The 72,089-nt window shown below is 32.4% G+C and overlaps 4 protein-coding genes across 4 annotated transcripts in view; 2 read left to right on the top strand and 2 right to left on the bottom strand.

The window, feature by feature from the left end:
* Positions 1-4,947, top strand: part of LOC117930953 — a 9,235-nt gene extending 4,288 nt beyond the window's left edge. The window contains exons 3-6 of the mRNA XM_034851769.1: positions 1-23; positions 255-419; positions 4,299-4,412; positions 4,491-4,947. The exon at positions 1-23 is cut by the window's left edge and continues 33 nt beyond it. Coding sequence (XP_034707660.1) covers positions 1-23; positions 255-419; positions 4,299-4,412; positions 4,491-4,583 — 395 coding nt within the window. The 3' untranslated portion in view covers positions 4,584-4,947. The remainder of the gene's footprint in view (positions 24-254; positions 420-4,298; positions 4,413-4,490) is intronic.
* Positions 4,948-9,099: 4,152 nt separating this feature from the next.
* On the bottom strand, positions 9,100-12,641 carry LOC117930784 (probable serine/threonine-protein kinase WNK9). Its single transcript, XM_034851513.1, has 7 exons — positions 12,171-12,641; positions 12,020-12,057; positions 11,535-11,762; positions 11,206-11,426; positions 10,915-11,072; positions 10,385-10,823; positions 9,100-10,292 (listed from the first exon to the last, which is right to left on the bottom strand). The coding sequence occupies exons 1-7, from the start codon at positions 12,246-12,248 to the stop codon at positions 9,223-9,225; spliced, it is 2,232 nt and encodes a 743-aa protein (XP_034707404.1). The 5' UTR covers positions 12,249-12,641; the 3' UTR covers positions 9,100-9,222.
* Positions 12,642-39,387: 26,746 nt separating this feature from the next.
* Positions 39,388-46,704, bottom strand: LOC117930933 (26S proteasome non-ATPase regulatory subunit 11 homolog). Its single transcript, XM_034851740.1, has 2 exons — positions 46,616-46,704; positions 39,388-40,997 (listed from the first exon to the last, which is right to left on the bottom strand). The coding sequence occupies exon 2, from the start codon at positions 40,970-40,972 to the stop codon at positions 39,704-39,706; it is 1,269 nt and encodes a 422-aa protein (XP_034707631.1). The 5' UTR covers positions 40,973-40,997; positions 46,616-46,704; the 3' UTR covers positions 39,388-39,703.
* Positions 46,705-50,193: 3,489 nt separating this feature from the next.
* Positions 50,194-70,998, top strand: LOC117930758 (uncharacterized RNA-binding protein C1827.05c). Its single transcript, XM_034851458.1, has 9 exons — positions 50,194-50,301; positions 54,981-55,083; positions 55,172-55,286; positions 55,398-55,453; positions 65,063-65,110; positions 65,196-65,293; positions 69,464-69,533; positions 69,654-69,764; positions 70,588-70,998. The coding sequence occupies exons 2-9, from the start codon at positions 54,985-54,987 to the stop codon at positions 70,636-70,638; spliced, it is 648 nt and encodes a 215-aa protein (XP_034707349.1). The 5' UTR covers positions 50,194-50,301; positions 54,981-54,984; the 3' UTR covers positions 70,639-70,998.
* The last annotated feature ends 1,091 nt before the right edge of the window (positions 70,999-72,089 follow it).

Below are 72,089 nucleotides of genomic sequence, written 5' to 3'. Positions count from 1 at the left end.
ATTGTATCTCTGGATATTCGTCTGTAAGTTATTTTGGTCCAACACTCAGTTCCAGATTTCAATAAATATACTTGAAAATATAGCTTTATATTTCTGATCATATAAAAATAAAGCTTCAAAAAATGTAGCCTTATTGCAATTTGCATGTGAAAATTACTGTCTATTTAAAATCGTGGATTTTGTGTCCTGGTTGTCCATTAGACACTTCTCTGATAGATTTCAAGATTATTTAGCACATCCATGTGTACATGCAGGTGGACGTGAAGCGGAGTATTGAGGAGGGGGAGAAACGCTTCAATCGGCTTTCTCTTGAAGAGCGGGGAAAATTTGATGAAGAGACACTTGTCAATGTAAACAACATAAAGAAGCAAAGCACAACCAGTCACAGAGGTAGTGGATTCCGCAATGAGTACATAGTGGTAAGATCATCTCAGATTGGTCTTCTAGAAATGTATCTGAACTTCTAATTTATATAATGAGTTTGCAAGATGGTTTTTCCTTCACTTCTGCTTAATTCAAATTATTAAATGTATTGCTCATTTCAAATTATTTCTGTTCATGCATTTGAGTACTTTGTGAAAACTCGTACTGCATGTGCCATTGACCTAAAGGGAGAATGAATAGTCCTGATTAATTTTTGATTCCTTCGGTGTTTTTTCGTTAAACTGAAACAAAAATAAAAATATTTTGAATTGTCCTTATTTTAATTTTAATAAGTTTAGATAAATTTCTAGGTTCACTTTTTATTATTGTTATTATTATTATTATTATTATTATTTATTTGATGTTATTTCAACCAAGACAAAACACGCAATAGGTAAGAACTAGTCCAGGTACAAAATAAAATTCATCCACCAGGACACATGATGTTACATGTAAACTTCAATAAATAAAAAAATTGGGACAAAAACATTGGATGAAGCCCTAGTTGAATCTGTTTCAGAACATCTGATCAAGAAAAGAAAAAAAAAAATTCAGAACGTTATAGATTTACTAAAAATGCTTTGGAACCAATCTAGGCTTCCATCGAGATCGAAACTCCATGATGTACCATAGACTGCCTTATCTTTGGTTAATGCTTTGTTCCAATTTCATGAAGATAGTTCTTTCTTGCATGATTGTGCTTCACACCTCAAGACAAGGGCACATACCACACACTAACATTGTTTGTAAGGGCTGTTGGAGATTTAAAGAGGTATTAAAAAATCTCTTTGATGTGCACACATTAGGATGAGGATTTTGAAGAAAGGTGAATTTTCTATCAAGATCTATTCTCATTCTTGCAGCTCTAAAAATCCATATTTGGGGATTATCTAAATAATGTTTAAATGCTTTGGTAATATATACTTTCTGTTCTTTCCTTTCAAAAATAAAAAATAAAAAAAATGTTTAAATGCTTTGGTAAGTTCTAAGTCAGAAATGTTTGAAATAGGAAGAGATTCTAATGAAAACATCTTCTAGGTTTGATGTACCAGTGCTTCTTGATCAATTGAAGGCCTTTTTTCTAGGCTTGATCATCGAAGATGAGACTCAATCTTTCAATACTGGGAATTCCAGCCTCTTTTGGTCTTCTCTCTTTCCTTTGGCTGAAATTAAAAAGTCCTATGCTTAAAGCTTTTCTTTTTTCAAACTAAAGACCAGGCCTTGAAGCCTGACTCAACTGGTAAGTGGTTGGACTTGGACATAGAAGGTTCCAGGGTTGTGCCATAAATGGGACCAAAAAAATGTTACTTATCAGAAATATTAAAATAAAAAAACCAACTTGTAGACCGATTTACGTGAGCTTTGGTTTTGTTTTAAAACTCAAATGGACATGACACTCTCTCAAACCATTTTCAAATGAAATTAAAAAAACAGGAAAAAGGCTTACCCAAGTATGCTCGGGAGAGGCTTAACAGCCCATTCCTTTATCAATTGGCTCTTCTTGATCTTCATTGGTTGGTTCAGAGGCACACAACCTACTACTACAATCCAAAATATTTTCATGAAGTTGCCAGCCTCTAAGATTTCTTATCCAAAGAAAATCATAACACTTTGTTTCATCAATTTCATTTGCATCAGCACTATCATCTAGAAGACAATTAATTCATCTGTTAGACTCTTAAATGAGAAGCATACGATGTCTAATTTTTCTTTGTTGCTATGGGATTAATCCAAACCTTCTCTATGACTCTATAAATTTGTTTCCTTGTGTTTTACAATCTCACCTGGAGGAAGGGAAGTAAAATTAGAACAATATAGGTAATTCTTGTGCAGGATTGCAAAATCTCCTTTTCTTATGTGCTCATGTGGCTCTAGGGATAGCTTGTGGAGTTGCATTGCTAAATGTTGGCTTGAAATTATAAATGTGCAATGATTTTGTAGACAAGTACTTCATTTTAGCATGAACAGAATCGATATCTTTTGGATGGCAGGAAAGGAAGAAGTTGCCATATTTTTAACCTTGCTATGGATGAACTGATTCAATCTATTTATTATGAGGAAATAAAGGTTTGTTCGTGAAATTAGGTTATGAAAGGAAGAAAATGTCGAAGGGAGGAATTTTAGTTGGAATCCATCATTGAGAAACTGAGCCAATCTAAGTTAGTTCTAATTTTCCTGACTAGACTTCTCTGCCTGTTGGGAGTCTTAAGCCTTAATTTTGATGCCTTGGGTAACCCAGGTTTGATAGGTATTTGAGATATTTTAAAAGACTAAAGGTGATCTTGAGGCATAAGCCTCTAGGCAGAACGAGGCGTAAGCCTCAACTTAAACAAATAGAACAAATAAATAATAAAAAATCATCAAACAAATAAAAAAAATATACATAAAGTCACAAGAAAATTGAACAATAAAAAGGTACAAACTTCATAATGATTAAATTAAATATTTGTTATTGTTAATAGTTTGTAATTTGTTCGTTTTTCTTTCTTCTAAAATTTAGTTGTCCCTCGTGTTCTCATCAAATAATTTTCACCATTACCGTATCCTCCAAGGAATATAATCATATATTAATTACTTTATTATCCTTCTCATTAGAGTTAATATCTACTCATTCTTCTTTTTTTATCCACAAATTGCAGTGACATTTTTTCTTATTTTTCAATAATAAGATAATGATTATATATTAGATTAGCCATTAGGACAGTCAACGATTCCCCTATTCTTTCTTCTCAATCTCTCATTTTCCCTTGCATTTAAAAGGTTAACTGGAAGTCGGTTAAATCTTATTTCGTAAAAGGTTTAATTAGGTTGGGGCCCAATACAAAGCTCATGAATCTATATCAAAAGCCCACAATGGTTTGGATATTTGAAACTTAGGCCTCAACAGCCTTGAGGCTATAGCCTCGAAGTCATAAGCCTCAATGATGAGAGGTTTAAGCATCAAGGCTAATTCACGGAGCCTTGCCTTGAGATGAGCCTCAAGGTGTAAGCCTTAATGGCTTTTTAAAACATTATTTTTAGTTTCTACGGTCGCCACTCATGAACATGCCAGCTATTACCCTTGTAGCTGCATGAATTGAAGCAGATACCAGAGTAGGGCCTTCCATAGCATTTGGTGACCCAGTATGCAATCCTCATTAACTCCCATGTTGCTCACACCCAAACTATTATCCTCATCCTTAGAAAGGCTTTGCTGGAACTCTTCCATCCTTTTGAAGGTTTGACTTTGAGAAGATGGCTTTCCTTAGAAAATAAATGAAGAGGACTAATTACTTGCATGCGGAGCTTACTCGAGCAAGAGAGATAAGACAGATGAAAGCCCGGTTCTGCTAGCCCTTGAGGCTTGGCTTAAGTGGTAAAGGGTGGGGAAGGGTTTGTGGGATGTTCCAGGTTCAAGTCCCACTGAGAACAAAAATTTTACCCACAAAAGGAAAAAATGGAAGCCCGGTTCTGTAGAAGCCCCTGGTTTGAAGCCTGGAGGCACTAAGCAACCAAGCAAGGGGGATTGCATTCTTAAGTTCATTTGTTCCTTGGATTGCAATGATTCCTGTGAAGTCTGTGCGCATCGTAAGGCTAATTGGTGTTTTTCATCTTCAGTTAGTGTTGGAACATTGAAATTCCCATCTACCTAAGCTGTGACTCACTCTCATGCTTCTAGAGACTAGTTTAACAATGCACCCAAACATGCATGTGATCTTATCTCCCTTGGGTTTTATATGCTTAGAAATATAATACCATTGACAATCACAACAAAGTTGGCTAATTTTAGAATTTGAATTATATGAGGATTAGAAATGTGAGTTTTTTTTTTTTCCCCCTTTGACCACCATGTCATTTTGTGTTTATAAAAAAAAATTTAATTTCTCAATTTTCAGATAACAATCTTGGTGGCTGCTGAAGGAGTACATAAATTGCCCACCATCAATGGCAGTGGAGACTTGAAGGAAGCCTTGCAAAAGCTTGGCTCCATCCCTTCGAGCAGAACGCTGGTAAGAATAGACGTATTCCTAAATTGTAACTCTAGATCTTGTTAATTCTGTGTTTGAATTACTTTGGTTTCCATGCAGGCGGTTGAGGTGTTGTGGACACCTCAGAATGAAAATGACACACTATCAGAGCGGGAACTACTTGAAGATTACCCACTTTTGAGGCCTCTATAAACAACTGGCTGTCTTGTATTTCTTAGTAAGAGGTATGGGCTAAAACTGCTTTTTGCATTTGAAGTTCTATTTGTAGAGAGGAAAATTGTCTATAATATAGAAATTTTTACTCTTCCAAGGTTGAAAAGATGTATCATACTGAATTTGTACATTTGTAAGCATAGAGGTATATTCACATGGTAACAAGATCTTATTTTATCAACTCTTTGACCGCTTTAATCTCAGAATTTTAAGTCGTATATGTAATCCTAGTATGGCTTCAAATTCAACTCTGTAAATTATAATTATGATTTTGTTTGTATGAAATATAGTCAGAATGAAAAGATGAATTGGTAGCATTTGCTACTGTCAACCATTAAGAGAACTGTATTTTATTTGCCAATTTGTCTAACTTCCCATTATTATTTTCTTGGAGGTGTGAAGGGTATGGTTGGTGAGTCTTTCAGAATATAATGATTGCAGATGATCATGGTAGCCTTGGAAGTTTACCAAGTTTTTACTGTTACTTTTCTAAAGTAATAAATTTACTATATTCATTTATGTGGTCAAATTGACCAGTTCCATCTTCCACTGCCTGTTTTCTTCCATAATGCATTTAAGAATGCCAGTAACAGATAATCCTACAAGACTTCTTGTAGTTTGCATCCACCAACAGGGAAACTTCTAGCCTATGTCATTTCCAGAGATACCAAAGGACACGCCGATGACTTTGTCAATCTTGATAATGTTTGGTTCCTCATTTTCATTAGATTGAGCACGTAAAACATGGATCAGATCCTTGATGAAGCCTTGAGTATGATTATGGTTTTTGTAAAGTGTATGTAGAGGTTGCTTATTCCTTATTTTCAATGATATTTCCAACCATGCAGGCATTAGGAGGGATAACAAACTGAAATGACCAGTTTGTGTATGGTTCAAGTATGCCTATTTAATAGGGCATTAAACTTGTTGACTTGATAATCTTAGTTTGAACATGCCTTCTGGAATTCTGGGTCAACGAGAATGAAGCCACAACTACCCTGGGGTTTCTCTGTCGGTTTCTTGATTATTTGTCTATATGTAACTGAGTTCTTTTTCAGTATACAAAGAAGTAACGTTGGGACAGAAAAGAGTTGTTTTCCTGCATGATGGTTTTTTGAGACGCCAAGAAATTGAAAGAGATGGCTTCTGGGAGACCCACAAGTTTAATTAATCTTAAAATCACAGATCTTAGTTGTTGTCCCCACGTATCTTACAGGTTGGGGTTTGAGATTCCCATATATTGTAGTGGAATTCTGCCTATTCACTAATGGACAGGTTCAATGGTTACTTTTCATTAGACATGACAAGAAAATGTCATGGGGTTGGGTTGAGTTAGATTTCTGAGAGGTGATAATCACTAACTCTGCCTAACACACCCTGTTTTGCAGGATAAGGAATAGGTCTAGTGACTTTTAACTTAACTTTTTTAATTCCTCTTTTGGTGGGGGGGTGGTGAGATAAATCTCCAGTTGCCTATGTTGTCTAAGATTTCCCTTTTTAAACTAGGGAATTTGGATTTTACATAAGCTTGGGGTCATGAATTGGCTTGGTTCTGGTCAAGATCATTTATTACATGGGTTCCACCTTAGTGATCTTACAATTAAAGGAAGGTGCAACCAAGTTGATCTCAAGTCAAAACTACTTGGTCTGGCTCTTAAAAACTTAGAGGTGATCAGAACTTTACTTTTACCATTGATTATGATCAGTTTGCGTGATTTCTAGCTATGACAAGTCTACCTGGGTTAAGGTCTCCCAGGAGTTGTGCATTCCTAACAGTTGCCATTTTCTTGATATGGGATCTAATCATCAAAGTCAGAGTGTGTAGTGTGAACTAGTGGATAACAATTCTTGTTTTGCTTTAGAGTTTCTGGTTGTGGTTGTTAGAAGACTTTTTCTTTTGTCCGTGCACCTTGGGAGTTCGGACATCAAAATTTTTTACTAGACATAATCCTGTAGTTTTAGAAATTTCCTAGCTCTTTCAGTATGGTTCAAAGGTGCAATCTCTTCTGGGAAAATCCTTCGTTGTATTCTCTTTTATCAACATTGAAGTGTAGGGGATATGTGACCTGAGTTTTACAGACCTTGGTGATTGTCCATGAAGTTCCACCCAAATGGAACCTACATCTGTTAGGTTATGCCCTACAATAATAAAACATTAAGGGCCATGCTTGATTTGCAGGACAGGCATACAGATATGGTATTGAAATCCTATCATGCTTTGTTGACTCTGATTTGATCCGACCCAACATTTGATGAGATCCAAAGCCATGCAACACACACATGTACACAAAAGGCACTTACCTGATTTGTTGAACTTCTTGATTAAGGCCAACAGACTGGAACTCTTCACATGTGCATCCAATGTACAGTTAGGCAGCATGTTTGCCTATTCTATATACTAGTGTTTTGGTGTTTGCTCATGGCTTTAGCATTTAATGGATATGGGTGTTTCCTCATGACCCTAGCATGTGATGAATATTGATCAACCTGGGCTTATCCCATCTCCTAATTCTGTTTTCCCTTTATGCCCTCTTTATGATTTTACATACATCATTTTACAGTTATAATTCTTGGAAGGCATTAACCTCTTGGGAGGTGGAGCATCAAAGATATATTTTTCTTGCTGAGTTATTTTTTACTTCTCTTTTTTCTTTTTGATAATAGAAATAATTCTGATCCATGCTAACAAATCATACAAACAACCCAAAGGCATCCTAATTTCCAGATTTGGAACAGTTTCCAGCTCTCCCAAAAAAAAATGTTAACCTTCCAAACTCTCAAAGAATGGACCTTTCTATTGCTTTTGGGTGGGTCCTGATTCAAAGAGCTCAAAGAGGGTTTCTGGCAAAAAGTAGAAGATGTCAAAATCAAAATGGAACTTTAATAGTTAAGATTTTTATGTTTGCTTGGTGGAATTAGAAACTTTTTTAACTTTTCATGCTTTTTTTATGTTGGATTCAATACGTGTGGGCGGTGTGAGTTGCCTACCCTTTCCAGAAAGCAATTCAAAAGGAATATGTGTTGAGGGTTTGAGTGAAGGACACTTTAATTTTTCTTGACCCAACCATATCTCTTTTGATGGGCAGTTTGAGGTAATATGCACAAAGTTATAAAAACAAAGCAAACTTCACTTCATATCATCATGTTCACAATTATTCAGCTGTTGAAAGATTAATAACATGAAAAAGCTTCTCAATCATTCAAAAGTGACCTCTCTCTTTCTAACCCATTTGCCCATTCACTCTCCACACCCCCACCACCATATTTAAATATCAGCTTCAACAACAATGCTTATCAGCAATGGCTTCTGTGCTTAAACAAGTAGATCTCCCATTAATGACAATCCTTATCATCGACGATGATGCTGTAATCATATTCTACTAAAAAAAATTAAGAGTATTTATGTATTATATGTTATAAAAAAATTTGACAAAAAAAAAAAAAGTTTAAGAAAACGTAATCCCATACCTATTTAATGTATTCCCAATTTAATTTTCAATTAATTCCACATGGGTATGAATAAATACATTCGAATATGTAAAATATCTTCCATGGGGTTGGTGAATTTTGGAACCATACATGCTACTTTCCATGTTGATATCCTCACAAGCATGGAAATTTCTTGATGCTTCATGACTCATGACTCAACCTTTGCATCACCAAGGATTTTCCTCCCTTTCTTTATTGCAACATGGGTTTGATGGGGTGTTTATGTTTGACCATGCAAATCAGCTTCCAAATAGTTGTCATCTTTTGAACACAATTATTAAATTATAAAGTGATTCACCCTTGGCAATTTTCCCTTTTTTTTTTTTTTGGATATGATCCATCTGTCTCAAGCACACCCAATTGAGTACAGTTTGCAGTGTGGGGCCATTGCCCATTAATTGAAACTCTTCACACCATTTGGCTAACCCCTCCATATGGACCTATAATAATTGCCATCAAGTGATGGGGCCCTGCAAAAGACTGACTGATATTTCAGAGAAAACCTCTCATTGGCCAGCTATGACTGACTAACCAAATAATTCACTTCATCACTGGCATCCGCAGAGCTGCAACTCAGTCTCCAAACAATATTAAAAGTTTGAAACTCTCCCTACACATTCATATATACATCCAATGGCCGCCCAATGGGTACAGAACTGAGTGTCTTAAAAGAGTAATAACTCTCTCCCTCTCTCACACACTGTTTAACACATTAAATGTTACCCAATGGATTAGGCTTTTAGATGCTCTAGTGTGGTAGTTCTAACTTCTGAGGTAAATGGGCATTGCACATGGACTCAAACTCACAACCAAGTCATTACACTTGGAGACCCCACAAGAACCCATTCTTACATCTTTCCTCATAATTACTGACACCTATTTTTTTTTTTTTTTTCTCATTAACTGAGAGGGGAGGACCAAGAAGAGGGGCAGTTGCATGATAGCAAGGTGAGGAGAATGGAGATTCACAGTTCTGTGGCCTGTTAATGGAACTTTGGAGAGAGGGAAAAGAAAACATCAGGAAGGAGGATTTGATATTGAATAGAGCCAAAAAGGGGGGTGAAGATTGATAATTATACAACCTCTGAGTATGAAATTTTGTAAAAGAATGAAAAGGTGCCTTACAGATTTATATATCAACAGCATCAACTGGTAGGGACATTGTCCTATGAATTGGGCACGGAAGCAATGAGCCTGCAGTGTAGAAACTCTTGGCAGTAACCACATGGACCATGTCCTCTGAACTTCGGGACCCCTTGTTCGCCTCACAATTTCGGGCCCCGTGGGTTACCAAATCGGGGCTGCACTTGTTGACTTGAGTAGCACAATTAGAAGTAAAATGCTTGTCATAGGCAGAAGATTTCAGGAATAGCCCATTGTTGTGTCCTTGTGATGTGTTTGAGAGTGTTGAGAAAAGACCCTCATTGTCAGGTTTGAGTTGTCTGTTATCCAAACTTGAAGGCTTTGATGCAAATCCTAACTGTAGATCTCTAAGTCCTCTCATTTCCATTTGATGCTTAGCTTTCAGCCACCTCAATACCTGCTGAATTTCGTTCTCATAATCATCTGAGAGGGCACAAGACATTGAAGGAATTGCCGAGGAAGAGCTAGGATTACGTAAATGACTGATAGAATTTTTCACATTGGACGCAACAACATTTCCAGTTCCTGATCCTCTTTCATCCTTAATGATCGAATGGTTTATTTTTTCGTATTCTTCATCAGAAGGGCTCTCTCCAGAGCTTACCGAGCTAAGTTCGCGACTTTCATGCTTATCCCAAATTTCTGTACAATGCAATTCTTCTGATTGACCCTCTGGTATGTGATGGTCAGCCCCATCAACTTGGTAAGTGATTTCCTCAAACCGGCCATGCATTGCTGCACATCCATTTGAACACTGGAACATTTGCAAGTTCTTGGCGCCTGGATTGTTAGCTAGAATATCCATGAGGGAACCACTAGATGTATGGTTGGAAACACAATTGTGACACAAGTTTAAGGTTGCAAAGCAGGGAGTTTCTTCTATTCCTGGCCCTGGCTTCCATTCAGGGACCAAGGATGCTATCTCCCCATCAATCATATCTGCTATTTTAGTCACGTCTTGGTCTGTAATATCCAGTTCAGCAACCATTTCAGTTGCAACGCTCAATGCTGTATCCATCTCAATGTCGAATGGGAAATAGATGTTACGAATGTGGTCTGCAAAGAGAGAGTTCCATGCTTCATTTGAGGAAGGAAAATCAAACAATAACAACAAAAAAAAAAAAGGCAAAAGGAGATGATCTTTTGACCTTCTTTATCTGCAATCCTGAGTCTTAGAAAGATGCCATCATCTTCCCGCCTCTTCCCTTTGATGCTTATGTCCACATTTGCAGGATGCTCGTCTTCCTGGTACTCAAAAAGCTCAATCCCAGTTGGTTCCATCTCAAGTGGTTGATACCCCCATCCATTATGGGCGTCAAAATCGACAGCATTGGAGTATCCATTACTGAAAGAGCTGTTACTATGATGGTATTCAAGAAAAGGTAGTCTTAAGAGAGGAACCATATCATCAGGTTCTCTCCTGCACTCTATTGGTCTCAAGTCGGATTCACAATCATCTATTCGGAGAAAAGGATCCTGCAAAAGCTCTCTAGCGGAGAGCCTCAGAGACACAGAAGCCAAGCATTTCTCAACAAATTCTCGCACTTCCGGATCCTTCACTTTATATAAAGCATCTGGTTTTTTCCCCTAAAGCAACAAGGCATGTCAATGTGGAGACATAGAGACAAAGCAAACAAATGGAGAGAACAAGTGAAAGATATAGGGAGTGAGTACTAACCGAGATAACCTTTTTGTAGATCTGAGCAGGATGAGTACATTCACTATATGGATATTCAAAAGTGACCATTTCCAAGATGCACATACCAAAAGAGTAAATGTCCACTAATTCATTGTACTCCTCTTCATACACTTCTGGTGCCATGAACTCAGGTGTCCCTGATCAAAAACAGGACCCAAAACCATTTAAGATGAAACCAATCACCTTCCCTTACTAAATTCAACTAATTTTCAGTTGTGGGTATAGTGATCTGTGAAGAAATTTCATGGGGTTTGGATCAATTAAACATACCAACACAGTGAGCAGCATGTGATTTTCGGAGAATTGCAGCAAGCCCTAGATCACCAATCTTAACTTCTCCTTGGTTGCCATTTACAAAAATATTGTCACACTTGAGATCTCTGTGAATCACAGGTGGGTCATGGCTATGGAGGTAGAGAAGCCCTCTCAAGATCTGTCTGCACCAATGCTTCACTGCTCTAATGTTAACTCTCTTGTGCTTTTGCCTATACCTATCATGATCAAACATAGAAAAGCAAGAAAACCCATTTAAACCGGTAAAAAATCTCAACGACCCACATACTAAAATGACCAGAAAATTCGAGCTTGAGGATACTTACTGCCTGAGAGTCCCAGAAGTGAACATCTCAGTGACAAAATTGATGTTCCTATTAGCAGTATCAACCCAAGAAGTATAGAACTTCATAATGTTATTGTGTTTCATTGTTTTAAGGAGATGAATTTCACAGTAGAGCCTCTCAAGATCTTCAGGGCTTTGCAGGAAATCATAAAGCTTGACCTGGTTCCAAGCAACTTCAATGCCTTCATACTCATCGAATGCTCTGTAACTGCACCGATCAAGCATAAAAAAACAACCAGTCAATCACAAATCCACCAAAAACCCATTTGGAAAAAGTCTTTTTGAAGACCCACAAAGCTCAAATTTTGAAGAAATCTGAAATGGGTATATCCAAAAAAATTTTAAAAAACAAAGAAAAAAAGAAAAAAAAATCGAGACACCGCAGAAAAAAACCCAAAATTAGCAGGTATCTGAAATAGACAGGCATAAAAAAAATCACTGCAAAACATAAAGCTCAATCCGTACACTGTCTTTGAAGCTCCCTTTCCAAGTATTTCATTGTACTGCAGCCAAACAACCAAAAGAAAAATGGAACCCAGGAATCAGAACCCAAATCAGAAGCCAAGAAAAACAGAGAAAGCCAAAGAGATAGAAACTGAGAGAGAAGTTTGAGTACTCTGCCATATCTTCCAGTGGGATCAACTTCCACAAACTCAGAGTAATCATCTGCTTCAAGATTTATTACACCATTCATTCTCCAATTTTAATTTTTGCTCTCTCCTTTTTCTCCCTTATGATTGGTGTTCCTCCCTCCCTCTTAAACCTTTTCTTCTTCCTCCTTTCTGACACCTTTGGAGCTGGTATAGCCACGATCTGTACCACACAAAAGTAGTACTAATCCTTTTTATAAAGAGAAAAGTGAGAGCGGTATAAGAAATGATGAATTATTCATCCGAAAGACAGAAAGAGTTGAGTTGATTTAAAGGAGAAGGCTTTTACAGGGCCACATTTTTTATGGGGGAATACATACAGAAGCCACCCACCCAACAGCACAACATGACAAAGGGGAGAGATAGAGAGAAATCGAGTAGTTTTTTCTTCTCTTTTCCTTCCTATATATGAAGAAATTTAGATGTTTTTTTCCCTCTCTCTCCCTCTCCCTCTCCCTCTCTGTTTCCCTTCCTATATATGAAGAAAGACCCTCCATTAGGCCTGCAATATTGTATAGAACTAATCAAATTACAATTTTTACAAGCTATGGGTCCACATGACATTCATGCTCTAATCAATACGTTACAAAACCATCCTTATCCCATCATCCTTACATCATTCTGAGTCGAGTTGACTCGGGTTGAGTTGGGCTCGGGATTTAAAATTTTCATTTCATTAAAAATATAATTAAGATATTTTTTAAAATAAATTAAAATCAAAGGATACCTTATAATTCCGCATTCCCAATGGGTATAAACCAAAGTTTGAATTTGGTATCAATGTATTTTCTTGGTCCAAAAATTGGGCATATTTTGACTTCATGGAGGTCAAACTCAAATATGTAAGATAGCTCAAATGGGTTGAATTTGGAATGTACAAGTTTTGTACTTTCTACTACAAGATTTAGAATTGGTCATGACTAAAATTATTTGTTTGTATTTAATCTCTTTAATAAATTTATTTAATTAGTCTACATCTACAAACTCGAAATAAATTTGAATTTTTGAAAATTTTAATTTGTATTTGAGTTAACAAAGTGCAAAATAAAGGTAATTATGCAATTTTAAATATTTATTATAGTGATATTGAACAAATACTCTACGGTTTATTGTACATCGAGAAATTTAAATTTTGGAGGCCAATCAAAGAAAATAAACTTAATTTAAAGACGTTCATTTTCTTTAGTCTAGTTGGTGACGGAGTCAATAAATGACTTGAGGGACAACATATAAGTCCTTATTTCGAGGGTCGAGGGTGGGGACAAAAATTGAACAAAATATATTATAATTTATTAATAATAAAGAAATTCTCCTTCAGAAGGGGTCCTTTGAGGACATTTTTTCTTTTTTTCTTTTTAATTTCAGAGGGGCATATGCCACATTGGGCATGCAGGGGATCTGCCTTGAGTATGGTAAAATTTATTTAATAATTTTAGGATGATGTTACACCAATTACTACTTTTATTTTTTACTACTACTATATTTTTCATATAACATTGTAAGTATTAATCAAATGAAATAAATTCTTCTTTATTTATTGATTTAAAAATATTTTAGAATTGGATTACTTTTTGGCAATTAAATGAGTTTGGAGGCATGAAGCATGAAGCATGTGTTGGGAACTGTTTAATTTTTTTTAAAAAAAAAAAACTATTTTTCAAAATTAAAAACATAATTGATTTTTTGAAAGAGTTAATTATTTAAAGTTATTTTCTTTGCTTTCAACAAGTTATTTTAAATAATAATTGTAAATTGTACAATTATTAAAATAATTAAAAATAAAGGGCTCCATAAAAAATTACTTTTAAAAAATATTTAAAAATAAAAAAAAGGGATTAAGAATATTTTAAATTTTCAAATATACTTTTTTCTATAAAACATCAGAAAACCATTTTCTCGAACATTATTTTTAAAAACGCTTCCAAATAAACTCATAGTATTTTTATGAGCCCAACTTTTATCGATGGTAATTTTCTTATTATTTTGTAATAAATAAAATAAAAAATTAATTATTTTTAACCAAATTAAAAATATTTAAAATAATACTATTTTTTACATACTCCCTTAAATAATTGGCTGGAAAGGTAATTTTTTGCACCTGACAATGTTTAACTTTTTGCTTTTAATGGCACAAGAACTAGAAACGGAAATATTTATTATTTTTATGTAATTAAATTCAATATTTATGAATTAAACCTTAAAAATATAATTTTGTGCAAAAATTAATGATTAAAAGCTCCTAAAAAAATTACGAATACTTGTGATTAATGAGCTTGTGGCTAAAATAACACTATTAAAAAAATTTAAGGGAAATAATACTTCTTTTTAAAAAATTGACATAATGGTATCATATTATACAAAACGAAGTTGACATGCTTTCCTCGTAAAATCATAGTCATTAATTATCATTTTGTTACACTTCATTCTAATCCCACTTTTTTATCCTCATAGTAAAACCATAATCCACAAAAAAATATTTAAAACAAGTTGTTGACTAAAATTTTTAGGATAATTTTAAAGATATTTTTATATCACAGTTGCATTATGATTTTAAGAAAAATTTTAAAACCATAATTATTAATCATGATTTTAATGTTTTTATGATAATTTTAAGAATATTTTTAAAACCATAATTATATGACTGTGGTTTTAAGGAAAATTTTAAAATCACTATTGTAGAGCGTGATTTTAAGAAAATTTTAAAGTTACCATGGTTTTAAGATTTTTAGGATAATTTTATAAATACTTTTAAAACCACAATTTTTAAGAAAAAATTTAAAACTACAATTTTAAGGATATTTTAAAAATCACAGTTATCGCCCATAGTTTTTAGGTTTTTAGGATAATTTTAATGATATTTGACACTAAAAAATCATGTGGATGATCCTGGGTTAGAAAGTAATAGTTTAGTTAATATTTTGGGTGGGTTATATATCTATTTTTTTTTTCTTAAAAAACACTATTTTGGCTTTAAAATCTTTAATTAATACCTCTTAAAAGCTCCACAAAAAAAAGTACAACATTACCTTGGTGATGATGAAAAAGTTTTTATGTAGCTAGTAACCCATAGGTAGGTGGACCATAAAATCAAAGACCCAATATACCAAAATTAGCCAAATTCTATAAACTAGTGGCATGTGACATGCATCATACTTACCAAATCAAAACTATTTAGTCACCTTCATGATGGATCCATTGCATGATACTTTCATATGGAATTCTCTTAATGGATATTTATGACTTGTTTGGGGTATTTTTTCACAATGCAGTTGATTTTATATTTGAATACTATATTTTAATAGGAAAAAAATATTTATATTTTAAATTTTAATTATACGAAAAAATTACTTCTTAAATATATAAGACGTGAATTTAGGAAAGGGTATGAGAAGAGGAAGGGAAAAATGATAAGGAAAAACCACTATAAACACAATAAATAAAGAATTTCATTAGCTATCTTTAATCAATTGAGACAGACTATTTATAGATTAACATATGAAACTTAAATAACGATAAAAAAATCCATAGTTTGCTAACTTTAATTGGTAATTTTGAAAGTTAATGATCAAAATATATTTTTATTCTCTCGTATTTAAATAAATTTCAAAACATTATATATATATATATATATATATATATATCCAAAAGTATAAAATTCACCTTTAAGAATCCTATTTAGACATATTTACAAATGGTGTATAATTTCAAATGCTCAATTTAATGAATTACGAACTATTAAATGTTCATTTGGAAAGAATTGTATCTCTTTTGAAAATTGGGCTAGTGTGAGTTGTCATTCTTGAATTAAAAGAACTTATGTTGTGTACAAAATGACATCAACCAATCCAAATTAGGATGGAATTGAGTTGATTTGACATAGTTTCCAATTAATTGACTTTTACATTTAATGTTAATCACGTTTTCCTTAAAGGGTGAGAGGGGAGGTTGAGAGTTTGTTTGGTAATTATTAATTAGAACAGTTTTTTTTTTTAAAAATGTTTGACAATTAAAAAGTATTTTCTATTTTATGTTTTTAAGAATATAAATCATGATATTTTTAGAAAACATATTTTAATTTTCATTTGTTTTCCCTTGTTTGCTGAGAGCCATTTAAAAAAATAATAATACAAGCATGTAAAATGATTTAAAATAAAGTATCGAAAATAAAAATTATTTTTAAAATATATTTAAAATTATTAAAAACAAGTTAAAAATATTTCAGGTATCCAAACAGATTTTTGTTTTATAAAATATTACATAGTAGTTTTTCAAAAATTATTTTTTAGAATTGTTTTCGAAAACAAGTACCAAATTGGGCCTTACACATTCTCAATTAATTATTCCATCCAATAGGTTGGTCATCTAATGTGAATATAGTGATTCCCTTGTATGTTTAATTCCCATGATTTAAACGTGATACTTATTAAAAAAATTGTTAGATTAATATTATAAAAATAATTTTCAAATACCGTACATTCATGTTAAATGGTCAATTTGACCAAAAATAAATAAATAAATATACAATAAAATTTATTGATATAAAACTCTAATATCATATTAAGCTATCAATTTACTCAAAAGCGTGATTAACAATTTATGTCAAGCTGATTGAATTTGAATCATAACATGTATCTTGTTCATGAATTCATTTTTTTAAGGCTTATCAAACCTAAAATACAATGTCTCAAAAAAATAAATAAATAAATAAAATAAAATTAATGAAGTTGTTTTATCTACCAAAATAAAGCTTAGACGTATAAAAATATTAGAGAGACATTTATGATATTAGATAAATCATTCATACCTCAATTAAGGGGCTTTATGGCATTCAAAACATAATTTAAATACCTTAAATGGTTGTTGCAACTTGCTTTTCTATTTTAAAGAAAGAGTGCCCCAAGAGTTTGAGCAAAATTGATTTCTTTAAAACAAAAATTTTACAGAATAATTTTATTATCAAAATAATTTTCAGATTAACACGTCTTATTTATGTGGGTAGTTAGAAAATTGTATTTGGTAACTATGGATTTAAATTTGTTTAAAAATGGTTAAAATTATCGTTTAAGTCTAATGATTATGATTTTAAGTTAAATTTAAAGTTTCGTCATCAACTATGATTTTATGTCTAATTTTTTTTTTTAAACCGTAACTACTAACTCCAAGTGGATGAGATCATTAATTTGAGAATTAATTTGATAGAAGATTTAATTTATAATTTTTTTTTTCAAATACATTATTTTTCCTCGAAACACGAGTCCTAACCTATGAATTCATGGAATATGTTTAAAATTTATAGTGTTTAGTGAAAATGAAATGTCCATGTTTATTAGAAATATATTTTTCAAATAGATATTTTCTAGACCTTGATAACCTAATGACTTAATATAAGCTCAAGTATTGAATAACAAATAACCGCAATCAATGAAACTAACCTTAATTTAAAGATCAAGAGATGAAAGTTATTTAATAAAAATAAAAACAAATGCCACTAACATTCATTATGAACACCAGTGGAGCTAGCATGTGCCTGGAGGGAGCAAATGTCTAGGGAAAAGGCCTTAACATTAATCCAAATTTACACCTTGATATCACATTGCCTCTCAGGAAACAAATTTTTTCTCCTTTGCCCCCAGTCCTACATTTTTGGCTCTGTCCTTGATTATGAGCAAATAACTCCTAATGAAAGAAATAAAATGGAAGCATGAAGTGTACATATACTTAACATTTATTATAGTTCAAATTTTCAATTTTATATATATTTTTTTTACTTGAAAAATAACAAAATTTTTAAGGAGACTTTTGTGGTTCTTATAAGTAATTGTTACAATTATTTATTTATTTATATATATTTTTTCCCACTAAAAGTTAAGGATGAAGCCATTTCTCTCTTTGAAAGATCAGATTCCAGCTGTTTGGTATCTCAATCAAGGACTCTATGGATGGTGTTAGTCAGTGAGTGCATCACAAATTGTCTCCCATCTTAATCTATAGTCTTTTCTGTCATCACAAACCAAATTTGAATCCACTGGTTCAAAGTCATGAAGAAGTTTCCAAAATTATTTACCATTTAGGCCTTTTAAAGTCATACTTTGAACAAACAATTAGTTTAATAAACCTAGATGTCACTAGAGCTTCCTATCAACAAACATCTAGGTGACTAAAAACCAAACTACCTTAATGTATTTTTGTTTATCTTTCTTTTTCGATCATACTTTTTCTTTTCTTTTGATTTTTGACATTTAATATGTAATAAGGGTTTGTAATCGTTGTCTTAAACCATCTATTAATGTATCATATTTCTATTTCGGTTTTTGAAAAGTAGGTACTAGAAAAAAAAATAATGCTAAGAAAAATGATTTTTTTTTCCTATTTGAAAATTGTAAAATAAAAATATGAGAAAAAAATTAAGGAAAAGTGGAGGACAAATGTTGAAAGAGAATACTTCTCATTTTATTTAAATCAAATTGATGGAAGTTTGAAAAATTACTCTTCTCGTTCAATGATTTTTATCTTTTTCCCCTAAACCAAAAAAAGAATTATTTTCTTATAATTTTCATATTTATTTCCTCTAGAATCCAATAAAACCAAAAGAAAAAACAAGAACCCCAAAATTTATCGAACCATGCGTGGAAACTTCTATTCGTTATGTACTCCCATTTGTTAGAAAATATATTTATATTGTCATGTCTCCCATGGGTTAAGATAAAAAAATTTTAGTACTATATATATAATGTATTTCTCTTAATCGTATAAGAACATCTTAAAGTCACGGGGGTTTGTCTAACTCAAAATGAACAATATTTATAAATAAAACAAAAAACACAAAAAGAAGATTCAAGGTATCTTTGGGTTTTTATAACTCTTGAACTTATGCATCAATAGTTTGAATTCAAAACTAATCGTAATAGTCCAAGTTAATTTGTCTCATCGGTTTCTAGAATTGATAATTAAATTAAGTTTTTTTTTTTTTTTTTACTAATTTCAGCATGTGATGATATAAGTAAACTACACGCAAGTTGATGGTAGATGGTGGCCAATATACATATATTTAATCAAATCATTATGGAAGAAGGTCAATATCATATTAGAAAATAAAGCGGGAAATACATATAATATTGCTAAACCCTTATAGGCAATGAAGTTGATAAAGTCCTTCCGGATTCAACGAGCCATAATTCTCTTAATTTTTTTTTTTTTTTTGCCTTGGAAAAAGGAAATCATTGCATTTGTAAAAAAGTAATTGGGAAAGTCCAAAAAAATGGGTTCCACAATGAAGTTGAAAACCCAAGATCTTTTACACATGATTGTTGGATTACCTGTCTCTAAGGAGCCAACAAACAAAGGAAGAAAATTAATGAGGCACATGCAGGATTTGGAAATTAGAAAAGGAAGAAGACATGAAAATTCACAAGTACGTACAAGCTCTCTTTGTAGTCTATTCATATTCATCACTGTACAATTCTTGGACTGCTAGGAAAGGCCTGTTGTATTTCGTGGGGACCTTCAATATTCTCAACTTGAGAGTAGATTTTGAATGGAGGCGGGTCTCCTGATAATGACTCTCAAAACCAGGGCTAGCTAGGGTTTCTCATTCAATAATTTTGTCTAAGGGTTTGTTTGGAACCCTTCTGAATCGACCTTGGTTTTTAGCTTTCATTTTTTTGTTTTTTGGCTGGGCATGGAAGTCTTTATTGGAAAACAAATGGAAGGTGGTAGGTAATGTTAGTGACGGTTTCCATACCGTAGAAGGGATTTTTCGGAGAATGGCCAAAGTCAATGGCAACAACTCTCCTTCTTCCTACAGACGCATTTGACCGTGTTTCTATTCTAAGTAGTTTTAATAAAAATAATTTTTTAAAAAAGTATTTTTACGAGAATTACTAATAAAATATTTTTTAAGAAATTATAAATAATTTTTAATTTTTCAATAATATATTCTTATTAGACTTTTCTTCAAAAGCGTTTTTTATACTAAAAATATTTTGTAAAAACATTGCCAGACTGACTCTTATAAAAAATTTGAAAACTTTTTTTGAAGTTTATAAAACGAAGTTACAAAAAAAAAAAAAAAAAAAAAAATTTATATGGACTTATATAATTTTATGGAAAGAACGTTTTTCTCAATCAAAATGTTTATTTATTGATCTTTGGTCAAAGTCTTCGTGGTTTTTTCTATGATGAAGAAGCTAGGAAAATCAATTTTAGAATAAATTCCATATTGACTTCATAGGTTAATAATTTTTTTGGGACTTTCACAAGTCTTCATTTGATATAATTTTTATATTATATTGTAAAAGATATAAATATTCCTAGAGACTTATATTGAATGTAATAATTAATTTTAAAAAAACTCATTTTTATGGAAATAATTTTTAAAAATATTACATAAATCTTACCTTTTTTTAACTTTAAAAATAAAAATAAATTTTTTAAGTTCTTATATTCAAACAAAATATCGGGAAAACTGATACTAAAACATCTTAAGTCTATCAAGATTTTAAACCATACTAAGATTAGGACCATTAAAGACTTGGCAGGTCTATAAATTTTTTCTTAAACATACTAGGGTATGAGTTTTCTCTTTAGGTAAATTAATGAAGAGATCATACTATTAAACATGATGTATAGATAATAGCATACTAATAAAAAAGGTTTCAAGCTTGACTATTAGTCAGTTGGCTTTGGGAGTTGCCGTACAAATGGTCAACAAAATACGAAAGCATGACCCCAAAACTGAAGCCAAAACCAAACAATTTCTTTGGATACCACAAAGCCCTTTGAAAAATTTTGCACTGGCTTCAAAGTTCATATCAAGACTAATTTTATATGAATGATTGAATGATTCTTTAACCTTTCCCATGGTTGTATTACTTTCTTTATTAGGGGCCATGACTAGAATACAAAGCAAGATCTATGGTAAAATCGAGACAAAATCCCATGATTATGATAGCTTCCATTTGTTAAATGAGATTGAATTGTAGCATATGTAGACTTTAGAGGGTTCATTTCAATCTCAATCAAGTGAAGAGTAGGGTTAAAAAACCATAGGTGAAAACCATGGGAGTACGTGGTAAAGAGAAAAGACATGATGCTTTATTTTTTAGACGAACGAAAGTAAGATTCATAAAATAATTTTGATACGACTAATAATTTTTCTTAATAATGTTAATCCTCATATTTAAAACATAGAATTAAAGAATGAGAGAGTTTGTCAGAAAAGTAATCACTTTTTAAAAATGAATTTTATTTATAGGTTAGTTTTCCAAATATTTACTAAACCAATCTTTTAGCTACATCGACTTTTATTATATTATTTTTTCATGATGAAATCATAATTAGTGACTGTGGTTTTAGCTTTAAGATTAAGCCGACAACAATTGTGGTTTATCTTAAAGTTAAAACCACAGTCATCAACTATGATTTTGTCATGAAAGAATATAAAAGAAATATAATGTATAGATACTGGTGTGGCATGGACGTACTACTTTGGTAAATGCTATAAAAACAAATCTAGATTGATATTTTTTTTTCTTTCAAGAAAACCTACTTTGACAGCAAACTCACAGAATGAGATCCCACATCAATTAATATGAGAAGTTTCTTAAATAGTATATATATAGTAAACTTTTTTTTTTTTTAACTATATATGTAATTTCGATTTTTAGTTTTCATTGTTAACCAAATCACCCATATACATAAACAAAAAATAAAGAACACAAAATTTTTTACATGGTTCAACGATCAATGTAATCGTTACGTCCATGAAGTGTACCAACACTCAACAATTCACTAATAAAAGGAAAAACAAAGAAGTACAATGGTGAAGCTCTAAAAAAAACCTCTCGATCGCACTCGCTAAAAAGCCAAACCCTAAAATATAAAATGGTTACATATATACAATAAGAGCAAACTCGTCATTCACCATATAAAAAAAAAATTCTCCAAGGATGCTGCCCCTTTCGACTCCCATAAGTTGATCACGTAGCTCGACTATTGACATTTCAAACAAAGTACAAGAAAATTGATTTAAACTTCACAATCCAACATCAATAACCTAAAATTTTCCTTTTACTTTTATAATTCATTTCCCTTTTATCACATGTATATCCATGAAGGATGGATCAAAATGTTAATCCCTCTATGTCTAGAGATCATACCAAACAAGCAAGCGACATTTTTTTAGGTTTGTGACACAAGGCACCGACCGTACCAAGGAACTGTGTGCAAAATATTTATTACTAGTAGGGTAGTCTTTTATTTAATTTGTGGGGCTATATATCAATACAAAATAAGCATGGTGATTTTTCCAACATAAACTTTGATTATTTGAGTCAATAGTTGGATTGGTAGTGCATATGAGGTGTTTGGAGGTTAGGGTACATTGGTCGCAATGTTGGTCTCAATGTACCTATAGGTACAACATAAGTGGGTTCCCATGCCATGCCTTCTCACACTTAATGCTTGTAGATCTCTCCCCATCTTATCATTGAATTGAATTTGTCATTCAAATTATAAATTAGATTGTATAGTCCATTATTTAATGATTTAAATTTTTAGATCAAATTTATAACTTACAAAAGAAAAGTGAGTTACTCTTCATCTTATGAAAAGAGTAAATATTAATAAAAAAGAATTATCAAATTTTATGTGAAATATCAGGATAATATTTGTTTTTTTACTTAATTCTAGATAAAATTTAAAATTAAATAGTGTTTGTTAACCAAATCACGTACACACAAACAGAAAATAAAGAAAAATATGAGATTTTTAACTTAGTTCAACAATTAATATAATCTCTACATTCACAAAGTGCACCAATGTTCAAGAATTTACTAATAAAAAAAAATGAGTACAATGATAAAACTCTTAAAAAGTCTTTCAATTATGGTTGTGTTCTCTAAAAAATAAAACTTTAAAACATAGAAGGGTTAAAATATATAATAAAGGTAAACTCATCAATCATCACATAAAAACTTTTTCATGGAGTGTTGCCCGTTTCAATCCTCGCAAGTTGATCAAGTAGCTTGACTTTCGACATCCCTAGCAAAGCACAAGAAAATTAATATAAACTTCACAATCCAATAGTACTTAAAATATTAAGTATTAAGTTGCTTGTTTTGTTTTTAATATTTTATTTATATTAGGTATTAAAAAAAAACATGTTAATTTTAATGTTAAGAAAAAAATAAATATTTTACTTTTTATATTTAATAAAAAATTAAAGAAATAAGTAAAAAAATTAATAAAAAGTAAAAAACAAAAAAAAAACAAATAATTATAAATCGTAAAGCAAATTGCTTTCAACAAAAAAGTTCAAAAAGCAAACAACATCTTAATATCCATCTACAAATATATTTATTTTTTTCTTATAAAAAAAGCATATAAATTAAATGATTAAATTTTTATAATTTAATTTTACATGAAAAAAAGTAACACCTTTAGATCTACTTGGCCGTGAAAGACCAAACTGATAATTAAAAAAATTAAGTTAAAAATTGAATTAAATTAAGTTGAAGTCCAAAATAGAACAAGTAGGACTTGAAAATGAAAGAAAATATCTAGTAAGGGTAGTTGTCACTGTCCCTTGGGAAGAATTGATAAAATTATTCTTATATAAGGCCCTACCAAATTAATTAATAGAGAAATAATTTAACCAAAAATAAAATAAAAAATAAAATTTAGAAAAATAAAAAATTGGACAAGTTAAGCTTGTTGCCAAAGTAGTACTCTAGGTACCTCAAATTGAAGAATATGAGGTCCACAGGGTTGAAGTATAGTCTAGATATTAATAATTTAGTACAACTTTTTCATAATTTTTGTTTTATGCATGGCTATTAGCAAAGGATTCCTAGCAAGTACATTAGGTACAAATTTTGATATTCCATGTAGAATCAAGTTGTGATTAAAATATCATTAGTATATGCTTGTGGCCTTAATGATAATATCATATTTCATTTATTGCTCTCACTGTTGACATAGTAAAAAAAACGTAGGGTAGGGGGGCAAAATTGAAAAAAAATTGTTCCCGGGTAATGTGTCTTCAAGAATTAGCCTTTTCGGGATAGGGGGCACGGGCACCTACTATTAATTGGTTGATCTTATTTAATATAACTTGATTTGTACTTTGAGAAAAGAGTTGGAGGGCATTTGGTAAATTTTAATGACTTATTATAAGATAAACTTCATTTGGATGCATTTATTGTTTTTTTTTTTCAATAGAAACATCCCTATAAAAAGTAAAAAAAATTTATACAAAAAGTATATACTTATATTATGTACTTAAAAATTATTTTAAAAACCTTAAAGTTTAGGGTAGTAAACTTTTTGACATCTCAATTTTTAAAAAATGATTACATTTTCAATGTAAGAATCTAATAATTCTGGGATTTTATATAAGAGCTACTATTATTTTCTATTTTAAAAAATACAAAATAAGAAGTGCATCTAAACAAACACTTAATAACTTAATTTAAGTTATTAAGTTGATAAGCATGTTTAGTCAATTAATAAATTTAAGTATAAATTTAAATTTATTAACTTATTTTGGATCTTAAATCTCTTTCTCTCTTTTTATTTTTTATTTTTATTTTCCAACGAATGTCCGTTACATCTTTGATAACAAAAATTATTACTTAAAATTAATGAGGATAAATATATCAATTTGATAATTTAGATAAAAAAAAATTCAAGTTAACATTATTAAACAATCTTAATACTTAAAGTAAAATTTTAAATTAGTAACTTAAAGAATAGTTTAACTTAAAGTCGATATAAGTTATTAATTAAAAAAAATGAAATTTAAGAAAATAAAAAATTTGACAAGTTAAGTTTGATGCCAAATTAGTACTGCAAGTACCTCAAATTGAAAATTATGAGGTCCACAAGGGTGAAGAATAATCTTGTTATTAATGATTTAGTGCAACTTTTTCATAATTATTATTTTATATTGGCCATTACCAAAGGATTCCTAGCAAGTACATTAGGTACAAATTTTGATATCCCATGATTAACCAAGTTGTGATTAAAATAACACTATATGCTTGTGGCCCTAAGTTTGATCATTTCGTCTAACTAATATAAAAATATCTTATTCCATATATTCTTCCCCACTATACTAGTCTATTCCATTCATAAGAGCAACCCTATATAGTATATACATGTAGTGGTCTCTTGAAAACCATTGTTTAATTATCATCACTAAACTATTTTTTATAGCCCGTAATTCATTTGTTGGTGTTAGTTTGGTAAATCAATTTAATGATTTAAAATAATTTAATAACTTAATTTAAGTTATTAAGTAGATTAAACATATTTGGTAAAATAACTTAATATCATAATTTAAATTAAAAATAACTTTAAGAATTAAGTTAAAATAACTAGCTTATTCTCAATTTTAAATATTTTTTTAACATATAATGAGAGTATATTTAACCATTATGGCTCCATAGATATGACTCATTTTTTATAACAAATATTTTTAAGTTATCTTATATATTTATAAATATGGATATTTAATACAAAAATTTATTGTTTAAGATGAATGAAATAAATATTAGTTAAATATAATGATAATAAATATTAATTATAATTAATGAGGATAAATATATTAATTTGATAACTTAAAATAAATTGTAAGTTAATTTTACTAAATGATCTTAATGCTTAAAGTAGAAAATAAGTAATCAATTTTAAGTTAACGACTTAAAAATAATTTAACTTAAAATTAACTTAAGTCATTAAATAATATGTTTTACTAAACACCCAAAAGTATGACTAAATTTGTAATTTAGTAAAAGAATTAATGAAAAGTTTTTCTAAATGGTTTTTAATTGGCCACTTTTCTTATGCAAAATGAGAATTAATTCTAGGAGCTAATTAAGAATGTAAATTTAGAATAAAAAGGTTAGAATTACATGTGGGATATAATATAGCTTTTTACCATTTCTAAACCACATGGTTGGGGAAATTACTATAGAAAGCTTTGTGTTTCATGTGATTTATTTTAATTTTAAATGTGTGTGGTAAATTAATTTAATGATTTAAAGTGATTTAATAACTTAATTTAAGTTATTAAATAAATTAAATAAGTTTGTTAAAATAATTTAATACTATAACTTAAAATTAAAAATAACTATTAAATTAAAATAATTAATATATTCTTACTTACATTTAAAACATGTTTACAACAAAGATTTGAAATTGATATAAATTAAGTCTTTCAATCATTAAGTTATTTTAAGTTATTAAGTTGATTTACCCAACTTCAAATGGATTTAATAGACATAATAATGTATGACAATACCATGGGAAGACATCAAAATCTTGATAAAAGTTTATAAATAGAAAAAGTAAATAAATTTTACATTAAATTTTTATTTTTATAAAATATTAACTATGTATTGTTGTTATAATTTTGTTCTTGTTCTTTAAAATAAGAAAAAGAAAATATGTCTAGTATATGACAAGGAGTTCAAAAGGTTCTCTCCATGAATTTTCATTAATTTTTTTAAAATAAAATAATTAAAATATGTTATCAAACATAATTATTAAAATTATTTTTGTATATTTTAAAGTTGAAAACAAAAACTAAGGTAGTACAAAATTAGAACAAACATAATCTTAGTAATTTAAAGTGAAATTATGGATGAAATAGAAGTTATTATGCTAAAAATAAAAATGCAAAGCTTGGTAAATTGAGATTTAACATGGGATAGTCACATTTATTTATAAATTAATTATTTAAAAGAGATGAAATAATCCTCAAACTTGTTAATGTAATTCTTCTTGTGTTTTTACTTGAAAAGTAACCAATTTTTGACATAAATATCATTTACTATTTCAAGTATTTATATGTAGATTTTGAAAGATATAGTTATTTTTACAAGACAATAATGAGGGTATTTTTATCCAAATGAGATCAAAAAATAATGGAGGGTTAAATTTTAAAAATTAATTTTCAACAACCATTTTTGAATCGAATAACCCTACATTTTTTCAGACTACCAAAAACCATCTCGAAATGATCTCTTGTACTAGGGCAGCACATTAGAGTCTTCTATGAAATTATGTTTTTCTCCCTCAAAATTCCATTTTAATTGTGGGATGATGATTATAATATTAAACATGATGCATGGATAAAATAGTGAGTTAATTTGAAGAATTTTCAAGCTTGACTAGTAGTTAGTCGGCTCTCCAAATTGCCTTACAAAATAGTCGAGAAAATACAAAAGCAAGACCCCAAAGCTCAAGGCAAAATCAACAGGTAGGCGTTGGGCTCAAGACTAGTATTCCATGAAGGGTTGAATGATTCTTCAATATTTTTCTTGTAATTGTACTTTTTTCTTTGTTGGGGGGCAATGACTGGGAGCCAGGAGGCGGGAATATTAGTTGATGAATTTGAAAGGGTAAAATGATGTAAACAATGTTCAAACTCAAGGAAATTAGGAGAGAGTTACATTGAAAATGATGTCACTTCATCATCACTATCTTCCTATGTGCATGACCCCCATTTTGTGCAAACTAAAGATCATGAAGATTGCTCTTAGGGATTTTTGTTGGATAAGTTTCATGAAAAGGAATTTCAAGTCATTCATGATAATAAAACATGAGGTTTGTTTCTCGGCATTTAAAAAATGGTTTTATTAATCATTTCAAAGACCGATTGTTTGCAAAGGGTGGGTTTTGGTACAAGTATTTATTACGTCAAGTATATAAAAAATTGTTATTATATTGATCATTTCAAAGTTTGTTTAGTTGTAAAGGGTTTCATACAAGCATCGAAGTGGACTCTGATAAAAATTTTAGCCTTGTGGTTAAACCAATTATACTTCATCTTGTTATCGATCTATCCCTCTCTTCAAAATGGAACATTCGCCAATTGGACATAATGAATACATTCTTACATGGGCATCTAAAGGAGACCATCTGCACGGAGCATTCACCTCATTTTATCAGACTAACTCTCCAACTAGGATGAGAGAGAACCAAGTAAATTTTAAGAGTAACAATAGTGAAGAGAGACAAAATAAAGGATTGAAAAGAAGAGGAGGAATGAGTGAAATTAATGTATTTAGCAAATGATAATGATTAGTAGTTCTCTTACCTCTTTAAAACCAATGAGAGGATTAAGATTAAATGGACTACTCATAGGATTTATAATGGGAATAAGCTACTTTCAAAAGTTGATGGTTTAATGGTGGGTAGTTTAGTTGGAGGAATCTCATTGTGTTCACCCTCCTTTTAATATAGATCTAAAAAGGTTCATATGAGTAGTACGAGTTGATGACACAAGTGGTTTAGACGTAAAACTAAGGGAAAAATGAAGATTCTTAGGACAAGACAAGAGTTGTATATCAAGAATAATCCCTTCAAAGAGAGAGAAAAAAGGAATGGATCATTTAAGGGAGAAATAGAAGTAAATTAAAAAAAAGGTTATACCTATGCTAATTATTTACTTGAAACTAGACAAAAACATTTGCTATATTTTTGAGTTCTAAATACACAAAGAAGACATACTTATAGTCTAAGGAGAAAATTTGTTCGAACCTATAACCGAACAATGCACAAAGCAAAGACTTTAATATGGAAAAAAGAGAACAATATTAGACAATCTAGATATTAGAAAAATATAATTTACTATCGAAGTCATTATATAAGAGACAAATCAATGAGAAAGAAGATGAGATGACAACACCCCCAAAACTTTTTTGGAATCATTTTCAATACCAACTTCCATAATTTGAGCGAATGCATAGATTGGGTTCAACATCAACTACATCATGTGGATTGCTAGGAGGTTAGGTTACACTGATTGCAGTACAAATTTCCATCCACATATACATACAAGAAAAGTGGGTTCCCTACCAGGGCCTCTCTCACTTAAATGTTTGTAGTACATCATTGCACTTTCAATCGTTGAATTCTCACTGAAAAATCCAAATTCTGGCCACCACGTATACTGCAAAAACTTTAGTTGATTGAGACCACAACCCATGAATCAGGGGCTTTGATTTAAGTCACATACCCATGATTGTGTTCTCTGTTCATCATAATAAATTTATAATTCATAAAAGTATTACTAATACAAAATTTTATGAAAAATATGAAAGTTTTAAAATTAGTTTCAAACCAATGACGTGGTGTAGAACCCTTAGTGATATGCCTTAAGGAGTATGATATGTATATTGAGTTCAAATTCTGTAAATTTAAGTTTTTAAGAAAATTGATAGTTCAACATAGTATCAGAGTATGATTTGACAGGAGGTATAGGGTTCGATCCACCTCTTGTCCTGATTACATTTCCCTTATTTCTGCTAAAATATTTAATATTTAAATTCACATACAAATTATTCAATAATGAAATATTTAAATTATTTAGTGTAGATTAATGTATTTATAGTACAACAAAGACCATAACAATAATTTTAAAAAAAAAATAAAAATAAAAGTAGCTTTTGATTATAATAAGCTAGAGAATCAATCTACAGTATATATAAAATGAAACGAGTGGAATTTTAAATTGAAAGAAATCTTCTTAATTCATAATCTTTATTAATCCATGACTAAGGGGTACCGTCAATGTCACAATGAAATGATTGATTAATCAAGACATGATTAAAGGAGATGCAAAATTAAAGGAATTGTTATCATATTAGGGCCCTACTGAATTGATTGATAATTAAATAATTTGAATTGCAAGAGATTCTTTTAACACAAAAATTGGCTATGATTAGTATGGTTAAATATTGCCTTATTTTTTTTATAAAAAAAATGTGATTAAAATAAAATAAAATAGACTATGCAATAAGGGCATTATTTTTTCTCCACTTTCTGTTTTATCAAATTGAATTATTAATATTGAAATAAAATCAAATTAATCATAAATTTTCTTAGTTATAACTTTTTTATGACAATAATATTGGTCAACATATTAGCTTATTTTATTTTAGAGGTGACAAAATTTGATACGATTCTCAAATACGACATGAATCCAACACACTTTTTATGAGTTTGGATTGAGTATAAATGAGTTTGAGTTAAATTCGTATTAACCTGTATAACTCGTTTAATAATTAAATAATTTTTTAGTCAACTTGCATAACACAAATTTAAGCCAAATTGACCCATTTAATAATCTTGTCATTACTTAATTATATCTTTAAACTATTTAACTCATATTTGACTCATTTGAAATTTATTTTTAAATAAATAAATCAATTGAGTTATAAACATGTTTAATATGATTATTAAATATTAATTATATAGGCATGTATAAGACCTAACTTAACATGATTATTAAATAGAAAAACATGATTATCAAACAAGTTATATGATGTGTTATTTGTTTAATAATTAGACAATATTTAAGTTTATGTTTTTGACATAATTATTATTCATACCGAGTTTAAGTTAAGTCATGTAGTTGAATACCTAGGCTTTGACATGACACAAACGTAACTCATCAACACAAATTGTTACCCTTGATTTATCTAAAAATATAATTAATATATAGATATAACTCATTAACATGAATTTTCACCCTTGATTTATCTAAAAATATAATTAATAGTATATATATATATAAACCCAAAACTAAACAAGTTAACTTGGTGCTAAAGAAGTAGTGAAGTAGTGTAAGTACCTCAAATTGAAAAATATGAGGTCAAATTGTCCAAGAGGTCAAGCATATTCTAGTATTAACTTTTTCATAACCTTTGTTTTATTCATTGGCTTTAGCTAATGGGTTTGTGGCAAGTACATTAGGTACAAGTTTGAGGAATCCATGATTAATCAAGATGTAACTAAAATAATACCATACACTTGTGGCCCTAATTACTACCGGCTGATATAAAATACTTGGTTTCATAAGATGAGCCTAATGTATGCCAAGCGTACCTTCATTATTTGAGTTAAAAGCTACATGTAATTACATGCTAAGATTAATCTTTGAATTAATCAGCTGGTTTAAGTAACCAATTATATTGAAGTATAAACTTTTCTAAGGTTATGTCTGGTTCTTGGAAGATTTGAGGGAAAATGTAAGGGAAAGAAAATAAATGAATTGAAAAGTAAAAAATAAAAATAAATTAAAAATAGATTAAATTCAATAAGCTATGTTTATATGTTACTTTAAACTTATTTCACTTATTTTAACTCACTGATATAGAGATTAACTAATTTCAAAATGCATAAGTTTCTAACTAGTTTAAATTATATTTTATTTTTTTTAGTATTTATCATAGGACAATCAAACATGAAAAAAAAATCATTTTTCTTGACATTTTTTTTTTTTATTTTCTTAATACTTTTTGGGAACCAAACATAACCTAAAAACTTGAATGTGTAAAGTGACGCATGTCACCGTCCATGTTATGACATGTGCCACGGCCCCTACCATGGTGTCACGGCTCATGCCAGACACATGACTTGTGTCATTGCCTGTGTCATGACGTGTGCCAAGGTCACTACCATGGTGCTATGCCCTGACCATTGTGTTATGACCCCTACCATGGTGTTATGACCCTTACCATGATATTATAACCCCTACCATGTTGTCACAGTTCATGCCAAGACACATGACGTGTGTCATTGCCTGTGTCATGACATGTGTCAAGGCCACTACCATGGTGCTATGCCCCTACCATTGTGTTATGACCCCTACCATGGTGCTATGGCCCTAGCCTAGATACGTGATGCGTGTCACCGCCTATGTCATGATGTGTGTCATAACCCCTACCATAGTGTCATAATCCGTGTCAAGACATGTGACGCATGCCATCACTCGTGTCATGACGTGTGTCACAGCCCATACCAAGACACATGATATGTGTCATCACCCATACCATGACGCATGTCAAGGCCCCTATCTTGGTGCCACCACGATTCAAACTAGTTGATATAAATCTTAGAATATACATAGATGTGAACTCGCAATTAATATACTCCTCATACTAACAAAAATTAAGTTTCATAGTGTTTTATAAACACTATTTTATTCAAATGAGTCCATCTTTGGTACCAAAAAAATATTTTTCATATATATTGAAAATATTTATATAGATAATTCATAGAGAGAAGTAAAGTGGAAAATTGATTGAAACCAAGAAGTATCATTTTTCCTTCATTTATGGACGGATAGGAAAAATCATATTCAAGCAAAAATGGAAAACTGCAGACTTTTTCCATATGATATTTGGATTATACGTTCTTGAAGAGACAAGAAATTAATGACCACGTAACAGGTTGATGAGCCACATGCAGGATTTGAAAATTAGAATAGGAAGAAGACAGTAGGGCTCATGTTCACAGGTACTGTAACTGTGGATGATATTAAAACTTTGTGCGGTCTATTCAAAGCCACACACTTGGACAGCTTTGGTGAGGGTGGTCTATATTGCAAGACCCTTCGTCTGTCGACATCTTGATGAGGAGATTTTGAATGGAAAGTCTCCTACTTATGATACAAATCTAGCTGTACATTTGGAAAACTTCCCAACAGACTTTTCTTTTTCCATTTTTTCCTTTTCATTACAGCCCAATTGAAACTGAGAAAGATGACAAATTAAAGAGAAGGTAGTAGGAAATGTTTGTGACAATATACATTCTAGAGAAGTGCTTTATGGTAAAAGCATGCAGATCACTGGAAGACCAAAACCTATAAGCAAGCAGTTCTACTCTTTATCATCATAATACAAGGAAAAAGGGGAATTAGGAAGAGGAAAAAAACGAAAAAGGTAAAAGCACGTGTTTGATATCTGTTTTGAAGTACAATTTTATATTCTTTAGAAGCAAAAAATTATAAAATAATTAAAATATTATTTACTATTTTCTGTTTTTAAAAACATCAAATATGAAACTTGTTTGAGAATGTTTTTTTAGAATAATTTATTGTTCTTCAGAATAAATAAATAAAAAACATCGAAAATATGTTTAATAATCAAAAACTAAATTTTGTTTTTTGTTTTTAAGAATATGAAACAAAGTGGTTTTAGAAAATATTTTTTAATTATTTTATATTTTTTTCACTTATTTTTTTAAGGTCATTCTAAGAAATAATTATACAAATATGTAGAATAATTAAAAATAAAACACTAAATATAAAAATTATTTTAAAAAATATTAAAAACAATTAAAAATACTTTAAGGTTCCAAACATATATTTGTTTTACAAATATCAAAGAATAATTTTAAAAAATTGTTCTTAAAAATTATTTTTTAGAATTGTTTTCGAAAAAATTTATTAAACAAACTCATAATGTTTTCAGAAATCATCTTTTAGTTGTTTTCACTTTTATTTTTTAAGGGTTGATTTAAAAATAATCATACAAACCTATAGAATAATAAAAAATAAAATAAAACACCGGATATAAAAAATATTTTTAAAAATATTATAAATAAGTTGAAAATATCTCTAGACTTTTGTTCTGCAAAACATTATGAAATAGTTTTCAAAATTTGTTTTTCAAATTTGTTTTTAAAAAATGGTTACCAAACATGGCATAAGAATCCTATTGATCAAATGAGTTGTAGTGGCATGACCTATGTTAAAAAAACTTCTTCTAGATATCTGTAACTTAAGAAGGGATTGTTAGATATATCTATCTATCCAGATCAAAATTTGATTGATCAATAGAAAAAAACTCTTTAAATTTTTTTTAGTTGAATCACAACCCTTGAATTATTTAAACCCAAATTCGTAAGTTAGGGTTTTGAGGAAGCATAACAGCTGTAATACACCTCCTTTTGAGTTCTTTTTTATCCAAATTGTAACCGTTTGTTTTCCAAGAAAATCCACCTTGATTTGAGCTATAAAAATTATTTTCATAGGGTTTTCTAATAAAAAATTGGCTAATTCACCTACTTCTTCCATCTCTTCATTCATTATTGTCTTCTTTAGATTGGGGTTAATTAACTCATTTTCTTCTTGATTAGACATCAGGAAGTGATTGAGATAAAGCTTGGTAATGCCTCTAAACATATTCCTAAAGAAAAAGGTTTATGGTAAAAGTTAGAAGATGTTAACCAAGTAGCGTAAAATAGGATTAATCGAGTTGAGTTAAGTAAATAAATAATTGGTTAAAAGGGATGAAAAACTCCCCATATTTGTTAATTTATCTTTTTTCATGTTTATATTTAAAGAGTAACCTATTTTTTTTACATAAATACCTTTAACTATTTCAAGTATTTATAGTAGGTTTTAAAATAAATGGTTATTTTTATAAGAAAATAATAAGAGTATTTTTGTTAAAATGAGATTAAAAAATGATAAAGGATTAGATTTCCAAAATTGAGTTTTCAATAACCATTTTAATCGAATAACCCTTAAGTACATCCTTGCACTCAATTGTCTTTCTTTATAATATAATTTTTCAATCATTTTTAAGTTTGTGGTTTTTTAATCTTTTCAAAGATTTTTGTTTCATTGTCTACTTTATTTTATTTGTTTTACTTGACTGTTTCTAACAACTTATCTTTGCTTATGAAATTAACATCATTATAATGAATTGATTGGTTGAGGACATTAGCTAAACTTGATCATTTGTGCTTAGAAAAGTATCAAAATAATTTCTTATTTGTTATGGATGAAAGGTTCTAGAAGACCTTCGAGATGATGCCAAGTGCTCATTTATGTAGATTAGCTATAAATAGGAGGTGATTGTTTCAAAAAGAACAATTGTGCCAAAATGTATCACAACTAGAGCAATATACAACAATTTTGACATTGAATTGAGATTCAATGAACGAACTTCATGGTTTAACCAAATGACATTTCAAATATGGAGAAAGGAAGCAAGGCATTCATGCCTAAACATTCTATCATAAATAGAGTCATCTAACATAATACCATGCATGCATGGGCACATAAAATTCCCATCATTTGTCATGTGGTGCATGTCTAACTATACTCTCTCAAACCAACTTCTAGAAATGTCTTCTCATTGCAAACCTTCAAATCAAGGCCATATACACACAAATAGGAAGTGACTCACTTTTAGCAATATTAACTTATTACTAATATCTCTTTTTGTTTTCATTTTCCTTTCCAATTCATTGCTTCACTTTTATACATATAGGACAACCCAACTAGCTTATCTATATGTTTAATTAGAAACTTATCGTCAACATGTTCCATTTTCTCTTTGAAAACTTAAAAATTGGGTAACTTCTAGGATTATTTTCTTCAACTTTCTTCAATATATTTGGATTGTGTTACCCTATATTTACCAGTGTCATTGTAGTTAGTATCTAATCTAAAATAGATAATAATATCAAGCATTTGAAATACATTTTCTTCCATTTTCTCTCTTCTGTGTTCTCCTTTGTTACAAAACTACCAAAATTCTTTTTTATATGGTAATATATAGCCATATGCATGGTTTTTTTTATGTCAAATGCCTCGAACATATTGTGTTGGATTGCTTGGTGCCTATTTGATATAATTACAACATTCCTATGACTGACAATGTCCTTTATATATGTACATGCTAAACAGCTCAAACACATTATGTAAGATGACTTGATGTTTGTCTGATATGATTATAATATTCATTTGATTGAGAATGCCCTTTATGTACGTTATGTAAGAATTATATCAACTTTCATAATTCTCTAAATTGAACACACTTACCTTAGGGGAACATTATGCAATTGATATCATATACTATAATTGTATATTACGTGCACATGTACGGTTCATTCAAATAAAAAGAATTAATTGATAGTATTACTTGACCATTCACAACAAATTCTTGTATAAAAAATACGTGTAATAAATAGTTGATAAATACGAATATTACATAAGTGGGTTAATTTCACAATCAATATCATTTTTTCTTTTATTTGTAATGCAATACATGAGTGTAAATGAATTCATGGTAGGACAACTTTATTTTCTATGGATATTTCTTGACACTAGAAACTACAAAGATATGTACATGATTATGGTTGTAAACTTATATTTTGGCCAAAACACATCGACTACATTATGTAAGATGGCCAAAATATATCCACAAACCCATTTTTTCTTCTTTACATTTATACCCAAAATAATCACACACAAATCTATCTTTTACAAATACACTTATCTTCCCAAAATTTCCTCTATTTCATTCATAAATCCCTCTTTCACAACCTTTATTTTCATACCTAAGAGTTTATTTGAGAATTGTTTTTTAGAACAATTTTATATTCTTCAAAATAAAAAAACATAGAAAATACTTTTGGTATTCTTAATAATAGAAAATAAGGTATTTTTAGATAACATTTTTTAGTTTTTTATTATTATCTTTACTTGTTTTTTAAGAGTTGTTTTAAGAAATAATTATACATAGACTGATTAAAAATAAAATATTATCTATAAAAATTATTTTTTAAATATATTTAAAACTATTAAAGACAAATTAAAACATTTTAGGTTTTCAAACAAACTTCTGTTATACAAAAATTAAAAAACAATTTTCAAAAATTATTCTCAAAAACTAATTTCAAATTTTTTTTAAAAAATAATTATCAAATGATCCCTAATTATTCTTAAAGTGAGTTTAAAAAAAATAAATAAATAAAATAAATAAATAAATAAAACACTAAGCACGTACAATTAATAACACATCAAACCAAAAAGAAAATTACAAAACACATTCAAATCCACCAAACTCAACCACAAAATTAAACAAAACATAAAATAAAAATAAAATAAAAATGGGTATTTTGGATTTGAATATTCACTTTCCTTATAATAGTATTCCCCTACAGATGGTCAAAATTTGAGGTTGACTCATAGTCAATTGACAGTGTCATTTCCGTATAAAAAGTAAAAAATAATACAAAAGCAGGGTCAAATTAAAATACTATGGTTTTTTTTTTTTTTCAAATAGTATTTTTAAAATCTAATTTCAAACAAATTTATAAAACAAGAATACAAAATAAAAAGAATTACTTTGAATACTAATATCACAAAAATTCTAAAATGTTGCAAATATACGACCGTGTTTTTATTTTCCTTGCACCCAATCACATAACAAAAGTTAGAGCTATTAGTTTTTTTAAAAAAAAAAAAAAAGAAAAAGACGCAAAATAAATAAATAAATAAAATTGTGCATAAATAAAAATAATATTAAAAGTATATATTTTTTTTCAAATTTCTAATTTAAAAGTAAGATTTCTTAAATAAAAATGCAAAAATTTTTCATTTAAGAATTTGAAATATTATTTTTTGTGCGGTCCAAATATTCTTTGAAAATAACTTTTACTTTATTTTCAATTATTCTTTATAATTGTATAATTACTTTTTCACATAACATTTAGAAAATAGGTAAAAATAATTCAAATACATTATTAGAAAACATCATAATTTAAAATTTAAAAAAAAAACTATTTTTTAACAAAGTACGAGAACACCGTACTAATGATTATAAAAAAATTAATTTAGTCAAAAGAAATATGATACCAATGTTAAAAATGAATTTGGTCTTCTGCAACTTCTTGTTTATCGCCTCTTGACATCACAAGTGGGAGATAATTATGATTAATAGAGATCTCGATGAAATAAAATAAATATACAATTGGGTTTGGCATGGAATCACGATGCACGACATGACCAATTGACTAATATAATACTAGTATTTTCCTAAACTAAATTTTAATTTAGAGATTATGAAGAGACTTTGGAATGGAATCATAGATGGTCGTACGGATGATTTAAAAAATTAAAATCAAACAAAAGCCAAAAATTGAAAGGCTTAAAAGCTAGGGGCCAAAGTAGTACTCAAAGTACCCTCAAATTGAAAATTAATGATATTATTATTATTAATTTAGTATTAATTTTTTTATAATTTTTGTTTGATGCATTGTCCACGGATGACAAATGGCTGACAAAGTAGATTAGGAAGTAGTATATTTTAAGGCCCGATGATTAATCAAATTGTGATTAAATAATATGTATTGGTTAATCACAATAATTAATGTAAAGAAGATGTCGCTTTATGCTATGCTTTCTAGTGATCCTAATCAGCGCCGGCAGCCCAGGCCCAAAAATGATATGCTCGTTCAAGTGTCATTGTATTTGTTTAAAGAATTTGGTCCATTAGTGTAGTTAGGCATGATTCATACCCTAACCTTTGAATACTTTATGTGTCGCCGGTTTCGGGTCAAAATTCCCATTGTGTTTTCCTAACTTGATTACTTCAAATCCGAAACTTAGGAGTGTTAAGTTTTGTATTAAATCAAGTAGATCGATTCGATCACTTTATCTGTGTGACTTATCATAGGTTTAAGAGCAAACCCATGACAAACTTAATATTAAACCAAGTAGTTCAATGCAATCGTTTTATTTGGGTGATTCATCCTATGTTTAAGAGTGAACCCATGACAAATGAGGAGTAGCAAATTTTGTATTAAACCAAGTAGCTTAATTTGATTACCTTATCTGTGTGACTCATCCTAAAATCATCCTAAAAACCCATGACCTTCGACATTGAGTGTCATATATACGATCTAATAACGAACCATGATCATATGACGGAGTATAAAATAATAATGTATTTGGTGAATTAAAAACCATGATCTAATAATGAACCATTTTGATTAATTGATTATATGAGTTGAGAATTTTGTGAGAGATTCTTACGATTTCATTAACACCTAACTCATGTCGAGTAGACCTATTTTGTTGTTGTAAGAATTCTTAATTCGAGAGCTGAAGAGAGGGACATATGTCACCATAAACAGGATCGAATTTTAACCATCATATACAAAAACCAATTAGATTACCATCATATACAAAAACTAGTTAGATTACCATCATATACAAAAACCAGTTGTAATGATAAGTCAAACCTTTCTTGGTATTCAACAAATGTGAAATTGAAAATGTATAAAATTTCTGATACGAAGCAAGTGAACCCCTACAAATCCAAGATTCACAAGGCAAGTATTGCAAAAGAAGACGATAAAAATAAAATGAATAGCTAAAATAATTAGGAGTTATTTGGATACACTTCTTATTTTTTATTATTAAAAAAAATAATAATAACTCTTATATAAAATAAAATGTCATTTTAAAAACCTTTAGGTATTAAAAAAATTTACTATCGTAAATTTTACAAATTTTAAATATGTAAGACTTATCATATTCTATATAAAAGTTATTATTATTTTCTATTTTTAAAAACAAAAAGCTTGAAAGTATATCTAAACAATCACTTAATATACCAACAATTTTTGTTAACACCATCACCAGCAATCTGAACTATGTTTGGTAGAAAGCATCATTCCATTGTTCGGGGGGCAGAGCCGAGCCGGGATGAACTATTACCCTGAAACACACTACAAATCTAACCCAAACAACACCCATACTCTGAGTAAATCCCAGAGCCTCAATGTGTCCAGCATTCATTCCACATGAGAAACCAAAGAAATTGCTCAAAATAAAAATAAACAACAAAAAGGCAGCAAGGAAAGAAGAAAGTGGCAGCTAGAAAACTGCCTCTCACCACATGAATCTTTAAGCCATTATCTTTGCAGATCTCACGTAGAGGCTGTCCACGACCTTGCCAATGTTGGAAATGGTTTCCAATGTTGCCGGATATATGGCATCTGTCTTTGGATCTTCGAAAATTATCAGGCATCCAGCACCCTGATCTAAAGTCCCGGCAAATTTCTTATCCAAGATCATCTGGGACAACTTTTTCTCCACATGGTCAACAGGCAGCTCAATCAGCTCAGCAATATGGGCAATCTCAACCCTTGAGAAAGGCTCAATCAACCTGCACAGATTCTGCTCCAGCAAGGTGTCATACAGGGAAGAGAGGTGCCTGTGGACTATCGGGTCTTCCTCAAGCTGTGCCTTGTAATTCCGCAAAGCTGTCTCAAAAAGCTTCAGAGAGCGTTTTGCATGGGCATCAGCGACAGCTTTCATGGCATCTAACTCTGGCCCAACATATTGCAAGCCTGCTTTGGATGATATTATTCCAGCCACATCATCAGCCTGGCTCACCATAATCTTGCACAGCAACATGTACTTGAGGCTAAACACTGCCCGAGGCTCTTCAAGAGCATTGAAAGCTTCAAAAGCTTCAAAGAAATAGCTATAAGCAGTTTTATAATCTTTTTCTTCTGCATGAAGAATCCCACTCTGCAAATCTATAGTACCCTGTTGAGCAGGAGGTACATAAATAGCATTGGCTGCTGTTCTTGCCGCTGTAAGGGCAGCCTTGGCTTTCGGGAGGTTTCTCAGAGAAAAGTGGAGTTTGCTCTCCAACAAATCTATGTCCACAAGAAGAAGCTTGTCATCCAGTCTCCTGACCTCCTTGATTAAACCAGACAGCAGTGTTAATGCTTCTGAATACTCCTTGCTTTCCATCAAGAGAGCCGCAAGTCTTGCCTCAACTCGTTGCCGCAGGAAAGTTCGCTTCTCAGCCCGTGTCCAAGCCACCATTTCTTTGCAAAGAGAAATCTGGAGATCAGATGTGTTTGGAATTTTAGCTACAGCATCAATTATCCCACGGACAATTTTTGCAGTTTTTGCCTTTGGGATCAAGGAGAAAAAGGGCCTCAACTGGGTCAGAAGACTTCGAAGCTCCTCTGCCCGGCTCTCTTGCCTAAGAAGATCAGAGAGATTTGTGATTGCCTGTTCTTTTATCCGCAGGGACTCGGAGGAAGATGAAGGGTTTTCAATAACACGGTAAAGGATAGAGATGGCTTCAGAAGGGGTTTTCGCTTCTAAAGCCTGAGCAATTGACTCAGTAGTTGCTGGGAGATACGATGAAGTCATGGTCACTGATTTGAAAAATGCAAGTCTGCCAAATGAAAACAATTGTGCCAGTTTAGTATAAAGAAACTTGCATCAAGCATTAAATAAACCAACTTTTATGTTAAAGAAAAAAGAAAAACAAAAGAAAAAAATAATAATAATTAGAGAACTGTTGTCCCATGCAGTTGTCAACTAGTTAACAAAACAAATATCTGTTAGTTGCTGCTGCTAAAACCTTTCGTTAGCTTCTAAGTATCTATTCTAATATGGGTGATATATGGAGTCTCAAGATGAAACATTACACCAAACACTATCACTATCATTGTGAATTGAAAGAGAAATCTCTCAATTAGGCTGCTCTGCCCTAATCCATTAGAATCTAAGTTATATATATATATATATATATATATGTAAGAAAATGAATTATATTTCATCCCTTGAGATAAACATTTTCAAGGCAATTCACAGTTTTATATAACCAGGGTTAATACATATAGTCCCTTCTGCCCTCCATGAGCATTCCACATTGTTTACATTCTAAAATTTCAGTTTATCCATAGATAAAATTTATGGTCATAAATCCATCATTTCTTCTGCTTTTTTGGGGCTATGTGGGGGCAGGGGAAGAGAGATTTGGCAGTTAGACAAGTTTAACTGATAGTCCAGTACCAACAAACACCTGTCTGATATCAACCAGTATAATGACAAGGTCACGCAACATCTTTGGGCTTCTCGTGCAAGATGACATTGTTTATCAGATGAAGAAGCATCTTGGTGTTTCCAATGCTTGATAATATTGTTCAAATAAGACATGATGCTTTGAGAAATGTATCTGGAGAACATATGTTAACCATGTACAACACAATAGTACAAACATAGAAGTGTGAACCCTTTTTTTCTATTGCCTCCTCTCCTCCCTCTGTTCTCACCTCTTCCTCCACTCCAAAACTATACAAGTAAAGTTGTAGTAATCTAGAGCACAATCTGTCAAAGGTTTTTGGACTTGAATATTGAAAATCAGGTTTCAACTATTTGATGAGAAATCAGGAATAGTTCCAGAAAATTGGGTATGATTTTAAGAATTTTATCAGTATACCTCTTGGGATGGCTAATTAAGCCATTTTACACTCCACTTTGTATATGAACATTTGTTTTGCTGACCCAAGTCTTCTACACAGTCAGAACCGCCAAGTTCTTATTCCGAATGACTTATCAGTAAAAGTTCTTAAGCATTTTTTCCCCTTTTGATAGATAGGCAATTTAAGAATGAAACATCTTTTATTTATGGCTCTCTGTTAGATTTTGTTAAAAATGTATCCATACCTAAAACAGAACCATAATTATGAAAACCTTGCTAGATCAAAAATCACAAATTTAACAATATTTTCTAACTCTGCCAACCAAATAACCATGTAAAAAAAAAAGAAAAGAAAAAAGAAACATAACATATTAAGCTTCCACAAACAGAACCAGAAACAGGAACGAGAACACATATGAATTAAGAAGAGACATTATCCAAAACCTTAACTAATATAATTTAATTATATACCAGGATTGAGAAATGAGATAAAAAAATCCAAGCAAGCAAAATAACATATTTGGCAACAGCCAAGCGCTGATCCAAATTCTAGCGGAGAACCAAGAGAATGAGGTTTCTAGCACAGAAAAAAAAAAAAAAAGCATCCCCTGTCTCTACTCTCAAACAAAAGTTTTAGTTCTGTGAACTTTTATGAGCTCATCTAAAGAGCTATGGTCTCTCCTTATGTTGGTAGCAAAGCCATCATAGCCCTTTCTGTGGGAGGTGCACCAACAATTTGCAGCCATATGAATGTCTTGCAGTATTGAATGTTCTCCTCTCCACTCTTTAAATTCCAGTGCACAAATATGTAGTGCTAAGGAAATATATACACATATATTGGGATCATTCTTATGCAGGATTTTAAATATGAAAGTCTTCGGGTGACTAGCTAACTTCAGAAAATTACTAAGAAAAAATGAGTGCATGAATTAAACTCATCCCATCAATTTCATTTGTATCCAGAAGGAACTTGCCATACCCTAAGGTTGAAATGGTACAATTTCTTGTAGACAACAAGGGAACTAGATGATAAGAAATCAGAGAAGACAAATCTAGAATAGAAGGAATAACATAAATTATATGAAACAATCATTGAGAAGGCCTATGACCCTGTTAATTGGGACTTCTTCTAAGTGATTATGGGTAAAATGGGTTTCGGGCAAAAATGGCTAAAGTGGATTGAGTGGTGCATTTCTACGGCAAGCTTCTCTGTTTAGGTGAATGGTACTCCCACAGATTTTTTCCGAAGCTCAAAGGGGTTGAGACAAGGGGATCCCCTATCCTCCTATTTATTTGTGATTGCTATGGAGGCTCTCAGTAGCTTGTTGGTGAGAGCCCAGGAGGGAGGTTTCTTGTTGAGTTTTAAGGTGGAGGGGGGGGGGAGGAAATTTCTCATTTGCTCTTTGCTGATGACACCATTGTATTTTGTGGGGCTTCAGTAGATCAAGTCACCAATTTATACTGACTCCTCATGAGGTTTGAAGCTATTTCAAGGTGAGATGATTCCAATAGGATCGATGGTTAATTTGGAGGTGTTGGCTTCGGAGATTGGTTGTAAGGTAGGGGAATTGTCGTCTTCTTACCTAGGACTTCCTTTGAGGCCTCTTACAAGTTAGAAGCGATTTGGGACTGTATTGAGGAGCAGTTTCGCAAAAGGCTCTCTTTATGAAAGAAACAATACATTTCCAAAGGGGTCCTATAATGCTAATTCGTACTATGCTTTCTAGCTTACCAATGTACTTCATGTCTTTGTTCACCATTCCAAGACCAATCAGACTAAGATTAGAAAAAATTCAAAGGGACTTTCTTTAGGGAGGAGGAGTTTTAAAGAACAAACCCCACTTAGTGAAGCGGTCGTCAATCTATAGGGCAAAGGAGAAAGGTGGGCTTGATGTTCGTTTGCACTCTTTGATGAATAAAGTTCTTCTCTGCAAATGGTGTTAGCACTATGTAAGTGAAGGGGATACTTTGGAAGAAGGTCATTAAGGGGAAGTATGGGGAGGAAGAAGGAGGGTGGTCATTTTGTGAGGTGAGAGACCCTTATGGGGTTGACTTATGAAAAGCTATAAGTTAGGAGTAGGATTTCTTTAGCTCAAAAGTTTGCTATGTTATTGGGGATGGGAAGAGAGTGAAGTTTTGGAGAAATAGTTGGTGTAGTCAAGAGCCTTTCAAAGTAATGTTCCCTATTTTGTTTGCTTTATTCAAGGCTAAAGAGGTGTGGGTACCAGATTTGTGGGAGCAAAGGGAGAGAGGAGGGGTTTGGAACTTCCATTTTGCTAGAAATCCAAATGATTGGGAGTTAGATTCTATGGAGAGGTCCTTTTTCAACAGCAAGGTCATTGGGTGAATAGGGAGCAGGAGGATAGAGTGGTTTGAAAGGGCGATAGCAAAGGAATGTTTTTCGTAAGAGCCCTTTACTCGTTGCTGGAACCAGATTGCGCTACCTCTTTTTTAGTAGGGATTATCTGGAATTCCTGGGTTCCCTCTAAAGTGAGTTTCTTTACTTGGGAAGCTTATTGAGGGAAGGTGTTGACTTTGGACCAACTCCAAAGAAGAGGTTGCTCATTAGTCAATAGGTGCACTCTATGCAAAGAGGAGTCAAAATCCATTAACCACATTCTTCTTCATTGTGCTAAGGCAAGGACCTTATGACTATTGGTGTTCTCTTTATTTGGGATCCAATGGGTTATTTTTGCCTCTATTCAGGACACCCTTCTAGGGTGGCTAGGTTATTTTGTGGGAAGAAGGTGTAGGAAGGCTTGGAGAGCAGCTCCTTTATGTATTTTTTGAACTATTTGGAAGGAAAGAAATTGAAGAGTGTTTGAAGATGAGATGTTAGATCAAAGTCTTAAAAGTTCTTTCCTTTATAATCTTGCTTTGTGGATTCAGATGTACATTCATGGGAATTCTTTGTCCTTAATTGATTGTGTAGATTGGTTGAGTTCCTATTGAGGGAGGGAGCTGTTTTTTGTTTACCCCCCTTTTTTTGTTATGTTTTTCTCGCTCATTGTATACTCTCAATGTACTCTTGTGTGCTTTATGCTTTTTAATATAATCTCTTACTTATCAAATAAAATAAAATAAAATGAAACCATCATTGGCAATGGAACAAAGTAGCAACCAACAGGTTAAACATTATTAATGGAAAGGGGATAATGGTGACAATGGACATAATTAATTGATCCTAGTAGGATCACATTACAAACTCATTGGATCAGTGGCTAGTAACTCAATAAATCAGGTAATAGTAGTCTGTAGACATTATGTTAGTGACTCATAAAGTGAATAGAATAAACTTTCATGTCTAAGGGCCTTGAAGTTCTAATCTTACTATATCCTACCGTGTCTAAGGTGTGACTTCTTCCAATAGTGGGAGGGCTCACAGTAATCCCGGGTATACGGGTATAGCAGTAATAGGACTTTAACCCAATAGGATAAGGCAAGTCATTTTTGAAAGCAAGAGGGCGATACGAGGTAAGAGTTTGCAGGCCAATTCCCTAAATCTTCAATGAAGAGTAACCCTTGTCTAACGAAGTTGCCATGCATTATTGCCTATCCTATCATTCTTTTTTACTCAAGTTTCCAAAGCAGTACAGTACCACTGCTATGGTGATTTCCTTTTTTATCGGGATTACATGAAGCTTACAACCAACATCAGACCAACAATAACAAATCCAGATAAAATAGTTGATACTGTTCATTTCTTATTTGACACAGAGAGATGTTTGAGCAGATTAAACTATAATAACTATTTATCAAATGTATGCAATTGCAGTATGATTAAGATGTTCTAACTTCTAACTTCTACTTACCAAGTCAAATCAGGTATCTATGTCATGATCTTAAGATTGAATCTCCTTCCTAAAACAAGCCAACTACGTATAGCACAAAATTCTGAGTCCCATCTCAAATAGGCAACTGGAACTCAAAATTGGAATAGTGTCCTTGTTGACATAATTTCTTCAATTTCTAGAGGCTATGGCTTTTCAATGTTATCACCAGCTAACAGAACCTTGATTGGGACAATGCATTTGCATCAGTACAATTCTCAGAAAATACAAAAACGAAGATTGCAACTATTTTCTCTGCATGCTCAAAATCAATAGGTTAATGAGCTCAAAGGAATCTGATCAGAATCACACAATTCCCAATTAAACCCACCATTTAATTTTGGATGCAATGTTAAAAAAAATATAAAAAAAATACAATTTTTCTACGAAAAGCAGGTAAATATTTTCAAAATTCTAACCAAACAATGCCCTAAAAATATGAGCGGACAATGGAAAGGCAATAAAATATATTACAGAAACGAGATTCAAAAACAATACGAATATAAGTTCAAATTAATGCTATGAATATATTTGCATACAGATCTAATCCCTGTTTGGTTGCTAAGAAAGTGTAGCAAAAAGAAAAAAAATCTACTTGGCTTTTCCTTTGCGAAATCAAAACAACAAATAAACCATTTTAGAAAAAAAAAATTCTCTCTCTTCATTTGAAATCGGAAACATAAAGTTGCAGATATGAAGGCCCAAAGAGCTAGCCGGTAAAAATCAAAATAATAACGAGAAGCTGAGAAAAGGTACCCGGAATTCGAAGAAGCGACGAAAGAGAAGTGAATCTCGAATGCCTTGTTTCTCAAGTAAACGTCTCTTCCGTCGAGACTCAAGTTTCAGGCTTTCTTTATCAAACAACAATAAAATAATAAATAATAAATCAAGATATTTTTTTACATTTAACTTTACTTTAAAATCTTTTGGTAATTTCTTTGTAACCCCTAACAAGCTAATTTTTTATTTCTTTATTAATAATTAAAATACGATTTGCAATATTATATTTTCAAAAATCAAAATATTTAGGGTTTGTTTGATAACTACTTTCGAAAATAGTTTTTAAAAATAGTTTTTGAAAACTTTTGTTCGATGTTTTATAAAACAAAAATTTGTTTGGAAGTTTAAAATATTTTTAACATATTTTTAAATTTTTAAAATATGTTTTAAAAATAATTTATATATCGTGTTTTATTTTTAATCATTTTACATATTTATATAATTATTTTTTAAAATAGTCCTTATAAAATAAGTAAAAACAACTAAAAAATATTCTCTAAGTAAAAGAAAATATAAAATAATTTTTTATTATCAAGCCCTTAGGGCTTGTTTGACAACTGTTTTTTAAAATAATTTTTCAAAACAAAAAATAAGAAAAACATGTTCAATAATCAAAAACTATTTTCTATTTTTTGTTCTTAAAAATAGAAAGCAAAGATGTTTTCCACTGTTTTAATTTGTTTTCTAATTATTATTTTTAAAAATAATTATAAAAACATGTAAAATGATTAAAAATAAAATATTAGACATAAAAATTATTTTTAAAACATATTCAAAATTATTAAAATAGGTTAAAAATATTTTACATTTTCAAATGGACTTTTATTGTATAAAAAAAATCAGACAATAGTTTTTTTAAATTATTTTTAAAGATTATTTTCAAAACTATTTTTGAAAACATTTATGAAACATGTCCTAAAATATTATATCCTACTAGCAAGAATTTTTCCTTTTTTTTTGCGTTTTCTTGAGAGTTGTCAATAATTAAGTAGAAAATTTGAAAAAAAAAATGTAATTACATAATTATTTTGTAGAATATTATTTTCCTTTAAAATCATTTAAATTTTTCAATATAAAATATCACATGTTCAAAATTTTATCTCTTAATTATTGTTTATTTATTTATTTGTGAGACCATAAAATAGGTATAGCCGTGGGACTAAAAATTAATTTCTAAGTATGCCACTTTTATAGCAACCCTTACAAATTGCATCAAAGAAGGGACAACAAGGTTATTCCTAAAGCATGCGGTTAAACACCGGGGGTTGGCTAAACATATCATCAATGATTGCAACTTATGCTTCATTAGGAAATTTTGGACGGAACTCTTTAAGATGATAGGGTCGGAGTTTCACTTTTTTACTAGCTTTCACTCATAGATTGATAGACAGACCAAAAGGGTGAACATTTTGCTTGAGTTATACTTTGGGCACTCTGTGAGTACTAACCAACAAGATTGACTAAGTTGCTAGATATGACTCAATTCTCCTATAACTTACAAATGAGATAGGTGACTAATAAGAACCTATTCAAGCTAGCCATGGGGTGCTAACTATTAACTTCTCACACCATAGTGATGGGCTACATTGAGAAAAGTTTAATGACTTTTAAGTTCGCTAAGGGGTGATAAGAGCAAGTTGACATAACCCACTCATACTCGAAGAAAACATATCAGAAGATGAAGAAGTAAGCGGAAAAGAAAATGCGACATACAAAGTATCCAGTTGGAGATCTAGTGCTTGTCAAGATACTTCCTCAATAATTCAAATCCCAAAGGGCAATGACAAGGACCTTGTAATGAGATATGGAGGCCCATTTCCTATACTAAGACAAGTAGACAAGGTGTCATATAAGGTCTAGTGGCCTCCAAGGTTGAAGATCCATCTTGTCTTCCATGCAAGCTACTTGAAGCCCTATTATGAAGACAAGGAAGATCTAAGGCGAGGGTTGTAAAAAAGAGTGTCTATAATCATCATAATCTCTTACGACAAATATGTGGAACATATCATCAGATACCAAGTCATTAGGAGATGAGGAGTGTGTCCTACCATGGGGTACTTAGTCGAGTGGAAGGGACTTTAGACAATGAGCCTAATTGGAGGCCTGTGGATGCATTATGGTAGTTCCAAAAGTAGACAGAGTGGTTCCGAGTGGAAAGGACAACAAGGACGTTAGCAGCATAGGTAGGGAAGAGTGTCACAAATGTCACAAACTATTCAAATGACCCTCCCTTGAACTTATATAAGAAAGTAGAAAGCTTCTAAAACCCCTTGAAGCAATCTATACTTGTCTACTAGTGAAGAAGTGTGAAAATTATAGAGAAGCCTAAAAATATACACATGTCTCTACACCAAGTTGGAAGACAAGGGAAGAGTGTGAAGTAGTTATAGTGTTTTAAAGTCATTTGTACATAAAACTTGTATAAGATATTTTAGAGAATTCTATATTAGTGGGGAACCTTTATGAGTTTTAGAGAGTTCCACACGTGACTATAAATAAGAGATGACCTCATTTGACTAAGACATCAAACAAATGGAGAGACTCTAGCATTATAAAGCCTTCTTGTGTAATACAAAACTTCATTTTTGAAGTGTTGTTTTCACTGCACATTCTAACTATTGAGTCGCATAACATGACTTAGCATGTGCATCCTAACTATTGAGTCACGAAAACATTACTTAGCATAGTAAGTTAAGATAAGGGAAAGACTGATTTAGCAACAGTAAGGGTGACTTGAGTTGTCTGGTCTGAGTTTTCTAAGTGTCGCACATGAGTTTAGGAAAGTCCTGATCAAGTTCGTGATATTGTGTTATCCTTGTTGGGAGGGTCCCTGATTTTGTTTGATTTTGAACTTGAAAGCGTGGCTGAAAGGGTGTTACAAGAAGGTGTGCATGTTTTTATACAGAAAATCTTGACGGAAAGATGGGCTTCAGAATCTGGCTATCTCAGAGGAGTTCAAAATCTTGGCACAGAGACTTATTCAAACAGGTGGTGACGCCTGTGAGGGATTTTTTGGGGGTGGTTGAAAAGACTGTGGAAGGTAAAAATCTTCAGGCTAGGGTTTTAATCAAGACGAATGGAAACAAGGTGCCGGGAAATTTACAGATAGTGGTAGGGCAGCTTTGTTTCACTATTCACTTGTGGTGGGAACTCCCACCTTGGGTTGCTTAGGTGACTCCCCACTGGGAAAGGCAGAAGATGGTGGGGCCTTCATGCACGCTTAGATCTGTGGGGTCTACGGGTTTGTCACCAACAAGTGTGGTGTTGATTTTGGGAGGGTTGAAAGTTGTAGGAGGATGAGAGATATTTTGGCCGGAGGTTGAAGTGGTTGCGTTGGAAGAGGACACCCAGCCCACTGTAGCAGGGGCAGCTTTTCAGGAGGGTTAGGTGGGCTTTGGTAGCCCATCTAGGGTGTTGGCCTTCGGCCGGGGGGAGGTTCTGGACCCCTTTTTGATGCTTGGGCCAAGGAAGGGGCCTCTGACCCATTAGAGTTGTTTGGGCCGTAGATGGGTGCTGGGCCTTCTTTCTTCTCGTGGGGGTGATCTTTGCCCTAAGTGGGAAGCGTCGCCACCAGAAATCCCTTCTTGTTGTTCTCGTCCTCGCTGGTGGTGCACTCTCCCTAGTTGACGAAGCTTTGGTGGCGGAGGCGGCTCAATTCCAAGGTACGATGAGTTATTTTCCTTCCTCTTTTTTTTTTTTTTTCTCTTCGGGGCGCTTTCATCTACTCCGTCTTCTTCTTCTTCTCCCCGTGTGGGTGTGGGCAGTGAAGAGCACCGAGACGTGAGGTTTATTTGTTGGGGTGGGGGGGACACGGAGACGAGGGGCTGCGACTCTTCTGTTGTGGAAGAGGGAGTAAGGGGTGTTCCCCTTAGTATGACCTTAAGGGATGGTTCCACGGTTCTTCTTCAGGCAAACCTTGGGGTCAGTGATTTGGGAACTAGGGTAGGGGAGGTGGAGGAGTGTTCTGCCCTCGTCAAGGGTTGTGTTGCAGAGAGGTTGATGAGAGATCCCGCCTCTCCTGAGGGAGGTTTCAGCAAGCTAGCATCCTTTAGCAGATTTTTGGGCTTCCTGTAGACGGGTTTGAAGAGGAGATTTTGGTTCTTTTGAGAAAACTGGAGCTTAGGAAAAAAGGGAAGAATGCGAAAGGTGCTAAAAAATTCTAACTCCTCTGGTTCCGAGTTTGAGACAGAACTCCGGAAATTGGAATGCTCTGTTAATTACAAGACAGACTCTTTTGTTCGGAGGAGTGGAGGAAAAAAAGTCAGGGGAATTAGCAAGACTGTGTCAATGAAACTTCGAATTATTTCTTGTAATGTTAGAGGGATAAATGAGGGGATGACTGTAGAGTTATCAGATCTATAATTCATTCACACTCGGCCGATCTTGTTTGTCTTCAAGAAGCGAAGGTGCAGCAGATGTCAGCCTTTTTGGTGAGGAGCCTGGGTGTGGGTAGATGTCTCGATTAGGGGTAGTGGACGCTAGGGGCCAGGGGGATTTTAGTTTTTTGGGATAACCTGGCGTTTGAGCTTATTGAGATGGAGTTAGGCGCCTTTTCAGTTTCTTGTGGTTTCAGATATTGTGAGGATAATTTTGTTTGGATGTTTACTGGGGTATATGGTCCTGTTCTGTCTGAGGAGAGGGAATTCTTTTGGGATGAAATGAGTGCTATTAGAGGTCTCTGGAATGATCCTTTTGTGCGGGAGGGGACTTAAATGGCGTGAGATTTCCGGAGGAAAGAAGGAATTGAAGGTTTTTTTTTTTTAAATTATGAATATAAGTTTAATGCTTAATAGTGAGGTTGTTTTTTTTTTTTTTTTTTTTTTTTTTTTTAATATTTTATTTCGTTAAAAAGTAAAGAAAATATGTTAACTTTTTTTTTTTTTTAATTTAGAAAAAACTAAATATTTTGCCTTTTCTATTTAGGAAAAAAAATTAAATTAAGTCATGAAAAATAAAAATAAAAATAAACGACCTATCTGAAAGCAAACTGCCTTCAGCAAAAAGCTATAAAAACACACACTCTCTAAGTTTCTTGGCCTCAGGTGCCTTTCAGAGGTTATCCAGGAGCTGAATAATAGGTTGGCGTGTAGGCTGGACCGTTTTCTTGTTTCTGAGGATTAAGAGAATCAGTTCAGCGGCTTGTCCCAAACTACCCTTCCAAATCCAATCTCAATCATGCACCACTCCTACTTGATGGTGTTGGAATAAGAAATGGTAAAACTCCCTTCAGATGGTTGAAAGTAGAAGGCTTCAAAGATTTTGTCAGGAATTGGTGGGGAGGGGAGTGTTCAGGCTCTTTTAGTCACATTTTGGCGGTTAAGCTTAAAGCCTTGAAGCAGGATTTAAAGTATGGAATTGGGAGGTCTTCAATAATGTTTCCAAAAAATACTAGAGGCTTTGATGCAATTAGGGTGGTGGGATGCAAAGGAAAGGAAATGCCTCCTACCGTGGAGGAATGTGAGGTTAGAAGGTGGGTGGTGGATGATTTTAAAAAAATGGGCTGATTTGGTGGAAATCTCTATGAGACAAAAATCAAAAGAACTTTGGCTAAAAGAAGGGGATAAGAACACTAGTTTTTTTTCCCACAAAATGGTCAATACTTGAAGAAGGATGAATTGTTTAGACAAGTTAATGTCGAAAGGTGTACTGTTTTCCGGGGAGGATAATATTAAAGAAAGTGTGGAAAATGCTTTCCACTTGGTTCTGTCCGAGGTGGGGGAGTGGAGGCCAAGCATTGATGGGCTGGTGTTTGATTCCTTAGCTAGTGATAATTCATAAGCTTTGGAGACCCCCTTCTCCGAAGAGGAGGTTTTTGCAGCTTTATCTTGCTTAAGTGGTGATAAGGCCCCTGGTCTAGAAGGCTTCTCTTTGGCTTTTTGGCAATTCAGTTGGGAATTTGTGAAATGAGAGGTTATGGGGTTTTTTGTGGAATTCCATGAATTAGGGGGTTTTGAGAGGAGTTTAAATGCCATTTTTTTAGTTTTGGTGCCAAAGAAAAAAAAGGGGTGAGGGGGGTGTTGCGAAGATCTAAAGGACTTTAGACCTATTAGTTTGGTTGGAGGTTTATACCAAGTCTTGGCCAAGGTCTTAGCTAATGGACTTAAAAAGGTAGTGAGAAACTTAGTCTTAGATTTTCACCATGCTTTTGTAGTAGGGAGACAAATTTTAGATGTTCTAGCAAATGAGGCCACTAATTTTAGACTTAAAGGCAACTTGAAAAGAATCATTTGCAAGCTTGACGTCGAAAAGACTTATGACCATGTAAATTGGAATTATGTCCTTGCAGTTGTGGAGAGAATGATGTTTAGCTCCAAGTGGATAAGATGGATTGGAGGGTATATCTCTAGAACATGCTTTTATGTCCTAGTAAATGGTTCCCTTTCTAGCTTCTTCCAAAACTCTAAGGGTTTGAGACAAGGCGACTGTTTGTCTCCTTATTTGTTCATCTTGGCAATGAAGACTCTTCACACCTCCTTATAATGGCAAAGGAAGGGGGTTTTATTGATGGTTTCTTAGTCAGGGAAAGAGATGATGTGGGAATAAAAGTCCCCCAATTGTTATTTGTTGATGATATCCTCATTTTTTTTTTTGTGATGCTAGCAAGGAAAAGTTAAGAGTACTTGAGTTGGGTCTTCATGTGGTTAAGGCAATTTTTGGGTGAAAAATTAATGGGGAGAAAAGTGAGTTGATACCAATGGGGGAGGTCCCAAATTTGGAGGAGCTTGTTGCGGTTTTGGGATGCAAGGTGGGTGCTCTCCCAAACTACCTTCCTAGGCCTCCCTTTGGGCGCCCCTTACAAGTCCTCTAGGGTGTGTGAAGGTGTAGAAGAACGCTTCCAGAAAAGGCTTGTTAGGTGGAAGAGACAGTATCTCCCAAAAGGTGGAAGACGAACATTGATAAAGAGTACCTTATCCAACTTATCAATTTATTTTATGTCACTTTTCGTCATTCCTAAGAGGGTAGTTATTAGACTGGAAAAGATACAGAGAGACTTCCTTTGGGGAGGAGGGGCTTTGGTCAATAAGCCACATTTGGTAAATCGGTCTATTGTTTGCTTGGATAAATAGAAAAGGGGATTAGGTATCAGAAACCTTTTGATCCTTAACAAGACTCTTTTGGGGAAATGATTTTAGAGATTTGTGAGTGAAGATTCCCCTCTTTGGAAACAGGTAATTGTAGGTAAGTACGTGCAAGAAGAAGGAGGGTCGTGCACAAATCAAGTGTGGGAGAGGTATGGAGTAGGGTTTTGGAAGGTAATTAGAAATGGATGAGTGACTTTCAAAGATAAAACAAGCTTTAAGGTTAGCTCCAGGAACAATGTGAAGTTCTGAAGGACAAGTGGTGTGGGGACATGCCTTTAAGAGACTTTTTTCCGAATCTGTACTCTATAGGTTCCTCAAAAGATGCTTGGGTGTCTAATGTTTGGGATGGTAGTAACTGGGATCCTAGGTTTATCTGACAGTTGCATGATTGGGATATGGAAGAGGTGGATGTTTTCCTTGGGATGTTGTATGATCACTCAATCTACATGGGTACTGATGATGTTATGGTGTGGATGGAGACAAGGAATGATAACTTTTGAGTTGAGTCTTTTTATTCCTTCTTGGCAAGTAGGAGAGCAGAGTTATTCCCTTACGATATAGTTTGGAATTCTTGAGTTCCTGTTAGAGCTAGTTTCTTGTTTGGGAAGCAAATTGGACCAATATTTTGACTTAGGATTAGCTCCAAAGGAGGGGTTGGTGGATGCTGAATAGATGCTTTTGTGCAATGTAGAAGAGGAAATGAGTGAGATCATGTCCTCCTCCATTGTTCAAAAGAACACATCTTGTGGCAATTGGTTTTTGCTTTATTTGATGTACATAGGTTATGCACTCTTCAGTGAGAGGGTTGCTCTTGAGTTGGTGTGGCTCCTTTGTTGGCAAGAAAAGAAAAAAGGCTTGGAAGGTTGCTCTGCTATGCCTATTTTGGACCATTTGGAGGGAAAGGAATAGGAGAGCCTTTGAGAATTATGAAAGCTTGGATCAAAAGATTAAAAGGTCTTTTTTGTATTTGTTATGGGATTGAGTTAGGTTGTACACTGGGGATGGTTCTTTGTCGATGTTAGACTTCTTCAAGAGGTTAGACTCTTTGTAGGATGTGGTTGTTGGTTTTTTGTGTATTCTCGCTTTTGGTTGCTTCATATACGTTGTGTATACTTTTTTCTTTTATTTCAATCTTTATTTACCTATATATATATATATATAATGTATATTTACCTGTAAGTTTCTAATTTGGTACTGCATGGGGGAATCAAATACGTGTATAAAAGAAATTAATATATTTTTCTTCCCTTTTTTTATAGTGAGATGGGCACCAAGGCAAAGAAAGCCATGATAAAGAAATCGAAAAAGGGATCTTCTAAATTATCAGTTCCTGGGCATAAAAAAGCGGCTGCAGATTTCTTGGTATTGTGACTTTTCTTTGATATTACTATAATTTTACTTATTTTTTATTAACCATCTCCACCCTCAAATTCCAATTCATGCATTGCAGCCATTAGAAGGTGGTCCTGGGCATGAACTTCCTGAGCAGGAACCACCAAAAAATACTGGTACGGTACTGTATATTGGTCGGATACCTCATGGATTCTATGAGAATGAAATGGAAGGTGTGTTCAGTTTTTCCTTTACTGTTTATTTAGATTATAAAAGACACAAGTGTTTAGTGATCCTTAAAAGTATTGCTGGCTTTATTTCTGCAATTGGGTAATTTTTTACAGGTTTCTTCAAGCAATTTGGTGCTGTCAAAAGATTAAGAATTGCGAGGAATAAGAAGGTTAGGCTTCTATATTTTTATATATATATTTTGGGTAACATAACAATGTATATCATGGTACTTTGGGGGGGCACATAAAAAGGAATTTGATCTGATGTCTGACTTCTTGTATTCTGAGCCGTTTTCCTTTTTTAAATTATCAACTATGTAGCATGGACACTCTCCATGAGGAGCTGGTCTGTGATGGCCACCATGTCAAACTCAACACACTTTCACACTCTTGAACATGCATGTAATACTTCTTGGGCATGACACACTTTTGACATTTTTGAACATGTTTGTAATACTCGTGCATGTTCAGAATTTTTTTCCTTTTCATGTCTTTTTCTAGATTTACCATGTTTGTATGTTCCTTTCCCTTTATCAACTATCAATAAGGAATCCCCGGTCCGGTGAAGCAGCTAGTGGGTTTCCACATTTAAAAAAAAAAACAACTATCAATGATGAAAAGGAATTATGTTTTGACTTTTTATCTTGTATACAACCTGTGCACCTTGCTGTATAGCTCCTTTCATTAATATAAACATATCTTTTTTTATTAGAAACAAAATATATATTAATGATGAAAAAAGTACAAGAGAAAGATGAGAGGTCCTCCCCACAAAATCCAAAATACTAATCAAAGTAAGACTAAACACCTCCACTATACAAGGAAAACCGTACACAAGGGTATAGGCTGCTTAAGGATACACAAAGGTAGCATCTCCTCAAAACTGGACTCAACTCCTTTCATTGTTATCTACTCCATTTGAATTACTAGCCAAAAGTCAATTGAGTTGAATAACATTGAGTGGAATGTGTTTAAAGGTGACAACAATATAAAAGGTCCACAAGGAGAAATTAGGCCCATAACATCTCTTTTGCTCTCCACTTTTCTTAAAAAATCCTAATATTTCTCTATTGTCACACAGTCCAAAGCATAGTGAGGCAAACAACTTTCCAAAGGGTCTTGCCTTTGATGGAACTCCTCAAACCTTTAAATGATATGATCATGTCACATATACTCCTGGGCAGAACCCAATCCATCTTGGCTAGACTAAAAAGCTAGTACCAAAGCCCCCAATGTTGATGAGCAATGTAGAAAGAGATGGTTGATTGATTCTCCATATCTCATACATAAGATGCACCAATGAGAACTAAGGAACTTGTAAGTTTTTCTCAAAGGTAGCATGCATAAGATCCACTAATGGGCAATATATCTTATTATAGCTTACTTATCCAAAAAATGTTTTGACTCTTGGTGACGGAATGCAGAATCTTGAGTTGTAGAATGAGATGAAAGGATTAAGGAAAGAAGAAAAAGAAATCCTTGACAACCACACTAGGAGTCTTAGGCAATGACAATGACACTTAAGCAATAATACATAGAAAGAAGGCAATCACACTTGTAAAGGAAGCATGGTAGATGTTGAAACTTTTATTAGAATTTGGTTTTCCACTTTGAAAGCCTATATATAGGAAATGAATAATAGCTAGAAACTAAAAGAAGTAAAAATATTGTAAAATGACAAGAAGACTAAAAGAAATATAAACTTCACAAAAGGTAAATGACCACCTAAAATATAAACTTGACAAAAGATTCATTAGTGTCTGAAATTAAATTTGGAATATTGGAACTGGATTTCCCCTTGTTTTGAATGTTCTCAAAGGATGTTTCCAGGAATGTTACCTATCACCAAGCACAGTGTGTATATGGACACTTATGATTTCTCTTCCTTAATAGGACATTTCCTAATTTTGCATCATTCCTTACTAAAAAGGAAATAGATTTAGGGAAGAAATATTATTTGATAACTAAAAGAAATAAAAACTATCTTAAAATAACTAGAAAACTAAGTGCTCATTTAGATACACTTCTAGTTTTTTATTTTTAAAACTAGAAAATAGTTTTAACTTCTATATAAGATATAGTAACTCATATAAAAGTATGAACTTAAAAATTATTTTTAAAATTTAGGGTAGTAAAAATCTTTTAATACTTCAATTTTTTAAAATAGTTTAAAAAAAAAATATTTTTAAGGTGCGTCTCAAAGAGTTATTACATTTTATATAAAAATTATTACCATTTTCTGTTTTTAAAAACATTAAACTAGAAGTGTATCCTAAGGACACCTAAAAGAATAGAAACTTGACAAAAAAGAAACCACTACATAAAATAGAAACTTAACCTAACCTAATTATGCCAAGTCTTGAGAGGAACTTAAAATCATCATTGATGTTCCAAATTAACTCTCGGACATTGGAATTGGCCTTTCCCTTTCTCTTGTAAGTCTTTAAAGGGTATTTTCAGCAAATCAAGGTGTAAATATTGGAAAGACTTCATTGTGAAAGAACAAGGGAGGTGTGGACGTTACTACTCTCTTTTTTTTTTGGAGATTCTTGGGTTTTTCCGCATTCAGTAAAGGAAACTCTCATAGGCTGGAGAGGCTCTTTTGTGGGCAAGAAGAGGAAGGTGACATGGCAAATGGGACTGTTATGCTTGTTTTGGGTTATTTAGAAGGCTAGGAATTCTATTGCTTTTGAGGACGGTGTGCTATCCATTCAAAAGCTGAAAATTTCTTTTGTGTATTTACTTTGGTTGGAAACCAAATTGTGGATAAAAGATGGTCCTTCGACCTTAATAGATTTTATAGAATGAGTGTGTATGTGTTAAGGGAGAGGGTTTTTTGTGCTTTTCTAGTGTTTTGGGTCCTTTTGTAAGGGGGTGAGTTGATCTATACCGTATCTCTGTGAGTCACTTCTTTAGCGCCTCTTTGCTATACGTATATTGCTTATTGATAAAAAATAAAATAAAATATTGGAAAGACTTTCTTTATAATTGGAAAAACAGATAATACAACCTAACACACACTACGTTGCTCATTATTTGTTTGTGTCATTTTTGCTGGAAATTTTGGAAGCAAGGTTGCTTTTACTGAAACATTAGGGGAAAGCTTTTCTCATCCTTCCTTTGGGTGTCAATTACTATAGATTTTGAGTGCCAAGCTGTGTCCAATGGATTGATTGGCAAAGACAACTCAATGGAAGTGTCAAGAATTCAAAAGCAATTTTTTCATGTCACAATCATGACTTACATGGGTCAAATGCCATTTTAACCCATTAGGATATGATTATTTGGTTTTATGGCTGTTGGGGTTTGGTTCAAGTGGCAAGGGGTTCGGATGGGATGTGAGAGGTTGTAGGTTCAAATGTTCAATTTCCAGGGGAAAGAAGCATATCTATCAAAGGGGGAAAAAGGAGAAAGAACATACATGACTATTAGGGCCTGTTTAGCAACGATTTTTTTAGAACAATTTTCTATTATCTAGAACAAAAAAACAAGAAAATACGTTTAACAATCAGAAACTATTTTTTGCTTTCTATTCTTAAGAATAGAAAATAGAGTGTTTTTAAAGAATATCTTTTAGTTGTTTTCATTTGTTTTCTATGGATTGTTTTAGAAAATAATTATAATGATTAAAAATAAAACACTAGATATAAAAATTATTTTTAAAACATATTTAAAAATATTAAAAACAAGTTAAAAGACATTTCAAGTTCCCAATTAGACTTTTGTTCTATAAAATATCAGAGAATAGTTTTCAAAAATCGTTCTCAAAAATTGTTTTTCATAATTGTTTTCAAAAATAGTTACCAAACAAAGTCTTAGTCTTTTCTTGAAATATTATATTGCTAATATCTTGGGATTATGGTGTCTAAATATTTTGTATTTATTTTCTTCCTAAAATAGAACTGTATGGTTGTGTATTTGACTAAGAATTATTCTATATCCCTAGGATTTTGCGGTAATTAGGAGATGCTATAAATAGGTAATAAGTGTTTCATTTTTTTTTGATCCTAGAAGGTCAACCTAGATTGTAATGTATTACATACATTTCTTAGAGGAATAGAAGTGAACAGTTCATCTCAGCTTTAACTTTTTAATAGGGTAAGGATAGACTTTTAAAGACAAATATATGACAAGAAGAGACTATTACTAGTGGTATATATCTATGTCATATGAGTTGAACTTTCCAAGTAACCAATTGGTAGCATATAAACTTAGATAAACTATTTAAGATTGCAAATTCACATATACAAAACAGGTATATATATATATGTATATTTTTTTGATAGGTAAACAAAGCACTTGGAAAAGGTGCACAAAGTGCATATGGAGCATACAAGTAGTAGCCTAATACAAGCAAAAGGGAAAAGAAAGAACAAACCATAACTCAAAAAAAAAATTTTCACCCTAAAGACCTAGAAGAACAAAGAGACTATAAGCCTATCTAACCTTAGGTCAACACAAACTATAACTACCTGCTACTGCCACTTCCACTCTTCTTACACTACCTGAAACCACCACCTTCAGACTCCAGCTCCTCTCCTCTTCTAAATAACACCTATATCTGAGGAAAGACGAGCACTTAGCTTGAGCCTACCAACATTAACCTGAAAATCACAACCAGCAAGGTCACTTACAAACCATCTCCCGCCCACTATTTTGGCTCCTCTCTTTCTTATTTGATTTGCAGTAATTGACTGAACATTCCAATTTATGAAGCCCCCTAACAATGTTGGATGTAGAGGGAGGCCTCCTCTTTGCAGTTGAAACTCTGCTCTCCTTTTTGGTTTCCAACTTTCTCAGTAGGGTAGCAATTTCTTTCTCATGCTCTTCCTCCACTGGCATTCCCAGAAAATATCTGAAGGAGACAATTTTTCAAAAAGAAATATTGGAGAGGCTTTGATCTCCCATTAGGCCCCTACCAGGGCTCCCAAAACCTGAAGCCCCCTCCTCACTGCACACTTCTAGGTTTACACTCTTGGCATCTTTAGGGTGATTATCCGAGGAGCTCCCAATCCAACCCTCGCCAGAAATCAAACACAGCAGCCCATAACCATCGCCCTTGCACACCACTAAAGGTTCCGCACCCTGCACCCCCCATGGGACCAAGCTTTTGGTCCTCCCGAAGGTATATATAAATATATAATATATCATGTCTGTCGTTTTTCAGCTCTTGCTGTGTCTGCACTACTCGAATAATCAATTAGGAAAAGAGGTTTTCTTATGGTAGTTATGCTTTTGTACTTGGTGCAAATTTTGGAAGGACCTTTTTATTGATTGGAAGAGTATGCAGTATAATCTTGCAAATTGTATATTGCATGTTATAGTTTTGAGCCATTCGTGCTTGAAGTTTTGAAAGCAAGATAGCTTCTAGTGATGTATCTATAAGAGGATTTTTTTATTTTTTTTCCTTAATCTCTCCGTTTGGGTGCTAATTATTGGACAATTTGCAGGAGTTCTCTTCAGAATTATTATGTCTGCTCTGTGTTCTGTTTGTTCTCTCATTAGCACAGGTTTGTATTAGCTGTGATGGGTGCTTGTTGGGGATTTTGGGTTAGATTTGGGTTAGTTTTGAAGGCTTTACCATGTCAGCTTTCTGTGGATCAGCAGTTGATGACTTGCTGTATAGGCTGAATTCCTGGCTCATCAGATAGGTTCTTCTTGGTTTGAGGAATTGAAGGATTGAAAGGGATTCCTTTGTCTAGTTAGTTTGAAGTGAGGTAGGTGAGTATTTGATATTGTGCTCAGATGATGGGAAAAATCCTTGATTGGTTTAGGGAGATAGAGATCGATGATTATCTGACCATCAAACTAAAAGATGAATTTTTTGGCTAAGGGCAGCTTTGATGTTATTGCTTTTAGGGGCCATGTCCCATTGCTTAGGAGTTTGGAAGCCTTTGTTCCTTACTTGCTTTTTCTTGGCTTTTCTTCTTCATAACCTAAGTCTAGCTAGGTGGTGTTGTTTCTATCAAAGGATTCCTTATCATTTTCCCTATATCTTTGCCATTGCAATTGATAGCATTTATTTGGTTTACTGTAAAACAAAGTTGAAATAGATAGAAAAGTGGTGTATTGAAAGTTGAAGAAATTTGGATGCTTTTGTGAGGTGATTGTTAATGAAGCTATTCATTTGTTTGCTGGTTTGGAGTTTATATTCTTGTCTAAGTTCTATGTGCTGTTTATTTTTTTTCTTTTTTTTTTTTTGTGGTGGATTTTTGGATTATTAAGTAGTTTAATATTTAAGTTAGACAAGTTTTAAGGTACACTTTGTGATGTGAAAGAATATTAGACAAAGATCAACTTAAAGCTTGTAGTGGATCCTAGTTCTTTACTTGAGATTTCCTTATTTTGGAAACTATTAAAATACTAGGTTTACTCCAATATGGATTATTACAATTTGGTTCAAATTTGGCCATATTAACTTTTGAAGCTCGTCTTAGAGGAGTCAAATTTCAAAACACATAAATACATGTGTGTGTGTGTGACAACTATAACGGTACATGCCATTGCTTATGTGGGTGAAAGTGGACTCTCAATTGCCACTTCTTGTTTCTTGATGCACTAGTAGGTCACTTGGCTTTATGCAATCTGCTGGACCCTAAGGTTGGGGTTGTTGGGGACCCACAGATGGGCAATACTGTCTTCTTCCTCTCTTTTCTATATTTTCTAGTCATTAGGTTAGCATTATGAATGGGGCATGATACACTTTTAATAGCAGTGACATGTGAGGGAGCTTCTTTGGTGCTCAAATTGCAAGAAGGTTATCTTGCCAATGGTTTGTTATTTTAACCCACAAAATAGGATGTCTCTCATTTCCCTATAACCAATTCAAGTTGAAAGTTAAGAGTTACCGAACCCTTATTGTTCTTTCTTCTAAGTTACATCAAAATTTTGTTAAGATTTTATAGAAGCCTATGAAATATGCTACTTGACATTGCCCCGCCCTTCCCTCCCTCTAAGAGTGTGATAGATATGTTGTTTATCTCTTTAAAAGGGTTTGAGGATACTTTTAAAGGGGGGATACTCCTAGACAGCAAGGATAAAAATATCGATTTCCACAGATATATTAGTAGTTAGATTTTACAAGTATATTAAGAAATATCAATAAAAATTTTGACAAAAAATATTGGTAGATGAAAATTGATCAAACCTCATGGAATGTTGGGGAAAACTCCAAAAAGTGATAGAAAAAGCAACAATACGTATATTGAAGTTGTTTTAAAGAAAAAATTGATATATGTATGATAAATTTGTAATATTAGGCAATAATATATCGAATTTGAAAACATATTAATACTAAAATGATAATGTATTTAGTTTGGATATATTGAATGATATAAAAGAAATGTTTATATATATAAGTATTTTTTTTATATTTAAAAATGTTAATAATTTTATTTATAAATTTATATTTGTCTTGTATTTAATTACTGTGCAAAAGATCTAATAAGATACTTAAAGTTAACTTATTTACCATAAGTTTATTTTAATTAATTTCTAATTTATATTATGTAAAAGATATTTGTAACACACACACACACACACACACACAAAAACACACACACATGTATGCATTTGTAACATAAGAACACATTTAGCCTAGTGGTAGGGGCCTTACATTTCATAGAGACCAAGGTTCAAAACTTGGTGTTGTATGTTTAGGTGTGTGTTTTTTAATAGCTTTAAGAGAAAGAATCTCACTTCGGAAAAGAAAAACAAAACAAAGACTATTTAATAAGGTATGGCCCCATATGCCTAATGAAAATTAGATTGGGCTTCACCCTAGCATGTTATGCATGTGTTGTCTTTAGTTCATCTCACTTAGGCCCACTATCAAAATTAAAACTTTTGACCTTAAATGGGAACAAGAAAAGTGGTGGCGGCGTTGATGTGGCATTGAAAAATCGCTGATAATGTCGAAATATTGGTAAAATATTGGAATGTCTTCGATAAATCAGTGAAAAATGGAAAAAAAAAAAAGAAGAAATATCACGTGATCAAGATTTCCGCCTCATTTTTCAACAAAATATTGTTAATATATCGTGATATTTTCGTCCTTGCTAAAGAAAGGGTATTTTTGGCATGTGGGTTGTCTTGCATTGTTAGGGATAGTTTGGAGGGAGAAGAACACAATTTTTTTTACATAAATGGACCTTAGAATCTATTGGAGATCTAATACATTTTTATTCATACTTTTGAGTTTCTTCCTCTTCAACCATTGATGGCACTCCATTTTTCTATAAAAGCCCTTTGTTCTCTTATAGAGTTAGATGGTGCCATCCCTTTTTGATAAGGGATAACTTAGGACTCCTAGATTCCATCTAAGGTGAGCTTTTTCGGTTGGGAGGCATGTTGGAGTGGAGTGTTAACTCTGGGCTAGTTTCAAATAAGATGCTAGTTGTTAGTTAATAGGTGTGCTTTGTGCAAGGAGGTGGAACCTAGTGATCACATTCTTCTTCGTTGTGATAAGGCTAAGATTTTATGATAGCTATTGTTCCCTTTATTCGATATTCATTAGGTTATTTTTACCTCGGTTATTGGGGCTCTCCTTGGGTCAAATGACTCTTTTGTAGGTAGAGGACAAAAGAAGGCTTGGAGAGTTGCTTCCTTGTGCATTTTTTGGACTGTTTGGAAGGAAGAAACTGAAAATCATTTGAAAATGAGATGTCAGATCAAAGGCTGAAAGCACTTTCCTTGTCAATCTATCTGTATGGCTTAAGGTGTACATAGATGTGGGTGTTATGCTTCTAGTTGATTTAGTTGATTGGTTAGGTTCCTATTGAGGCAGGGAGTAGTTTTTTGTTTCCCTTATTTTTTGTGTTGCCTCTTAGCACTAATTGTATACGTCTTGTGTACTCTCGTGCACTAGTTCTTTTGGCACTTTTAATGTGCTCCCTTATTTATCAAAAAAGAAAAAAAAAAAAAAAAACTTTTGAGGACACTCCATTGAATATTCTACAACTTGATTGGAATATGGTTTGCATATCAATGAGTGTAGGTTGTAAGATGCTCTTAATATAGACTCCACCTCCATTGGGTTCAATTAAGTGAAACCTTGATGGGTGTTCTCTAGGTAACCCAAGCCAGCTAGGAATTGGAGGTGTGATTAGGAATTGCCATGGGATGGTGTTAAGAGTTTTCTCTAAATCAGTGGGAGTGGGTTTGGCTAGTGAGGCCAATATCTTAACTCTTTTGGAGGGGCTTATTGCAAGCTAAAGCTTTGGATCTTTCTAGTTTTTTGGTGGAGAGAGATTTAGCTATAATGATCTCATGAGTGTCTATGTTGGGGAGAGATCCTCTGAAATACAATACGTGGCTCCATCAAATCCTAGATCTGACTAGCAACTTGGATTATTCCTTCTCTTGATCCCCTTGTTCAGATAAATGTGAAACCAAGCAGATGGTTTCTTTTGTAGGAGATTTTTTACCCCCTTGAGTTGTACATTGTTGCATATTTTTGTAATGCAACAATGATTTGTACATTGATTTTTTTGTATATATTCTTGTCTCATACTTGTTTGATATAGTTATTTTGCAGCTCTTGTTCAGTTTTCACTTTTGATCATCCTTTTTGTTTTGGAAAGATTTCTCATTCTTTGCTTGTATCTGAAATTGGTATCAATGAATAGTTAGTTTCTGATCAAAATCAAAACCTTGTAAAGATTTTATCAAATAGAATAGAATGCTGATGTTCCATATTTTTTTATTTCTATTGCTATCTTATTTTGTTTATATTTTTTACATTTTCAGTTTCTTACCTATTGGTTGATCCTATGTTTCAGACAGGAAAATCAAAGCATTTTGGCTTCATTGAATTTGAATCTCCTGAGGTTGTGCTTATTTCATCTAGAATTTAATTTTAGATATTTGTTATAATTTATTTATTTTGTTTAACTTTAGAGTTGTGGACAACAGGTGGCAAAAATTGTAGCTGAATGTATGCATAATCACCTGTTGTTCGAACACATCTTGCAAGTTCATGTTGTTCCTCCAGAGCATGTTCATCCAAAATTGTAAGTAACTATTAGTTCACTTATTTTAGATTTTTTTTCCCTGCAATCTATGTGATTTAAATTAGGGCCATGTTTAATGATGTAGCTAATTATCTTGTTCTTTTTCATTCTGTGAATAACCTTTTGGACATTTTCTTCTGAATATTTTCACTTAGAATTTTTTGTGCCTAGTATTTGAGGTAGTTAATGAGTCAAGGCAAGTGGAATGCTATCTTGAAAGGATAAAAAATAGAATATAAAAATTACATGTAATTATGGCCATTAACAGTCCAATGGACATATGTGTTGATACATAAAGTGATTGAAAGAAAATAGAACAGTTTTATTAAAAAAGGAAAAGAAATGGGAAAGTACACTCATCAAAGTATATGTTGAAAGAAAATGTAAGGATTCTATATATATATATATATTTTGTAAAAGGAGAATAAGGAAAGGGTAAAAAGCACTCACTTCTAGTGAAGTTTGATTGAAATGGTAGGGACCTCCACTCAAGTTTGAAGTAGGATATTGACCTTTTTTGCGCTTTCATTTTCCAAATCAACTTCTCATGCTGGTATAATGGTTTGGCCTTCTTAATGGTGTAAAGGAGATGTACTTATTTACTGGCAAATTAGATTCTGCAGAATTGGATTTGAGTTATTTATTTATTTTGAAATATGGTCTTTGATAAATAGAACTTGAAATATATAATTTATTTATAGATTAATTTTTTGTATAACTTATTTTTAAGACATTATTTTCATATTTATTGACTTGGATTACATATCAATTAAGTTAGTGGCTAAATATGTGTTTTTTCACTGGTTGCTTTCTTCAAAAGGTAAAATTGGTAGTATTTTTTTTCTCTTTTCAAAACAGAATTGGATGATATGTGCTAATTAGGTTGACCAATGAAAGGAAGGCCTTGTCATAAAATGAAACCTTAGGGGAAGCTGTCCTGTTTCAAACTTGAGTGGTTAGTAAGGTATTTCCAAAAAGAAATAAAACTCAGCAATGGGGCATATCCTAGTAAAAACTTGAATTTCAGTGTGCACTTACTGCTGGAAAAATATGAATACTTTCTTTTTCAATTTCATGAAGCAGCTAACATCGGCAAATTGGAAAATAAGGAATCTTCTTATTCACTCATTGAGTACACACACACACACACACACACACACACACACACACACACACACAGAGCTTTCAGACTTGTACAATAAATGGAAATTAAATAAGATAGCTGACCTATCCTAAAATTCTTCCTACTAATCCTCTTAGAAAGCCTCTAAATTACAACTTCTCTAATTTACATAGTCAACTAATTTAAACACACACAAAATAAGGAATAAATCAAATAAACTCCATCAAATCAAACAATTGTTGGATTCCGATACTCCCCTATTAGCTGTTTAAAGATATCTTCCATTCCTAGCTTGCCAACCATTGAGTTGAATGTGGGATTTTGAACTCCCTTTGTGAAGACATCAACTAATTGTAGTTTGGATGCAATAAATAGAGTGCAAATCAATCCACTATCAATCTTTTCCTTGATAAAATGTCTATCATTCTCAACATGGTTAGTCTTATCATGTACTGGGTTGTGAGCAATGCTGATTATAACCTCATCACAATATAATCTCATGGGATCCTAAGGATTCACTTGTAGTTCCCCTAACAAACCTTTTAACCACATGAGTTCACAAATGCCAATGGCCATAGCTCGAAACTCAACTTTAGTGCTAGATCGAGTAACTGCTTGTTGCTTTTTACTTCTCCATGTAACCAAGTTGCCTCTCACAAAGGTACCGTACCCTCAAGTAGATCTCCTATTAGTAATTGAAATGGCCCAATTTGCATCTGTACAAGACTCAACTCTAAGGTGATTGTTCTTTGAGAACAATAAGCCTTTTCCTAGAGTTGACTTCGAGTACCTCAAGATTCTCAAGATTGCATTCATATGACATTCTAAGGGGGAGTGCATAAATTGACTTATCATGTGACATCATATGCTATATTTGGTCTCGTGTGGGACAAATAAATTAATCTCCTAATGAATCTTTGATAGTTTCCTTTGTCAATTGGTATTGATGGCGCTTAATTGATGATTTTGATCAATAGGTGTACCCAATAGTTTGCACCCTAGCCTCTCGATTTCTTTTAGCAAATTGAGGATATACTTCCTTTCAGTAACATAAATTCCCCTTTTTGATATTGCCACCTCAATGTCAAGAAAATATCTCAAATTCTTTTGCCAACTTTTCCTTAAGATTCTAGATCTTTTCTACTTCATCTTTAGTGGCAATTATGTCTTCCACATAAACAATTAGTGTAGTGATCTCCTTTTTTGGTGATTGTTTGATGAACAAGGTATGATCTCCTTGGCTTTGGTGATAGCTAAATTTGAGAAGAGACTTGGCAAAGCTCTCAAATCATGCATGAGGAGACTGCTTAAAACCATATGGCAATTTCTTCAATCTACACACTTTTCCATTGCGGAATTTTCCTTCAAAACTAGGAGGCAAATCCATAAATACTTCTTTCAAGTTTCATGCAAAAATGCATTTTTTTACACCAAATTGTTGTAAAGGCCAATCAAGATTTGTTGCAAAGGATAAAAGGAATATGCTGGAATTCATCTTTGCCACTGGTGTAAAAGTTTCTTGATAGCCAATTTCATAAGTTTATGTGTATCCCTTTGCTACTAACTTGACTTTATACCTCTCAATTGAAGCATTAACTTTGCATTTAATGGTGAACACCCACTTACATCCCATTGAATTTTTTTCTTTGGGCAGACCAACAATATCCTATGTTTCATTCTTATTCAAGGCTTTCATATCTTCATTTCTAGCCTCCTTCTCCTATGATCATTTAGAGCCTTATGCACATTTTTAGGAATTGGAATCGAGGGCAAATGAGTGGTAAATGCCTTTTACATGTGGCAAAGTCTATGATAGGATAGAAAATTTGACAAAGGATGTTTAGTACTACTTCTAACACCTTTCAAATGGCTATAAGAATATCAAGATGAATGTCAAAACCATGATTAAGAAGAGAGAGATTAGAAGGATTAGATGTACTTAATTCTAGAGTTGATGACTGGTCGTGTGTAAGAGAGATTGGGTCTTGTTCTTGGATTGGTAGCCTTGGTCTCCTAGAGTGAGCCATCAAGTCTGAATCAACATTTTCTGCTGTTGCTGCTTGTATGATGTCAGCCTCCTATATCACATGTTCAGTAGCATGACTCCAAATGGGTAAAGAAAGTGTCCAAGACTGGTCTTCTTGCAATATTTTCTCCCTTTGAAGATCAGATTTCTGGTTGTAGGGCTTTATGTATCCAAAAAAAAAAAAATAATCTGGTTGTAGGGTTGGTTTTGAAAAAGGCTGACATCTGTGGAGACAAATTTCCTTTGTGTAGGTGGATGATAACACTTGTACTTTTTGTGTGGGAAATTAGCCCCTAAAAAATATGTCTAGTGGCTTTGGGATCAAGTTCGCATCAGTTTTTGTTTGGGAAATGGATAAATATAGTACAACCAAAGACTTTTGGTGGAAGGGAGCCAAGACAATCTATGTGAGGTAGGTGTTGTTTCAGAATGTCTACTGGAGTCTTGGTGTTAAGGCTTTTTGTGGGTATTCTATTGATAAGGTAGGCAGTTGTAGGTACTGCATTTCCATAAAAGAACTGAGGAACGTTTTCAGCATACATTAAGGCTCTTGCTACCTCCAACAAATGTCTATCCTTGCTTTCAGCTACCTCATTTTGTTAAGGAATTCCTATACAAAAGGTTTGATGAATAATTCCCTTATGTACTACATGTGATCAAGCTCACTTAATAATTCTGAAGAATATCTTTTTTTCGTTGCCATTAAAGAGGTTGACTTGCTGGCATCAGATTTCCGGCCTTTCTATTGGCTATTTTCATATTTCTGTTAATTTCAACATCTGGACATTAAACTAAACTGAATTATTCAAGTGGAAAAATTTCTGAAGCTCTATTGAAGTATAAATTAGTTGGGGGTTTTAAGGTTATTTTATTTGCAAAATGGTCTTTAGGAAATTATATATGCTAATTCAAAACAGGTTGATAATTGCTCTCTAGACACATGAATATGTTTGTTGGAAATAGTGGTTACTATCTGGTTGCTATGTCAGTAATGGAATGCTAATTGTTTATCTTCTTTTAGATGGAAAGGTGTAAATCGTCTATATAAGCCACTGGACAGGGTTCAAATTGAACGAAAACGACAGAACAAGGTAATGTGTCTAGGTTAAAATTAAGATAGTCTCTTGTGGATAATCTTTCAAATAGTTAGATTACAAAACAAAAAGGTTTTTTGAGCCACTAATTTTCCTTGTTCTTCAATGGGTATTCAGGAAAGAACATTGGAAAAGCAGAAGAAATTGGTGGAAGGAATTGGGAAACGAGATCAGAAGCGGCGTAAGAGGATAGAGGCTGCTGGTATTGATTATGAGTGCCCAGAAATAGTAAGAAGCTATTCCATGTTTGTTTGTTTGTTTGTTCGGTTTTTTTTTTTGACTCGTATTGCAAAAAGTTTATTAACAAATAAAGAAGCAATTTCAGGGGAAAAAAAAATGAAGATAAAAAACTGAGTTTTATACTGTTTTACACAAGTTCAGATTTCCAAATTTGCATGAGTGGTCCAAGTTGTAACTTTCAGTAGTCTAGTCCATCAAAAGTCTGCAGACACTGGCATCTCCCAAGAAAAATTTGCATGCTTGGTGGATAGTTATGGAGCCAAGCTCCTGGGTAACTTTGACTATTGATCCACTTTGCATTGCCACTCTTATCTCTTCCATCCTTGTTCTGGAATCTGGGGATCCTGAAAATAACTGGTGGGACCTTGTCTTTTTTACGATCATACCATTGTTCTGCTTGGAGAAATATTTTAATGATTATATACCAGGCCTCATTTCTATTTGTTCAGTCAATGGTTTACGCTGTTTGATGTTCAAATTTATAATTTGTCCTTTTAGGTTTAGACACACCTTGGCCATTGTTGACAATTTTGTAAGGTCAGTTTGAGTCTTTTTGTGTGAAACATGCAAGGGTGCCATGGGCACTTCCAATTGTGGGAGACCATAAGACTGCAAATAACCGAACATGTGTCTTAACACTGGCCAGATATACCTCTAATACTAATCTAATTTCTTTTTATGAAGATGCTCAATAAGCGTATAATGTTGTTTGACATTTCTTGAATTCCCGAACATCTCTTTCTCAAATTGTTAGCTGATTTTGTGACTTGAAGATTAGTGTTATGAGAGTGTGTTAATTTTGTGTTTGCAGGTGGGTATTAGCCGACCCGCTTCAAAGAAGATTAGATTTGATGAAGAATAGGCGACAGGCTTCGATGACTGTAGAAGTATGTATGCTGTTTTGATATTGTCATCAGGATGTCACATTGGTCTCTCTCGCTGTTTCTCCCTCATATTAGATTGGATTTTGGAGATGGAGAAACAGAGAAGTGGCAAGTGTAGAAGCAGAGTCGGTGATGATTGAATTAGAAATGGATCTTCAAATCAAATTTGTCCCTTTTGTTGGTTTTCTTTTTGAAATGGAGCGTGTTGATTAGGATGAATGCGTGATGAACAAGGTGTTCAATTTTAACTACAATGAATTTAAGCATAGTTGATGAAATGTTTTTAGGTCCTCAGATGGTGTGCTTTTGCAATGCAATTTTGAATCTTTTTTATTTTATTTTTATCATTTTAAGGAGTGAGAAATGATAATGAAGAAATCATAGAGGATATAAAGGTTTTAGTATGCCAATGGTCTCATGAATTAAATAACATGAAATCATTTTAATTTTTAATCTTTAAGCTCCATTTAGTATTATTTTGATTAATAATGGTGGTAAAAGGTTTCAAAATGTAATTTTTATTACAGGGTAAGAGGCTTCTTTTAGGTTTCACAAATGACTTACCTTACTCAACTTTAAATGGAGTTTATAAACGAGCTTTAATGGTGGTCGTTTGTCATCTCATTTATTATACTTCTCCTTTTATGGCCACCATATTAAAAGAATATACTTTATTAAAACCTTGCTAATAAAAAAAATCCGTGAAAAACTTAGTGGAGGAAAAAGGGTTACACATTCTTGTAATTCTTTAACTTGCTAATGGCTCATTAGTACTATCTTATTAGGAACCTTGTTAGTAAAACTTGGTAGAACAAAATGTGGACAAAGGAAAAAAGAGTAAAGTATACTAATATTCTTTTATAAACATGTTTCCTCTAACGTTGATATCCTTGAGTTGACACATTTCGATTTTGTATATTAACCTCTTGAAGTTGAAATTGAGGTCAATAATGAATTTTTATGAATAAGTTTGTTAGATCTTTGAGTTCACATATATAAAAGAATTTTGGTGAAACGTGTTTGCTTCTATCTCCCTTATTCATTCATGATTTGCTTCATGAATTGCAAATATTTTTCAATGATTTGACGATGTGAGTACCATTATTTGTTTGATAGATCTCCATGAAATAATAGTATCATCACAATTAAATACATATCTTATTTGTGACCTAGCTTTACATTGGTGCAAATGATAATATACATTTATAAAAGTTAATCAAATTTAAAGGGGGAAAAAACATGGGTAAAGGTAAATTATGTATTTTCATCATTTCTTAATTATAATTATGAAAATTTAGATAATTAAAGTTTGATAATATCAATCAAGTAAAATATATATCAAATAAACTTTTCGCAAAATTAATTCTTTTAACAAATGATTAGAATGGTTTACAAATAAATGTATTTATACTAATTTTTAATTATATTA

This window comes from Vitis riparia, chromosome 14 (genome assembly GCF_004353265.1).
Source record: "Vitis riparia cultivar Riparia Gloire de Montpellier isolate 1030 chromosome 14, EGFV_Vit.rip_1.0, whole genome shotgun sequence".
NCBI lineage: Eukaryota > Viridiplantae > Streptophyta > Magnoliopsida > Vitales > Vitaceae > Vitis > Vitis riparia.
The sequence above is the reverse complement of the archived record's forward strand: the minus strand, read 5'-3'. Positions and strand labels throughout refer to the sequence as shown.

Bases quoted from the DNA above. Each gene is read 5' to 3' on its own strand.
- LOC117930784 (XM_034851513.1), bottom strand. From the start codon at position 12,248: ATGAATGGTGTAATAAATCTTGAAGCAGATGATTACTCTGAGTTTGTG. The intron at 12,058-12,170 runs GTACTCAAACTT...GTTTGGCTGCAG, and splicing joins CCACTGGAAGATATGGCAGA to TACAATGAAATACTTGGAAA. The intron at 10,293-10,384 runs GTCAAAAGATCA...CTCTCTTTGCAG, and splicing joins CAGGATTGCAGATAAAGAAG to ACCACATTCGTAACATCTAT.
- LOC117930933 (XM_034851740.1), bottom strand. From the start codon at position 40,972: ATGACTTCATCGTATCTCCCAGCAACTACTGAGTCAATTGCTCAGGCT.
- LOC117930758 (XM_034851458.1), top strand. From the start codon at position 54,985: ATGGGCACCAAGGCAAAGAAAGCCATGATAAAGAAATCGAAAAAGGGA. The intron at 55,084-55,171 runs GTATTGTGACTT...CATGCATTGCAG, and splicing joins AAGCGGCTGCAGATTTCTTG to CCATTAGAAGGTGGTCCTGG. The intron at 55,454-65,062 runs GTTAGGCTTCTA...CCTATGTTTCAG, and splicing joins GAATTGCGAGGAATAAGAAG to ACAGGAAAATCAAAGCATTT.